Source organism: Ixodes scapularis, unplaced genomic scaffold, assembly GCF_016920785.2.
Source record: "Ixodes scapularis isolate PalLabHiFi unplaced genomic scaffold, ASM1692078v2 PGA_scaffold0__279_contigs__length_252992795, whole genome shotgun sequence".
Lineage (NCBI taxonomy): Eukaryota > Metazoa > Arthropoda > Arachnida > Ixodida > Ixodidae > Ixodes > Ixodes scapularis.
Genome location: NW_024609835.1, coordinates 12,032,860 through 12,104,948, shown reverse-complemented (window position 1 = coordinate 12,104,948; position 72,089 = coordinate 12,032,860). Strand labels below are relative to the sequence as shown.

Below are 72,089 nucleotides of genomic sequence, written 5' to 3'. Positions count from 1 at the left end.
ATAGATGGTTTGGACGAACATCTCAAAGGTTCGACTGTAAAGTGTTAAAATTTCGAACTTTGACAGTTCGAATTTTCTGTGCTCGAATACAAACGTGTAGAATCCATGAAGTTTTCCCGCCAGCTTCTGGTTTGCGGAACTTTGTGGGGTCCGGGGGGGGGGGGGGGGGGGGGGGGGGGGGGCAGTGGGAGGGGGGAGCTGGGCTAATATGTCTCAGGAGGGGCTCGGGACCCTCCCCTCTGAATCCACCGTGTCCGCCCTCTGAATCCACTGTGTCAGTGTCCCTTTAAGTGTCCCCTGCCACTCTGACAAGTGATAAGCGATGTGACATGGCTTGAAACATATACGTTAGGAATATTAATATCCAGGATCTCTACAATGCAGGATCTCTTTTAAACAAAGGCTCCGAAAATATTTTAGACGAGTCGACCATTGTACCCTTGTATATTTTGTCGAAAAAAACAACAACGACATCTCTCTCTCTCTCTCTGTCTACATATATATATATATATATATATATATTTGGAAATATTGTTTTGCTCCACTACAAATATGGTTGCATGGTTTTATCGTTAATCCTAGCGTGCGAGGTAGCGAATACATATTGTAAACATTTAAACCAGGAGCTGTTTCCCACGTGTAATAAACGGCCACAGATTCCACGCCCCATTCCTTGGGAACAGCTGCCAGTTCCCAAAATATTCACGCGCACGCAAGTCCCCCCCCCCCCCCTCCTTTCCCCCTCCCCCCGGATCGGCCTTGAATAACCACTACGATGCTAAGATGCGAGATCATTCGGCTATACCACCGCAACCAACGGTCGCTGAAGAAGCTTGCAACCACGATTCTCTTTATTCTCTTTTTGAATTAGTTACACGCCTGATCGTACACCCACAGCAGTTCTTAGCGCTACATTCGAAAACAATGCATAAAACAAACAATAGTAATACGGACAGAGGCAAGCCCTTCGGCCTCCAAAATTCTTCGAACCTTGCTTCTTAGCGAATTAATACATTCTTTTATTCATTCTTGAAACCCTTAAAACGCGTTAATGAGAACAAAAGGCGTTAAAAAACCTCACCCATCCTTATCGCTGTTATAGATATTTCCATTGTCCTATTAGTTACCATTTTAATCGTTGATCTTGTCTCGTTATTGTTTAGTACTACCTTATTTTTTCTTGTTGTTTAGTGTTTCTGGCTCTCTTATTTCTTTTTGATATCATATTTCATTACGTTGTTTCATTTTTCTAGTTAATTGATTGCTTACTATTTATTATCTTATCGTTTAATTTTGACTTATATTTTCTTGTTTTATTACGGCGTTTTCCGGCTGTTTTATATTGATAATGCAAATAGTGCGAATGTGCGCAAGCGAGCTGGACAAGAATAGGTGATAATAATCCCTGGAAAAGGGTTACAAAGTGCACGCTCTGGCAGACCAAAAACAGGGGTTCGCGGGACATGCCCATTCAAGAATAGTAAAAAAAAAAACATTGCCTCTATGTTTCTACAGGCGGCTATCAAGAAGTCCTGCAGGCACAGTGCCCAAGAAAGTTTGGAGAAGCAGGTAACGCGGCTGGAAAGGGCGGGTTTCCCTCAGGACACTCTGGTTCAGGTGGCAGAAAGCCTGGCAAAGGAAAGTAAATGGATATAGAGTCAAACCTGCGACAGCAATAAGCGAGGACAGTTTTAATTATTTGCGATGTACACGTGGTTTTCACTGCTGTCGCGGTGGTTCCCTAGGATCATCGATCCCAGAAATTTTATAGACCTTTGCAAAAAAAAAAAAAAAAAATCGTCGTCTGCCCGCTGCTGTTTTTCTCTGCCGGGCTGTGGAGCACCTTCTGAACGTGCGCTGTTGATGTGCTGTGCGGTATATTGGACGCTGCGCATGCATCCACAGCTCAGTGGCACCGCACGAAATACAAATAGAGCATCACGGGAGTGGTGTATAAGATACCCATGTCACGCGCGCGGATCTTCTCGTATCGGCCAAACAGGCAAGTACTTCGATGATCGTGCGCATGGGCATGCCGCAGCCACGCATGCATCCTCGCCGGGACACCTTGCCACTCAGTGCAGTCGTTGCCCATGTGCCCCATCATATAGCGACCGCAGAGGGTTGGCTAGGTATCCAGATAGGTTCTCTCGACATCTACACGAAGCTTTCGAAATCAAAGCAATGGGTGATAAGTGTATAACTGACACGTAACTAACTTTATCGGCAAACGAGTGATATTTTTTGTTACGTGGTTTACACCGGAGTCAGCAGGGACTGTCTGCTTGGCCACGGCTATATATGAGTAGCTTTTTTAGAAATAAACATTTACTGCGAGTGCGACCTGTTTCACCTATTTTATTCTCTTTTTGTTTTCAGTGCTTACCTACGTGATTATGAGCTGGCCCAAATTGGAACTTTAATTGAATGTTATAATTGTTTTTCATTCCATTGTGTGCAATCCTTCAGATACTTGACTCGTAAATAAAACGGTTACTATGAGTTCTAACTTAATGCAGTCGTCTGGTTAACAATTGAAAATTTGGCGCTCTCGTGCGAACGAAGCCCTCAACATCAGGTGCACGTATGATTCGAGTTCGAAAAAGAATAGCCTATGCAAAAAGCTTCGCATACTCAAAGAAACGGCGGCGTCGACATGCGCCAATCCAAAACGCGGCTTGGGCTCGACGAAATAGCCGTTGCTACGACCCTAAGTTTTTGTGTACGCCATTCCAAAAATCGGTGTTATTGTAAGCACTTTTAGTGTTAACGATTTAGCAGTTTTAGCACTATCTAAGCTTTTTGATTTGACTTTGGGGTATTTTTTCGTTATCGGTGACTTCGGGCAGATGAAATTTGTTAAAATGAATCTCACTCGTTTATATATTATGTCTCGGTGAATTCAACTATACAGGGTGTCAAAAAAGAAAATTTACAGGGTCTTTTTAACCGCAAAAATAAACTAGGCATCGCCGAACGCTCATTCTCCGCCCAAAGGTAGAGCTAGAGGTCGCAACCAGATGCCAAAGTTTCAGCCCGATCCGATAACGTAATCAAAAGTTATAAGTGATTTTCTGGAAATTTCAATGGGAAAATGGCGGCCGACAGACTTTTCAAACACATTGGGCTCTATGGCACCAGAAACTGAAAACGGGCAAAAATGGGCTCAATTTTCCCATTGAAATTTTTAGAAAATCACTTATAACTTTTGATTAAGTTATCAGGTCGGGCTGAAACTTTGGCATCTGGTTGTGACCTCTGGCTCTACCTTTGGTGGGAGAATGAGCGTTCGGCGATGCCTAGTTTATTTTTGCGGTAAAAAAGACAGTGTAAATTTTCTTTTGTGACACCCTGTACTTAGGTTCAGCTTCGGTCCGAGCGCGGCCGACGTTATGAGCCGAAGGGCCAATCAAACAGCGAAACAGGCACAACGTCATGGCGTGCTCTCTGCAGTTTATAGGACTAGCCGATATTCGCCGTCTCTTTGTGCGTGCTCCTCCGCCGGCTAGTCCTATCAGGTACAGAGAGCACGCCATGACGCTGCGCTTTTTGCGCTGTTTGATGGGCCCTTCGGCTCATAATATCGGTCGCGCTCAGACCGAAGCTGAAACGAAGCGTAGCCGTTAGTGGGACTATCTGGGCATTTACGCATAATTAAGCGAACGACATTGGCCGAATGTAAATTGGGATACACGCAAAACACATTTGGCGAACCCCAACTCGCGGCAAGTCCAACGAATGGTCAGTCTCTGTATTAAGGCTGAGACGTACGATTATATGCATCGTGACGTCCGCTGCTTCTCACGGCAGAAACAATGTCTTCGTCCTTACGTTCGCTGCATAAAAGGAGACCTCTAGTGATCCGGTTGTTTCATTCTATACGCGAAGACATCACGGAATTCATGCGCGCGGCCAACTCATGGCCTCTTACGACTCTTCAGGGATCATTGTCGCTGATCGCGTGAAGTTAGTTATTCCCATTAAACACGCAAAAAAAGAAAAAGAAAAGAAGCGAAGTCGCGTTTGTCGTTGCCTGCTCTCAGTGACTCGGAAGAAAAGTCAGTTCTTCAGTTATTTCCTATTTTTGCAATACTCCGTTTCAGACTAAGTCCGACCACACCCGACGCTGCGATTTAATGACGGCAATCAAGCAAACACCAAAAGTGCTTCGTCACACTTTGCTATCGGCATCTGAACCAATCGCGCACAAAAAAAAAAGCGCAGGATGGCGGCGCAATCACTGCACGTGATTGGTTTATTCAATGGCAAAAGAAAAAAAAGGCGATGTGTGACGTGACTATGTGCTTTTGACACCGCTTGATTGACCGCATCGGGTCGTAGCGTGGGCTGCTGTCGGACGTGAAACGGAGAATAGAAACATTCCAAGATGTATACATGTTTCCGAATAAAATCCTTTGTGGAGAGCAAGTCGTCTGTTTCTTACGCAGGAGTTGCGGTAACGTCAGAACAACGCGGAACACTGATTGGCTTTGGTTGAAAGGATAGTGGGTACACCTCAATGCTAAATGCCTCGAGGCCTGCCCGCTATTTTTTTTTTTTTTTCAATCAGCCAATAAGAGCTCGGCGTTCTGACATCATCACAACCCCTGTGCAAGAAATAGACGAACTTGCGCTCGGCATAGGAACATGCCGGGCGTGGAAATGCTGCGTCTTAGATTATAAGAACGCCGAAAAAACGAACCACAAAGAAAGAAACGTGAACATAATCACGCGTTGCTTCGAGGGTAAATGACCGTATATGTAGTTCACCAGAAAAATGTTCCCGGGAAAGGCGGCAATGATATGCGGACGCATAAAATACATGCGTGTTACTCGGAACACAATCTAGAAACAGCTGCCTGCCTTCCCGCCAAGAAAAAAGAGAGCCAATTGCTGCGATATACGAGGGGGGCACGGCAGCACTTGTCGAACGGCGATTGTGCAGCTTTTTAGAGAGCAGCCCTTAGGCGGCCGTTTTCGGACTGAGCGTCGAGGCCGTCGTCGTAACCACGCGTTGCGTTATGGGACGTTTCCCCATAATGACGTCACACATGACGTCACGTGTGACGGCACGGGGACAAAATTTTCTTGCTAAATTTTTAGCGCAATTATCCGCTCAATTTAGCGGTACAAATTTTGCCCTCGTAACATCACACGTGACGTCATGTGTGCCGTCACGTGACGACACACGTGACGCTCCCCTCCGTATTCTTTCCCTTCCCCCTCAAGAGCTGCGCTTTAATTCGGCATTACAGAGAATTATAAACGTAAAGGTATTTCATACTTTCGCGAATTTGACTGAAAATGAGCATTATTATCATTGTGAGGCCGCTGGAGGCCATCAGACACGTTCAGCCGTCAAATGCTCTTTGTACCTTCATACTGCGTTACGTTCGACATGTTCGCGTGTCCTTCTATGCTATCCGACGAGCTCCCTCGGTTGATCGCGGTAGCTCCACAGCCGATACGATTGCGCCCGTTGCAAAAAGATCGTCGAAGAATAATCACGTAGCAAGAAACGTGAACGTATACTTTTATGAACCTGTTAGTGACCATAGGTCGAAATGCTCGCAGTTTGACGAAGACGCACTGCGGAAAAGACGCGAGTGAGATTTTTGCTGCACGCCAGGAGATCCCCAGGTGAAACTTGGCGAGTCCTCCACCAATCGTTGGTTTACATTACTTTATACTTGATTTACCCTATTCCTAAACTTTATGGAGGATTACATAATATAGGGTGGAGGGAACAGCGGTTCGAATCGAATAGCACCGCGTCTTTCATAGCCTTCACTGTGCTGGGAAACCAATGACATTTCATTGCAGTGATAAAGAAAAGAATGACGCGATTTGAGTCGAACCGTTATTGGCTCACTCTCATTAAATACAAAATATTTGAAAGCAGAAAGAAAACTGGGACTCTTGATTCGCGTAAGACCATTAGTCGGGTTTTGTCGAGAATGTTCGATGGCGTGAGGCGGCTCCATCGAACACCGGAGGGTGACAGTACGCCAGTGCGGTGGGCGATCTAATCGGACGTTGTTCTGGCAGGCAATTACTCACCCCGAACAAATAAGAACGTGCACAGCCTCTCTCCAAAAAAAAAAAGAAACATAAAAAAAAAATCACCAACCACAACACCTGTGAAAATAACCTAATTACAAGGCCGGCGGTGTGTTCTAACAAAGGTTTATATAGTCCCTAAGAGCTTTAGGGTTATTGACACAGCGTAGAAAGTTCTCCATTTGCTCCCCGGGATGCCCATCACGTGGTAACAACGTCACACCTTTGCGCGGAGCTGCGCTGACGTAAACATCTCAGGAGAATGGGGGAGCTTTTGCTTGGGATCCCTTCGTAATTGGCGGTATTCTGTTCGCGTGTCTGGTAACTTTACAGGTCTTACTCATGGTATACCGGCGGTGGCCTCGGGATAGCCTAACTTGTTGCGGCTGCTGCTGCTGCACTGTAAAAAAAAGGAGAAATAATGTAGCAACGGCGCGTTTTCCTCCGTTCTACTGACGCGCCCCCAAGCGGACACGAGAAGAAGGGAGGAACGACACGTTTTTCTCCTCCAGGCAGACGGGCAGATAGTTCCGCCCTCCCGCCTTATCTTCTTTCGGTTTCTTTTTCGAGCACGTCGCGCGCATTGTTTAATAAACGTTGTTGAGTTGGTTGAGCATTACCTTCAAATTCCCCATTTCTGGGTTTTAATGACAAGAAGGTGTTTATCGCTTATGCCACTGAAACTGCCTCAGCACTGAAGAACGTTACTGACAGCCCGTTTTGATAACGGAGCTAATCGTAGGTAACCCAATGATTGGCGGGCCAGGTGCATCAGATAAAACACATGCCGTCTGCTCAGGGATTGCCGAACAGTAGATGTTTTATCTGTCAAGAGCAATGTTGGACAAGATATTCGACAAAGATGTTTAAGATAAGTTACTAAATACCTCCTTCATAAATTACTTAGAGTACTACTCAGGTTACGTTCCTTGCAAAGCCTCTTGAGTAGAGCCCAAATACTAAGAAGTGTAATTCCATTACGGAAGAAGTCATTTTCCTATTGCGTAATTTGTTTCGACTTCGAAATCTTTATTTTCAAGCAACAAATTCAAACGAAACAAAATTACAGTGAAATTATATGCAGCTTCAGTAGAGGAGTATTGTGATCACTGGTGCATGTTGCAAGATTATATTTTTCAGACATAAGAGTAAAAATAGCTTTATCTACCAGTCCCATTACTAAAAATCACAGATTCTGGTGTTTTTTTTTAATTCACACATCGGAAGTACTGTTTCGATAGGCACCGAAATCGCAATATCCTGAGTACGAAAAAACATTATGTACGGAAAATATGGAATTGTATAGCACGGAGGGCTCGGGTATAGTAGGCATGGCACTTGCCGTGCATTCTTCAAGTAGGGCACGCCAAACGCCGTATTCAGATATGACTAAACTCCAAAAAGAAAGGTAGAATGGGACACAAAGAAGCACTCCTGTCTTTGTCGCGGTTGTCGACTTCTTCATTCTGACCATGCCATGCTTAGGGGTCCGTTCAGAGAGGCGTATAACTTCGAGAGGACTACGCATTTTGAGAGCTCATCTTGGTCGTAGCAATTTTTCACCTTGGTTTTACAATTTCTTTCCCTGTGAAAGGGTCGGCCTATCACGGTTCGCCCACAGACAGTTCCCAAAAGTAATTGACACAAAAAAGTTCAGTCTTTTTCTGGTGCCCCTCCTCATTTTCTTCCATATGTTTTGTTCGTGGGATTTTGAGTCTGCATATTTTGTCCTGGCTTGTTTCGTGTTCAATTTTCGGTCGTTTCCGCTTCAAGTTTGCAATCCGTTCGAATCTGCGCTCGGGCATTCCCATGCAATATTCCCGCATAACATATGTTTTCTAAATATAACAGAAATGCATTTGAGATAATGAGTACAATATACTGAGAAACGTAATTAAGATAGGGTAGCAAATAATCTCGATCAAATGTATTTGCAAGATGCCAAATTACTTCCAAAAGTAATTGAAATATAGTACCTTGAGTAGAATATTGGAGATAGGCACAAGTCTCGTCACCAGTTAATAATATTGAAATCCACTTGCCATTTAAAGTATCCTATTAAAACTCCCCGCACCGTTACGCGGCGAGAAAAATAAAATGAAAGAAAGTAGTCATAGTGGCAATCGATAGCTGTCAGAACTCTATATGCTTCACAATTATTTTTTTACAATGTCCGAAGTGTTTTTGCAAATTACTCGATAACAAATCTATATGAACTATGCAGGAAGCGTGGTAAACAATATGGCCGATCAATAAAAGTTTTAAACAAAGGAGAGTTTGGTATGAGTCTAACCATGCTGTGACCATGGGAAACGTCCGACCCAGTGCCATATCCCTGACTCTAGGGGAACGTTTCCGAAGATATATAGTGAAACTTCCGCTACCAAATGGTCCTGGTAGTAGGAACCGGAGAGTTATTATAGCAGCGGCGGCGATATCTGATAGGAGACGTGAAGCCCAATAGCGCGGTTCCAGATCTCCGTGGCGATACGTTGCCGGTTCGACCAAACTTCGTCGTGCCAGCGATCGCTCCACTGTCTCTCCAATATACAGCATGTAAACTAGCGCTTCTACGAAAATAATTTCTTGAGAAGGGAAACAAGGGGGACAAAGGACAGACACAAATCTCCAAACACAGCTAGGTGACTGGTGCGTGATCGAAAAAACCCGCGTGGTCCTGGTATCTAACCATGGACTTCACCATTTCTAGTGGAGTGCTCTACTAACTGAACTAAAAGTTGGATGTCAGTAGAGCAAACGGGTTTTATCAGGTGCGACGAGTCTGACACCAACAAGGGTGAAAGGCTCGCATTTTAGGAATATGATTATAATGCAATTACATGCAAAGGTGCCAGCGAGCTGGACAAGTGTAACGCAGATATTTCCTGGAGAAGGGGAAGAAGAGGGACAGAGGACAAACACAAATCTTCAAACACAGCAAGGTGACTGGTGCGCCACCGAAAAAACTTCCGCCTGGTCCGGGTATTGAACCCGGGACTTATCCATTTCCAGTGGAGCGCTCTACCAACTGAGCTAACCAGGGGTTAGACGTCAGTAGACCAAACAGGTTTTATCAGCTGCCACCAGTGTGACACTAACATGGGTAAATGGCTTGCATTTTAAGGATATGATTATAGTGCAATTAAATGCAATGGTGCAAGCGAGCTGGACAAGAATAATGAAAATAATCCCTGGAGAAGGGGAACAAGAGGGACAATGGACAAACACAAATCTCCAAACACAGCTAGGTGACTGGTGCGCGACTGAAAAAAAATCTTCCTGGTCCGGGTCCCGGGTGTCAAACCCGGGACCTCTCCGTTTCGAGTGAACCGCTCCACCTTGCAATTAAATGCAAAGGTGCAGGCGAGCTGGACAAGAATAACGAAAATAATCCCTGGAGAAGGAGAATAAGAGGTACAAAGGACAAACACAAATCTCCAAACACAGCTAAGTTACTGGTGCACGACCAAAAAAAATCTGCCTGGTCCGGGTCCCGGGTATCAAACCCGGGACCTCTCCATTTCCAGTGGTGCGCTCTACCAAGTGAGCTAACCAGGAGTTGACGTCAGTAGACGAAACAGATTTTATCAGCTGCTACCAGTCTAACACCAACAATGGTGAAATGCATTTTAAGGTTATTATTATAATGCAACTGAATGCAAAAATGCAAGCGAGCTGGACAAGAATGACGGAAATAATCTCTGGAGAAAGGTAACAAGGGGGACAAAGGACAAACGCAAATATTCGAACACAGCTACTAGATGACTGGTACGTAGCTGAAAAAATCTGCCTGGTCCTGGTAGTCAGCCAGGGACCTCTCCATTTCCATTGAGGTGCTCTTCTAACTGATTTTAAAGCCAGGAGTTAGACGTCAGTCGAGCAGACGGGTTTTACCAGCTGGCACCAGTGTAACACCAACAAGAGTGAATGGCTTGCATTTTAAGGTTATAATTTTAATGCAAATAAAATGCAAAGGTGCAAACGAGCCGGACAAGAGTGACGAATATAATCCCTGGAGAAGGGAAACAATGGGACGAAAGGAGAGACACAAGTCTTCAAATACAGCTGTAGGTCACTGGTGCGAGACCGAAAAGATCCGCCTGGTGCTGGTAGCGAACCAGGGACGTGTTGCCCATCTCTCGTGCACCTTTCCATTTAATTGCATTTTAGTACTGGGGGATACCGCAACCCCCCCCCCCCCCCGTTACGTCATCAAGTATTGCGAACGAGATATTGAAAGAAAACGCTCACTTTTCTCCTTGAAATTACATTGCAACAAAGAGGTAACTTGGACAATCGCGTTGCGTGCGAGTATACCTAGATTACACTGGTGCCAATAAAGTCGTGTAAAGTAAAAAAAAAGAAAAACATATCAACTGGATATCATTGCGCCACCCCTTTAAGGGTAAAGGAGTATAGCGTGGTCTCAAACGCACATCTGCACAAAACCTTCCGCGCAAAGGTTTTGCATGTTGTCGCCAAGAAACCGAAAAAAATGTAGCTCATGTTTTTGTTGGGTCGTTGCGCGGGATCGTCGTTTCATTCTTCTAAATGAAACGACGAACCCGCGCAACGACCCATTCTTCAACGAAGACCATTCTTCTAAATGGTCTTCATCGAAAAAGGATGTTTGTTGACGCTGGGATACTCCAGGGCAAATTTAATCTTCCAGCAAAAGTTAAGGAATGCTCCGGGATCAAAGTGAAAGAAAACGCGACATTTTAGCATTCCAAGAAACATGTGTCTCTCCAGGTTTCTCGTCGGAAGGAAAACTCTCAATAATGCACGACGGCTCTGCGTCGAGCGCATTTTATAGTGCTTGTTTAAGTCTGCCAGGGTTTAAGGGCGGAGGGCGAGGGAAAAATTCGAAGTTTTTTTCGGGCTGTTTAATGTCCTGCTTTTAACTCTTGCTATGGAACTGAAATATGTATGCCCACGAAGAAGCGCCGGTGAGGAAAATCGATGTAACGAACCATTTAATGTGTTCCCATCTCTAAAACATGTGAAGATAAACTTGTTGCCTTCTGGCAAGCCGGGGAACCGCCGAAACGACGCTGATGCTACAAAATGTAGATTCATTCATATTTTTAGTTGAAGGGATTCTCAACCACACATTTTAGTGTTCGTAATAAGTGGCGCACGATCTTTCCACGAATCAACAGCCGCCGGTGTGCGCGAGGATAAGCAACGAAATTCACATCATAGTCCTCCATTCACGCTTAAAATGTCAGTGAAAAGTATCAGAGCCGGGGAAACGGAGAATACCGACAGGCTTTTCATCCGCATGCACCGTGGGGTCTGGTGTAAAAGGTAGATGATTAATTGGCGTAACAAGCACGTAAAATTCACTTGTGGAGATGAAAAGCCTGTCTTTATTCTCCTTTTCCCCGGAGCCCACACATTTCAGTCATCTTAAGCGTGAACGGAGGAGTATGACGTAAATATCATTGCGTGCGCTCGCGCACACCGGTGGCTGCTGGCTCGTGGAAAGATCGTGCGCCCCTTTATATGGACACTAATACCCGTGACACACGGGCAACTGGAATGCCATTTACAACGAATGACATTTGAACGATCGGCCAATCAGCGCGCGACACTCCGGGCGTGACGCATTCCACGCGCGACAGATCATGAGCCGATTCGTCGATCACACGAATACCATTCGTTGTAAATGGCATTCGAGTTGCCCGTGTGGCACGGGTATAAAATGTTTGGTTCAGAATGCCTTTGAGCTAGATCAAGGCAAAACGATGAAAGCTCCGCGGAATCATTTTTTCCATATCTCTCTCTTTCACCTTCCCCTCCCTCCCCCTCTTTCAGTCCCTCGTTATTCTTCTGAGGAGGTTAAGTCGGCGGGAAGCTCGTGTGCTTTAAAATGGCGAGTGTTGTATTTCTTGGAGATACGCAATTTGGGCAGTGCTGCATACGACTGCTCACGTGCTCACTCTCATATGTACTGTCTCGAACTATGGTCTACAGTGTTTTGTTGGCTTCCTGGTGTCATAAATTCGCGGGCCAGCTCGTTTTTATACGCATTCTCATGTCAAATAAAATTATTACGATGAATTATTGTCAATAGTGTCGTTAACGTGTACCATTGATCGGTGATTGTAGGAAACTAAAATGCTCGACACCGTTTTAACTCGAACACGACATCGAAGTTTTCTTTTTGCTTGCTACTTAGTAAGAGTATTGAGTAATATGAAACTGCAGGGCTTACCTTAAGGACCTCAATGAGCCCTTCTTAGCACACTACCTGCTTTGACAAGAGCCTTTTAATTTTGAGAGAAAAACGGAAAACAAAACGGCAATAGCTTGTACGAGCCAACAGTGTCGCGCTCTGTACATCGGTACAATCCATGTCCGTGTTAGAACAGTCATCTCTCGGAGCACCCGAGAACACATTAGAACGTAACGGGCTTGGAACACTCTATTAAATGCTTCAACGTCTTATTCCTACTTTTCTGCACTGCACTTCTGGAGTCAAAAGTACGATTTACGAAGGCGGCTCGGCGATGAACGAGGACGGACACATGTTCAGAACTTGTATAATACCATCGACGCTCGATCTATTGACTTTTTTAACCCATCTTTTATCGCGTTCAAGTTTTTCCTGAATAAGCTCTAGAATTTATTGTTCCCTTTTATGCTATATGTATATTACACACCATTAGAAAGCGAAAGCGGTTTATAAGCACAAAAAGAAAGATTGAATTGATGAATGAATGTTTGAAACTACCAATAAAGTCTGTGATGCGACAGTCAGCATGACGTTTCACATCCTCACGCAATGCTCAGTATCATCCCTCGATGCAACGCCTGAGCCTTTTTTTTCAGCCCCATCATTCGCCCAGCTTTTTCCGGAGATCGCACTCGATATTGAGTTTCAGGGAAAAGTTTTTGCACATCCGATACGGTACTGTGGGCCCTCCGGTACGAACTGCTCATATGGGAGTATTCTGTGTTAGCGCATGCGCAGTTCGTACCGGAGGGACCACCGTACCATGTCGGGCATGCAAAAACGGTTTCCCTAAAACACTCTATTGGCTCTCCGAGTGCTGCGCGGTAAAGTAGACGAACAAGAATTATTTTCAGATGGTTGGTTGTCTTCAGTCACTTCGGTCAATGTGAAAGACAGTGGGTAATCTACACTAATGTCAGCGTTAAAAATAAATCACAACATCGGCGTTTTTTTTTTTTTAATTCTCCCAAAGTTACTGACAGTTTAAGGTAAACAGGAAATGCTCGCGACTCGCCAAACTTTGCGCTTCTGCAGCTTTTAGTGACTATACAGCGACCATTTGCGGCGAGAAGTTTGGGTATCGCCGCCTGGTAGAATTTTTTTCACAACCCAGAGTGAGGATACTCCACCTTCCTCTGCTGGTGCAAGCACGTGCAATGCTATGCTTCTACGCGCTATAAAAATTAAAATATAACCGTGGGGGCAGCACGTCCACTACCCATTGTGATGAAAGCAGAAGCGCGCCCTGCCAGCTTCTCACCGCGAATGAAGCCGAGTTCACACTGATCCTACACCGTACAAGAGACAGTCTGCAAATACAAGTCGCCGCAGTATTCGTGGTTCGAATGCCGCGAGCTCCAGTTTTCTCATTGAACTCATTGGCATGCGGCATTCGAAGCACGGATGTCGCGGTGGCTCGCGTTCGAAGCTCTATACAGACTGTATTTCGTACGAGGTATAAGCAGTGCGACCCCGGCTGAAGAATGATTGACTAGCAATAAATATTGCCACTTGGACTAGAGTCTCAAACAGGCCCCCTCCATCACGTTGCAATTCCTTCAAATCAAAGGTGACAGGATGGTGACGAATACATGAAAGGATAAAACATCTATGACATTGGTCATGGGGTGCACATTCGTGCACCCCATGACCGAGCAATGGTGTCCCGATGACCGGGGGACTGTTGCCATCGAAGCCCGTGGCTCTAATTAAGTTTGCGAGTTCACAACAGAAAAGAAAGCGCGAACGAAGTTGGGGCACAGCAGACACCGAACACCGGCCAAGCCTCTCATCCGGGACTTTCACTCCTTCTACACAACCAGAAAGGGAGAAAGCGCCGGTAGCCCTTTCTCCTTTTCTCTCTCGCCCTGTTTCATTAAAACGGTCTATAGACCTTTTTTCGCATAACCTCATTACAGTGCAGCTGACTCATCCTCGACCCGTAAATGCCCCGGAGAGGACCACATCCTAAAGCTAGCAAGGCGCACGGCGCGACCGTTTTCGTCCAGGCATTTCAAACCCGCTGACAAAAGAGAGATAAATTGTGGTTTCCGGGACATTTTTGGCACATGCGCTAAGCGCTACATATCGCAGTCTGTTGAGTAATTTGGCGTTCTTCACTGGCTTAAAGATAAAAAGAAAAAAAGTATCACCGCTGCCGCCCCACTTCCCTTTGACGGTTGGAGAGCGATGACGCATGCATCCCTCCCCAACCGTCCCTCAAACAGAAAGTCAACCCGAAAGAATAAACATCATTTATTTATTTTGACAGCGTTTACTGTATTTATATTTTTGCACATTTTTCGTGACTGGGTGTTTCGGTTTTTGTACTTTATGCGATGTTTTTCTTCTAGAGAGGGTTTCTTCAAAAATGTTATCATTTATTTCATTTCATTTCATTCCATTTCATTTATTGGTACCCTCAGGGCCCGAAGGCATTACAGAGGGGGTGGGATTATTACGTACAAGTTAATGGAACACTCAAATCACAATCAACTTCTAGCAGTATTGATACAGCTTTTTTTAAAATCAACAGGATTAACAATTGTGGCGATGGATGTGGAAAGGCGATTCCAGTCAGCAGACGCACGTTACTTACAAATAAAATACACTCGTTAAGAACGAGTAAAGAGATAATCAAAATCACTTTTGAAAGGAATAAATATAGGTCCTGATTTTTTATAAGAGGATATACTCAGATCACGCTTTTCAGTAAAAATGGTGCTTTAAAAAAACAAAAAGAACCTGCGAAATCTGTAGTTGTTGCGAAAAATAATTGCCGTGAGCCGTTTCTTTCTATTTTTTTTATAATTCGCACAACTTGATGTCTAGTTCGGTGATTTAAAGTACTTGCCTTTCTCAAGTTCGCTCAAGTTATTCAGATGAAACGTTCCCGAGACGCTTCATTTGGAGTTTATAAAGTGTGTAGTTAAGAAAATCCACAATACATTGGGTCGCAGCTTAAAAAGAAATAAAGAGGAGGATATCAGCGTTGCCAACTTTGCCTCAAGAAACGATGCATGTGCGTCTACATCCGTGCAGAGCACGGTAGTTGGCGTCAATGATCTGTGGCACTGACGTCAGAGCTATGGCAGCCCATGAACTCGCACATTGCACTCTTCGCTGCTTCTAAAGTGCCACAAGCAGTTGTTCCCCAAATATTTATGAAGGAAGCTCAGAGAATGCGAATGCCGGAAACACGTTTTGACTTGCATACCAAGTCCGCATACGCTGCGACACTGAGGCATGAACTCCCGGAAGTTCGTAGCATCTCGTGCCCTGTGTACGTGGATTAGTTAAGATTTCGGTAATTAAATTTTTCTGGCTTTGTCACTTTCCGCCTTTCTTCGGTAGATCAGATTGTTTGCCTCTCTAAGATCTCTGCGGGTAGAGACTGCTTGAAAACCTTTCATATACCATATTACAGCACCTTTCAGAGCGGCCGGTGTTATTTGCTAATCTATAATCAAATTTGTTATAGCTATCGCAGTTTCAAGTACTGCTTCACTCCGTGAACATAACACCTTTTATCTATAGCAAGATAAATGTTTTTAGTAACGCTTATTGGCGTGAAGAGGGAAGTAACATTTGCACTCTTCGAATGAATTTTCGCTGTGTCCTTCACTCCAATGCTTGCTCCGTAGTTACCATTTTATGTGGAAAATGACTCGCTAATTGCATATTCGGAGGGCCTGCCTATTTTGTTCGAGATTTTGAGAAAAGTAGATCGTCGAAAAAGAGCGAACACGAATAATTTAGTAAGAAAACTGAACCTTAATTACAGGGCTTTAGTAAGGATGGAACCAGCGAACAGTCTCGTGGTAAATCCTCTGAGCACCAATTAGGTTAATACTTTTCGCTAGCCTGAAACCGCAAGAACCGCCTGTTCCAAACACGATGTCTCCTCGGAAAGCGAACACGATGTCTCCTTGGAAAGCGAACCTTTTTACGACATAGAGTTACAGTAGCCGGATTTGGGTTGCAATCACCGTGATTATTTTCGGACGTGACCATGCATAGCGAACATAACACTCCGAAGGCGCCAGAACTTCGCCGCAGTTTTCCCATCTAAGTAGGCAAGACGGTGAGAAAATAGGCCATAAAACACGTCGGTTGTTGCCTTGGACTTTCCAATTAGCTTTCGCATTCGATGCAGTTGGCCATCACTCTGATTGCGGTCTTTTTCTGGAAGAAACTCCGAAGATGGCTGTCCGCTTGGTACTATAGCTGAACAGTTGCAATGTTTCTGACTCTCCAAGAATGCCAAGTAGAGCCATCAAGTGAAAATGGGGTTCGAGCGGACGGTCTTCCGACCAAGTGCCGCCGGGGAAACATTTAAGCCGCTGAGACTACAGTCGTGTTAAAACATGGTTTCTTGGCAGCCCGCACCATATGTTTTGGTGAAGCAGATGCAGGGTGCAAGCATACCTCCAAAAACGCATTTAAATCCCAAACCCGCCTCGTCAACTATGCATTTCAGTGCACCTGTATATCATAGTCCTGTTCTTTATTGGTCGACATTTGCAGAGTTCTTCCATAAATCGGAGCCATTAACTTGCCACGTGAACTCGAGGGACGAATACTCTCAGAGGCTTCCGCAAGAATATCGTACCGCTATGTATACGAGGCACAAATCTTTCTCTAATCGTCTCAACCATTAGGAACGGCTATCCATATTACACTCCAGTGGCTGGCCTCGGTGGAAAAATGAGAGGAAGTTTTTTTGTAACTGCGAGCTCAATGACCACAGGAGTGCCATGGCGCGCCCGCCATTAGCACTGCCTAAAATGTTTAAAAAGAAACATTGACGGCTGGTGTTTTAGATGCATCGTGGATCAGTTTGCACTCAGGGTGGTCTAAGAGTGTCGAAGAGAGTACGGATATTTTCAACGTGTGTACGTATGATACGAACCCCCCAGTTTGTCATGCCAATTCCTTCCAAATCCTGAGACGGCGCAACCCCGGTTCGCTTTTACAGGTTTCCGGCACTCATCCTTCTGAGTCTGCTCGTGCAGACGCGTACGATGACGGAAGCCACAGAAGAGCTGACCCCCAGTGTGTGTGAGCCCGCAGACCAGCCAATGTCCTGTCGGTGCGACGAAGTGCGGGACTCCGGCATGGAGGGCGGCACGGATGTGACGTGTTTCGTGGTCAGGAGGTTGTCGGCCGACCATGCCGTCTTCAAGTCCCTGGAAAGGCTACCGTCAGTCGTGGCGGTCACCTTCACCGCGTTCGGGGAGAAGTACAAGTTGGACTTCGTGCCCAGTGTGTTCCTGCGTCGGAAACCGCTCCTCGAGCGCCTCAAATTCTCACAGGCCGAGCTGGGCTCTCTAAAGAGTCACTCTTTCTACAACCTCTCCAAGCTCGCCGTCCTTTCTCTCGATTCCAACGGGATCACGGAGCTCCAGAAGGATTCTATCGCCCACTTACCACGGTTGAAGAAGCTCGAACTGGGAGACAACAAACTCGAGCGTTTAACGACGCGTTCCTTCACCCACCTTCCCCTGCTGACCTACTTGTTCCTCGAGCGGAACCAGATCGAGGTCATCGAGGACCTCGCCTTCGCGGGGCTCTCGAAGCTGAAAGAGCTCGACCTGAGCGACAACGCGATGACCAACCTGACCGAGCGCACGTTCGAGGGCCTTTCCCAAGTGAAGCGTCTGGACTTGTTCAGGAACAAGCTGCGGCGGTTGGACGCCCGGGTCTTCGGCGCCATGCCCCTTTTGTCCGAACTCGACCTCAAGTACAACGAGATCTCCGAGGTGGATCCGGTGGCCTTTGACGGACTCGCGCACCTGACGGTTCTGTACCTCTCCCACAACCGGCTGCGAGTCTTGCCTGCCAACATGTTCGTCGGGGCGCCCAATCTGGTGACCGTGGACCTTTCGCAGAACAGGCTGCTCACGCTTACCTGGAGGACAGTCGAGGACTTGAGGAAGATCGGCGCAGAGTCCTTCGAAATGAGCCTCAGTGGTGAGCTCCTTTTAAGGAACCGCGAAGATATGTTTTTTTTTGCTAGAATCATAAGAAGTGAGGTAACTGCGTTCAGGTTCTGGATGCACATAATATGTCTTGAAATATGGCGCTTATGCATACCTGTAATGTGAAATGAACAGAACATGTTATTTCATAAAAACAAAAAGTAGCGTGCGTTACTTTTTAGGGGTAACAGTAACGCGTTGCTCTTATATTGAGGTAACGTAGGTAGGTAACGCGGTCCTGTTATTTGCAAGTAACGAGTAACGTTTTCCGGGAAAAGGGGGGCAAACATAACATCGTCTGTAATTTCCTTCGACATGAGCCTCACTTGTAAGCCCGTTTTAAAAAACCGTGAAGATATGTTTTTTCTGGGCTAACTAGAGCTCAGAAGAGGCAGTTCACGATACATAAGGCAGGAATCAGCGTTTAATGATTTGCACTGCTTTCTTTCTTAAAAATTGCATCTCTGAAATTCACATTCGTTTTTCACTCCAACTACAAATTTGTTTTGTCTCGACCCGGCAGTCTCGCAGTGTATTAAAAGTGAACAAGAGCATTATCTCCACTCTAGAACCATCAGCTTGGTCGGGCTTGCCGGAGGTTAAACACGACGAAGTCGTAAAAACTCAGAAATAAAAGAAGAAAAATTAGAAAACGTTGCAGCCGACAGCCACGTCGGACCATGACGCGCGACAGGAACGAGCCTGTGGCGCCTACAACCGGATAATACTGTACGTGAGTGAAGGGTCGCCCGATTACCGGCCATCGGCTCCCGATTCACGGACCCTCTAAGTGTGTTTGGTTATTCGAACGCATCAAAAAATTTCAATTTCGCAGTCGCTATAAATATTTTAAATTCTAGCTCTACGAGATTACAGTTCACAAACGTGATCGATGCTGGTAGGTGTGATAAGTCGCACACCGGACGCCATACTAAAATCAAACGTCTATTTGAAGTCACACTTGCATATATATATATATATTGTCACGGGTGGTGACCAAAGAAACAGGAAATAAACAGGAAGAAATAAACGTTTAATGTGGCGAACTTGTGCCAAAAATAAAAGGGTACAAAGATAATAACAGAGCGTTGCGGGCGTCGAAGTCGCCGTAGCAGCACAGTCGAACGCTGGGGGGAAAACAGACTCGACAAGGTCGCGGGTGGCCTCTTATCTAGAGTGCGTCGCTATCTCGAAGATTCGGCGAAAGCGGCTCGAGCGTCGCGTGATCGGGGCGAGAATGAACGCGCACTTTCTAGAAAAAAAAAAGCAGGAATAAATGATATAAGTTACGTGCGGTACATGAATAAACGAGAACCTTCTGGAGGTCCGCGACCGAGCGCTGCTTTCTCAGCTCTGCGCGCGGCATTTTCCCCCCCTTTAAAAGTGCATCGTCCCGATGCAGCACAAAAACGGAAAACAAAAAACAAAAGGACAGCAGAATTTCTAGCCGGAGTTCACAGTCCACATTTCACTCGTCGACGAGAGTGGAGAGTCCTATCGTTCGTAATACGGCTTCAGCCGGACGACATGCACCACCTCGGGTCGCGGCTGACGCCTTTTAGATGGGCGCGTTCCGTCGGGTAGAACTTCGTAGTTCAGATCGCTGAGGCGTCGGATGATCTTGTAGGGCCCAAAGTAGTGCTTCAGGAGTTTTTCGCTGAGACCGCGACGACGAATCGGCGTCCACACCCAAACTCTGTCTCCGGGCTGGAAGTGGACGTCGCGGCGACGAAGATTATACCGGCGAGCGTCGACATGATGCTGGTCTTGAATTCGTAGTCTGGCTAGCTGGCGGACCTCTTCTGCCCGTTGAGCAACCACCTGGGCGTCATCGCTCCCGTCGTCGACTGACTCGTGCGGCAACATAGAGGCTAGCATAGTCGTCACCGCCCGGCCACACACCAGCTGGAAGGGCGACACTCCTGTGGTCTCTTGCACTGCTGTGTTGTAGGCGAACGTGACGTAGGGTAGCACTTCGTCCCAGGTCTTGTGCTCCACGTCGACGTACATAGAGACCATGTCGGCGGTTGTTTTGTGGAGCCGCTCTGTCAACCCGTTGGTCTGCGGATGGTATGCCGTTGTTCGACGGTGTTCCGTGTGGCTTAGACGCAGGATCTCTTGGGTCAACTGTACCATAAACCATGACCCTCGGTCTGTGATCAGTACTTCGGGGGCGCCATGGCGGAGGACGATGGACTCGATGAAGAACTTGGCGACTTCGACAGCAGTCCCCGAAGGAAGGGCTTTCGTCTCGGCGTAACGAGTAAGATAATCGGTGGCGACGATTATCCAGCGGTTCCCCATCGTCGACGGTAGAAAAGGACCCAGCAAATCCATTCCAATTTGCTGGAAGGGCTTGGTTGGCGGGGTAATCGGCTGAAGGAGACCTGCTGGCTTTGACGGTGGTTTCTTGCGTCGCTGGCACTCATGGCACGATCGTGTGTAGAGATGGACGGTCTTCGGAGGCTTTGGCCAGTAGTACTTGTCACGAATCCGGGCAAGGGTCCTGCTGTAGCCGAGATGTCCGGCCGTTGGGTCGTCGTGGCACGCTTGAAAAATTTCTTCTCGGAGGCTGGCGGGGACAACCATTAGCCAGGGGGTTTCGCTGGTTCCGAAATTCTTTCTAAAGAGCACGCCTCGCCGCAGGACAAAGCTCTGTAGGTCCCGAGAAAAGACCCGTGGGACAGAGCCTCCTCGACCTTCGAGGTTGTCGATCACGGAGCTAAGTTCCGCGTCGTCGCGTTGCAGTGCCCTCATGTCGGTAGCGTTAACTGCGCCTAGAAAACGGGCGTCGTCATCGTCGTCCGCGCCGGAGATTGGAGGTTCGACTGGAGCCCTAGACAAACAGTCAGCGTCATTATGCTTGCGGCCGGACTTATGCACAATGGTTACGTCGAATTCTTGCAGTCGAAGGCTTCAGCGGGCGAGGCGTCTGGATGGATCCTTGAGGTTTGCCAGCCAGCAGAGGGCGTGGTGGTCTGTGACCACGCGAAACGGGATCCCGTACAAGTACGGGCGGAACTTGGTTATCGCCCAGACGACAGCAAGACATTCTTTGTCGGTCGTTGAATAATTTTGTTCTGCCTTAGACAGTGCCCGGCTTGCGTAAGCGATTACTCTCTCTGCCCCTTCTTGTCGCTGAACGAGTACCGCACCGAGACCGGTATTGCTGGCGTCCGTGTGGATTTCTGTCTCCGCCGACTGGTCAAAATGTCCGAGGATAGGGGGCGACTGGAGCCTTCGCTTGAGTTCGTCGAACGCTTGCTCTTGCTCCTCTCCCCACTGGAACTGCACGTCGTCTTTCGTCAGAAGCGTCAGCGGTGCAGAAATTTGCGCAAAGTCACGAACGAAACGTCTGTAATAGGCGCACAGCCCAAGGAATCTTCGAACGGTCTTCTTGTCTGATGGCTTCGGGAACTCGGCGACAGCGGACGTCTTGGCGGGGTCAGGGCTTACATCCTGAGCACTCACGACGTGGCCCAAGAATTTCAGCTCACCATAGGCGAACCGACACTTGGAAGGCTTGAGGGTCAGCCCCGCAGCTTTGAAGGCCTGTAGCACGGCTCGTAGTCGTCTCAGGTGCTCGTCGAATTCGCTTGCGAAGACCACAGCATCGTCGAGGTAGACGAGACAGCTTTGCCATTTCAAGCCGGCAAGGACGGTGTCCATAACGCGCTGGAAGGTTGCCGGCGCTGTGCACAGCCCGAACGGCATTACTTTAAACTCATACAGTCCGTCCGGCGTGACGAAGGCCGTCTTCTCACGATCTCGTTCGTCGACCTCAATCTGCCAGTACCCGCTCTTCAGGTCCATCGACGAAAAGTATCGGGCGTGGCGTAGCCGGTCCAGGGTATCGTCGATGCGTGGCAGCGGGTGGACGTCCTTTTTTGTTACGGCGTTCAGTCGGCGATAGTTCACGCAGAACCGAAGAGCCCCGTCTTTCTTTTTCACCAGGACTACCAGTGAAGCCCATGGACTGCTTGAGGGCTGGACTATGTCGTCGTCAAGCATTTCTTGTACCTGCTGCTGGATGGCTTCCCTTTCTTTCACGGAGACCCTGTACGGCGGCCGATGCACAGGGAGTGCGTCGTCATCAGTAATTATCTGATGTTTCGCAACCGTCGTTTGGCGCACCTTCGACGACGCGGAGAAGCACTCACTGAACTCAGCGAGAAGGTCACGAAGTTGTCGTCGTTGTGGGGCTGGGAGGGATGGGTCGATGTCGAGCTCTGAGGACGTGATTGTCTTGTTCTGCGTCGGAGAGGCGTCTTCTAAAATCACGGCGATCGGGGCTGAGTCTTGCATTTCCTGGACGTAGCCCACAGCTGTACCCTTTGTAAGGTGCTGCGACTCTTGCCGGAAGTTGGCGACAAAGGCTACGGTACGCCCGTCCTGGAGTTCGGTTACGCCTCTTGCAATGCCAATCCCTCGTCCGAGGAGAAGTTGGACGCTTCGTTCCAGCAGTGCTAAACCGCAGGTGGCTCCTTCGGTCCCGACGGGCACAAAGACTCTCGACAGCGGCGGCAGGTTTACGTGGCTGGCGAGGACTCGCACTGCAGCTAACGTCGGTTTGGTATTTTCCACCGATGGGACAGGCTTCCGAAGCGTCAGCTTGTTCTCCGCAAAGTCGATGATGGCGCCGTATTCACACAGAAAGTCCATTCCGAGAATGACGTCCCTCGAACAGTCTTGCAGAACGACGAACTTCACAGGGCATGTTTCGCAGTGAATCTGGACGCGAGCGGTGCATCTCCGGACTGGTGTAATCAGGTGTTTTCCAACGGTTCTTATTTGTGGTCCATCCCACGGCGTCATGACTTTTTGAAGGCGGCGGGCGAGCCTCCCACTCAGGACTGATTAGTCTGCTCCGGTGTCCACGAGTGCCGATGCGTCGAGGCCGTCGACCACAACGTTCAGGTTGTTGGACACCGAAGCAGGAGCGTCGTTGTGATGCGTAGCGTCGGGAGAGTGGGAGCGCTCCGTCGTTCTTGGAGGCTCTTTACGTCGGTCGTCTTCGGCAACTCCACCTCCAGGGGTTGCCGCGCCTAGTTTCCCCGGCGAGGAGCGGGGGCGACAGGCTTTCACGTCGGGGTCTGTGCATCGGCGAAGCTGGACATCGCGGCGACGGCGACCGGAACTCTCGGCGGGACGCAGGCTCGGGAGACTGGGGTCGTCGCAGGTACTCGTTGATCTCCCGAGGGCGTTCACCATACCGGGGGCGCCGGTCGTTTGGGTGCAACCCCCGCACCCCGAGTCGTCGGTATGGGCATTGGCGGTAGGTGTGGTTTGCTTCTCCGTAGTGGAAACACAGTGGGCGTCGGTCGGGCGTTCGCCACACGTCGGTCTTCCGAGGTGCGCGGGGCTTTTGGGCGGCGTACTGCACCTGGTCGTCGCGGCGGTGGTCGTGCTGCGGCGCAGGAGAACGACGTCGGGGCGGCACAACATAGGCTGGAGGAGGAGGCGGTGGCCGTCGGGCCACTGCGGCGTGGGTCAGGGCGGGCTCTTCGGGTGGTGCTACGCAGGCAGGAGCCTCCGGTTGAATTGCCCGCTGGACTTCTCCGCGCACCACTTCGGCGATCGACAGCTCAGCCGGCTGGTTGGCAGCAGGCAGCAGCTTCCGGAGCTCCTCCCGGACGATGTCGCGGACGATTTCCCGAAGGCCGTAGACCCCGGTGGCGTTCAGGTCTAGTCGGCAGGATGCGGCGGTTAGAGGAGCAGGCACGCCGGCGAGTCGATGGTAATGGCTTGCTCGGGCCGACAGCGCTCGCTCGATGTTAGCGGCTTCAGCCACAAAAAGGTCGACGGTTGTCGGGGGATGGCGGACAAGGCGCCCAAAAATTTCAGCCTTCACGCCACGCATGAGGACGCGAAGCTTCTTCTCATCGGCTGCCTCCTGATCGGCTCGGGCACATAGGCGCATGACATCCTCTACGAAGCTGGTCACGCTTTCGTTGGGGCCCTGCACCCTTGTTTGGAAAAGGTCCTCCGCTCGCTGCCGACGGTGGTGGTTGAGGAACGTTCGCTTTAACTCCGCGGCGCAGGACTCCCACGTAGTGAAGGACGCTTCGTGGTTTTCAAACCAACGCCTCGCAGTTCCTTCAAGCGCGAAGTAGAGATTGTGGAGGCATTGTTCAGTCGTCCATCCGTTGTGGTGGGCTACACGTTCGTAGTGTTGCAGCCAGTCTTCAACGTCCTCGTGGACGTCTCCGTGGAAAGGCGTTGGAGTCCTGGGTGGGATCGGCAGGTACACAACGGCAAAAGCGGCCGGGGTCTGCGCCTGGTTGCCCATCGTCGTCTTCGGCTTGGTCGTGGGTGGCAGAAGTCCGTGTTCCGGGGGTAGACCTCGGATGCGGCGACTTGACCGTGTCTCGATCTCGTCTTCGTCGGGTCCTCCGGAGTTTGGGTTTGGACTTGTACTGGGGGAACTTGAAGGGGTGCGCTGCACAGACATGCGGTACCCCGAACCTCCACCAAAATGTCACGGGTGGTGTCCAAAGAAACAGGAAAAAAAAAGGAAGAAATAAACGTTTAATGTGGCGAACTTGTGCCAAAAATAAAAGGGTACAAAGATAATAACAGAGCGTCGCGGGCGTCGAAGTCGGCGTAGCAGCACAGTCAAACGCTTGGGCGAAAACTGACTCGACAAGGTCGCGGGTGGCCTCTTATCTAGAGTGCGTCGCTATCTTGAAGATTCGGCGAAAGCGGCTCGAGCGTCGCGTGATCGGGGCGAGAATGAACACGCACTTTCTAGAAAACAAAAGCAGGAATAAATGATATAAGTTACGTGCGGTACATGAATAAACGAGAACCTTCTGGAGGTCCGCGACCGAGCGCTGCATTCTCAGCTCTGCGCGCAGCAATATATATATATATATATATATATATATATATATATATATATATATATACTATAGTATTTGCTACCAGGTCGCTGCAGGCCTCGTGACATGACCGTCCATTCCGAGGCCCAGTTATCACAGTAGAAAGAACGCTAAATGGAACTCTTAGAAGTCTTAGAGGGAGAAGCTAAGGAAAGAGAAGTCTTACGTTTCTTATCAAAACGTCGGCTGCCACTCAGAGGCGTCTAGATATAATGTATACGCCGATTTGTTCTCCATGCTACACTTGGTGATGATCCTCACGTCATGTGACCTACGCACCCATTCAGTTTCAGCCTTAAATTTAGAGGTAAACATTGATATCGCGTGATCTGACGTCAAGAGACCTATGCATCAATTCAGTTTCCTTGCTAAATTTAGCAGGAAAATTCACGTCACGTGATCAACGTCACGGCCGGAACACATACATCAAATCAGCTTCCCAGATAGATTTGGCGGAGAAATTAATGTCACGTGACCAATGCGCCAAGTGAGTTTTCCCGCTAAAACTAGCGGGAAAATTAACATCACGTGACCCCAGAGTCACACGACATGTGTAGATCAATTTCATCGAAAAAATAGAATGGAAATTCGATGTCACATGACCAGTGCTGGCGGTAACGCGTTACAGGTAACGGCGTTACCGCTTACGCGTTCTTTTTCCGGTAAGGTTGTAACATATTACAGAGTTTTAGGGAACCGTTTTTGCGCATCCGATAAGGTACACCACGCCCTCCGCTACGAGCTGCGCATGCGCTACAGCAGAGGACTCTCACATGCATGCGCAGTTCCTACCGACGGCCCATCGCACCGTACCCGCTGTGCAAAAACGGTTCCCTAAAACTCCCCAATCACTACTTTTTAAACTGTAACGGGTAACGTACTTACGTTATTTGTTTCGAGCAACCTGTAATGTAGTTTCGTTACCAGTTACATTCTGATGCGAAGACTTCAAAAAATTTCGCCATAAAAAATAAGGTAACTACGTTCAGTTTCTGGATGTACATAATCCTTGAGAATGGCGCTTATGCATACCTGTAATGTCAAAATAGTAAAACGTGTTAATTCATAAATACGAAAACTAACGGTGATGTAACGTACTTTACTTTTTAACGATAACTGTAGCGCGTTCCTGCTATTCTGAATAACATCGGTTCGTGACGCGTTTCTTTTATTTGCATGTAACGAGGAACATGATGTCATTACTTTTCTTCGGTAACGATCACAACATTGCGCCTGACCTACGCACGATGAGTTCCGTTATTTAATTTAGGTAGCAAATTGATAAAAATATAGGTTATTTTTCACTCCTCGAAACGTCTGCTAATTGTGTTTTAAATAAATTTAAGCTATCTCTGCTCAAATGCTGCATTGCACTCATTAGGCGCGAAACACATGGACGGCAGAATCGTCCGATCCGACGTCCGATCCGACAGTCCGAACGCCGCTCCGAATCGCCGCACGCGACAGTTTGAGACACACGCTTCCGACCTTGCATGCGACACGACGATCCGTTCGGCTCCGCCCAGGAGATCCAAGCACTTCAGCGGAGGTCCGCGTGCACAGATCTCTGGTACCAGAGTGACGGTTTAGCTCGCACGAGCGAAGTTAGAAGCTCGTTCTCGTTAGCGCGTGCATTCTTTGCCGGGGTCATCTTTCTCGAATGGGTCAGCGGGATCCACGCGTCCGGCTTCCCGTCGCCCGTCCCGTTTTCTTGTTCGTCCCGCCAGACCCAGTACGTCATCATGACGTTCGCGCTACCTGTGCTGTCATTGGCTGAACGCATCCGACAATTCCGTCCGCCGTGCGAAACTATCTGGCGCGTTGGACGCACGTCGGATCGCCGATCCGACGTCTGAAGCGACCAAACTTTTCGGATCAGGCAGTCGTATTGCCGGATCGGACGCGGATCGGATGGATTTTTCGCGCATGTGTCTCGCGCTTTACCTTACTTGGATATAAAGGTCACTGCCACTTTCGCTTTTACTATTTTAGTTTTTCGTTTGAAGTTGCACGTATATGAAAATATGATTCGATTTCTAAGGCTAAACGCAGGAACTTGCCACGGAAAGCCGGGTCTCGCTTGGCATCATTCCGTGGAAACATCCAGCGGGTCATTGTATTCATGAGCCTCTGTCTCGCACCGAGCCGAGCAAACGACTCTCCGGGGTTCGCTCAATAAGCCCGAACGATTTCAAGTGAGGCACGGCGGCGTTTTTTCGGGGCCTGCTCGGTCCGACCTTGCGGTCCCCTCGCCGAAATCTCTTGGGTCTTTCAACCAAACTCGGAAGTCGTCGTCGGCGTCCTCCGACCGGCTTAACTCGGGGAGAGCTCCCTTGACGGAGTAGTCGAACAGCAGTACCCAACCTTTCTCCTCGCGGAGCGGAATTTCTTTCGTATTCTGTGTAGCCGATAGAGTATAGCAGCTTGTTATTGCTACGGGCTATACTGTCCGAAATAACCAAAGGTGACATTACTGGGAGTGTTATTGCCCTACCCGGAGATTGGTCATTTCAATTGGTAGGGGCCTGTACCGCGGTAGTTGTTATAGAAACCAGTGAAATTAAGAAAAAAAACAAATGATTAGTTCTCTGTAAGCGTGACTAAACTGCGCCTCATTATAACGTGGTAATTCGTGTCTTGTAAATATGGACTCGTTGGTATGGATAGCCAGCTATTCGGGAAAAGGCTGAGGTAGAGGAGGTGATGCGCGCGCACGGTGGTGTCGGAACGCTGAGCTCTGGTTGGAATAATTAGTGAGTGGATGTAAAGCTAGCTGCCCTTGTCTCTACTCACACTCCCAACGGGTTCGAACGTCGAACGCCGGCGTCTGGCGTCCGGAGTTTGGCGTTTGCGTTCGAACACATTCAAAGATTGAGCAGATACAAAGGCAGCTGCTGGCCTTGTGTCTACCCCCTAATCATTTAATCAGAACTCTGCGCTCTGCCGTCCCTGCGCGCTCTAAAAATGTTCACTCACTCATTGTCTCTGCGAACATTGAAATATTTCGCGGGAATGAACTGGATAAATGCATGAGTTTTTTGTCGCATTATGAAGGACGCCTCATGTTATGCATGATGTTTTCAGAACGAAGGTTGTCGAGACCGGTTATAACGAAATAGCGGCTACAGCGAAGCGATCACGATTTACCATTCCCCTTCGCACTTCGTTATACCCGAAATCGGTTATATCGAGAGAGCTGCTATAGCGAAGTGTTTTCCTATTCCCGTTAACTTCGCTATAACCGGTCTCGAGAGTACGTATATTAAGGAGACATGACTCGTGGGGCGAACGCTAAGCCACTGTGTGCCAATCACAGGAACAGAGCGGAGCATGTTACAGCTCCCCACGGGAGCCTGGCTCGCCGACGCTACATTGTGACGTGACTCGTTCCGGCGCTCTAATTGACTTGCTAGGGGAGTAGCTTTCACCATTTGTCTTATACTGAAAAAAAAAGTATAGAACGTATTGAACTAGGAAGAGTGATTAATCACTGCCTGTTCTCTGAGGCGCTTGTTGCGAATGAGCAACACGCAACGACTAAGAGGTCACCCTTCGCATCTCCCTGCAGATAGGCATTTTGCTCGATGATATCGAAAAAATCAGCATGCAGCAGTACAGAGGATCACTTTTACCATCGCTAATACACAATTCTTTCGTGCGTAATGAGCTTGAGTCATACTATAACTACGTGTAATGCCGTGGTTTTATCATTCGCTTATCAGGAATATTGACGCTTGAAACTGCGCCGTCACCACAATAATGTAAGTGAACCCATCCATATGTTTTTTGTTTTTTTTAACTGCAGGTAACCAGACTGAATTCTTTTAATACAAAACTTCCACCGAAGATAACTGTGATTTCGCCTTAAAATATGAAGCACGTGTTACGGTCGAACAGTGTCGGCCGGCTGCGAAACACGTCCGACGCTACCTTCGCCGGCCGCTCGACGCAACTGCGGGGAAAATTGCGGGAGGACACTTAAGTGTAGGAATGCGAAAGCATTATAGTCCCGCGCGGTCGCATTACAGTCCGCCACAGGAAGCACACAACGAGCACAGATGAAGTCTGAAGCGCACCTTTTGCAGACGGCGCCTCAGCGGTGATATCACGCTCGCCCATTGCGCAGGCGCGGCGCCCCGCCGGCTTTACGGCTTCCCTGACGAAGCATCCGCGTTGCTGTGCTTTTCTTTGTGTTTTATTTCTGAGGCGCGTCCGCTTTATCTTGAGCTGCACGTGCTTGATGACGTATTTTCATGTCCATCTCTCAAGCACAACGCCGACGCCGCCTTTTCGCGTAATGGGACCATATAAGGCTTTCACCTTCAAAAAGAAAAGCAGGGACAGAGTGGATTCGGATATGCTTCGAGAAGACTTCGTCAGCCGCGATAGCTTCGAAAAGAACGAGTAAACGGTTCAAAACGGGGACGTGGCGACCCCTGGCACAGCATCGCGCGCCCGTAATGTTGAAACTGGAGAGTATATTATTGGCGTTCCTTGTAAAACACAATTCTGCATATATTATGACGGCATGATCGACAGGCTGAAATACAACGGCAGTATTTATTTCACACATGGGAAGGGTCACAAACTCTCTAGAAATATCATGTCTGTCACGTCACAAAATCCGGAATAACGAAGTGGAGACGTTCGTGTTACACTTTGGGAGACATCACCAATCGCGAGGGACGTGTGCCTCGGCGACGGAGATGATAACTGGAGTGACTATAACCGGCGTAATAACCCCTGTAAGTGGCCTCAATCGTCAAAGAGGGGCGCCGATTATGAATCCGTGCTGATTGTTTACGTCCCGACCGGAGTGGTCCGTCTTGTGTTTGGACGGGTCCACCTCGCTCTTCCTTGCCGTCATGGGTTTCGTCTCGCAGAATGTTTTGTTTATCGAGACGCACGCACTCAGGAGCTCGTGCCCGCATGCCGCCTCGCGATGACCTCCGAACACCAATCTCAGTTCTTCCTTTTCAGGACCCATCGATTATCTATCTCTTTTTTTTTTTATTGTGTTTGTGTAGGGGAGAGGGGTGAGGGTTATTTTGATCTAATTTTATCTCGTTGCGATATTTTTATCGCTTGTTGTGTATTGTCGGTTCATACGTGTATTACTGACCCCTGCCATAGCCCCAATCAGATAGATACCTAGATAAACGAATAAATAAAATAATCCTTTTTTCCTTTAGATAACGTTCGGACCTATTACCTAATAAAATACTACTGCTACAGCTACTACTACTACTACTACTACTACCACTACTACTACTACTACTACTACTACTACTACTACTACTACTACTAGTACTATTACTACTAGTACTAATAATATTAATAATAACTTTATTCACACGATTTACCGTGTGTTTCTGCGAAAAGTTACAAATATTCCTGAAAATCGTGTGGTTGAGAAAAACGAAACTCTTTTCTGGAGCAAACTGCCAGTTTCGGCGGATGTAAAGGATAACAAAAAGAAAACATACTGATAATGGAAATACTCACCTAAAATTAAGTAATTACCTTTTTAATGAGTGAAAAAAAAAACATATATGTTTTCAATTAGAAACTTTCTGGGCGTCATCGAAGGTTTCTATATCAGTCAATTTTCGGACAACTGACTGCTGCACGTGGGAAGTGCTGCACTGGAGTGCAGCAGGCGCAAGGTAGACGATGAAGAAACGCGGATGCTGTTCCTATCACATGAGTCATCGCATGGCCGTACTTGCGCTTGCTGCACGAGTGGTACATGTAGCGTCCCTTCGCGCTTTCCCAGTCCTTCTAGTCGTTCTAAAAGTGTTCGATTTAGGGGCTTTCGATGAGGCTCGAAACATTTCTAATTGGAACCATCTGTTGATTTTCCCTAATTAAAAATAAATTATTTTGCTGATTAGAATGTCCTTTGCAATCGTCCGCAGTTGTTTGCAGTTTGTTCCCGAAAAGTTTCCTTTCTTCTCGAACACCCTATTTTTCGGGACGTTTGTAGGTCCTCACAAAAATACCCGGCGTCTACATATATATATATATACATATGGCGGGAGGTGTGGAACAAAGTTGCACAGGCACCTTGACTGATACCCAGCCCCCCTGCAGATACAGAGCGGTGCAAAAAAAAATAATTTTTATATAAACATTCCTCGACAAACGCAACGACAACAAAAGAAAATATCAACAAACAATAAAGTGAGGAAATAAAGCTTTGAATGGCCGTTACCTTTCATATGGGTAAAACAGTAACACACAAACGCTGTAGAAGTTTATTCACTGTATCGTAATTTCGACGTGAAGGAAGCTAAGCAATAGAAAGCAAAGCATTTTTATTTTGGAAGATAACAATCACGAAGTTCACGTGAGTTAGAAGGTATCTTCTAAACAAACGTAACATACATTACGGGTGGAACCAGCAGAACAATAAAGGAAAAAGAAACAGAAAACACAACCAATCGCTGGTTGTCTTTTCTGTTTCTCCTTCCTTCATTGTACAGCTGGTTCCACCCGTAATGTATCATAACCATCTAGCTCAACTCATCCCCGTACTAAACGGAACATAATTTTTTTCTTCGCACGCATTAGATTTGTTAGACCATTCAACTGTGAGGCTCACATTCTTGTTCTCTTAACCACTTATTTTTTCATGCAAAGGAACGGTCGCAACGTTTTACTGATGCAAGTAAACAAAAGCATATATTTTTACGATAATTCTTCTGTCTAAAAGTGAACGTTGTCGTCTGCCCACCTTCGATCATGACGAGTCACGAAAAGAACTTGTAAATCTCTATTCACAAGTTATTTTTGTGAGAGTGGAAGTGAAGGCTTAACTAGCTCTTTAAAGTGAACTCGACATGTGTGAGTCTTAACGCCGGTTCCCTCATGCAGCGAAGCGTTAATGTAGCGTTGCTCACGTGTCGTCAGCTACTTATCGTCTGCCATTAGCAACAGTTTTGACGGTGCAATACAAAGCTGGTGAACGCTCCCGTAAGCACGCGCTTAGCGCGAGGTCAGCGCTATGCTCGTAGCGCTCCGCTGGATGTGTGAACAGGCCTTTATTGTTCGAGCCGCCATGCGCCACCAGAGTCGCACAATGGGCGCATCGCAAGAGCTCGGGTCCTTTGCTTCAGAGCTTCGAAAAACAAGCAATCATGTGGTTATTCCAGCACCACTTCGACTGAACAGTCGGCCACTGTTTTTCTTATTGATATCAACTCGCGGAACACGCTGCTATTACCGACACCACCGAGTGCACCAACTGTGGTCGTAGGTCGGGTAGCGGAGTTCAATAAAAAAAAAAGAGTAATCAAAGGTAGAAGCACTCTACGCCTGCAAAGCAGGTGACCTCACCGTTGACTGCACTAAAGTGGACTTCAATATCGCCTTTTTACGACGAAAACTCGACCTACACAACCTAAGCACCTCGGGAAACCAAACATTACAATCAACGTTTCCTTTTTTTCAGTAAAAATGCGACTAAACATTGCAACACACCGCTCTGCGGGGGTGATTAAATTTTGTTTAAGTCAATCTTTACCGTAGCTGAGCCATATATGACTTAATTTCTATTCCTCACGCATGAAAAATTTACCAAGTGCGCAGGAAATCCATCTCAAGTCCGCGAAGGCCGTTGATTTGTGCATAACAAGAACAAAAACGAAAATATTACCTCAATGGATATTACTTATTTCAATAATGTCCCAAATACAAATATCTTGGTGTAACTATATCAAGCACTTTTCGCTTCTCTTAGTGTATTCAAAACTGATATTCATCACCATTTCTTAAATTACGGATGCGTCGTCAAAAACTCAAGAAAAATATTACGGGGAGTATCCCATTAAATTTTAAGTGTAATATTCCTTGGTGTGATCGAAGTTGGAATCTGCCAACATAGTTCGGTACCAGAACACAAACTAAAAGGAAAAAGTACGAACTTAATAAGGTAAAAAGAAAATTAGCTATTTATAGAAAGCATAAGGCCCTAAATTTTACATCTTCATAATTGACAGCAAAGAAAATAAAATATTCCGAGCAGTGTAGAAATATTGGAAGATTAAACTTCGTCTTCCTATTTTTATAATAGGCAGCTCATTGGTTTAGTTTATATTTGATTATATTTTAGAAAATACAGAAATCGATCAGTATTCTGTAGTTTCAATATGCGCTCGAACTAGCATTTTCAAATAATTTTATTGTCCGCGCACATGCGCCCCAAGAAGGCAGATCATTCGGCAAAAACCGTGTCAAATTATAATAATAAAAACACTTTCAATCGGTCAATCCCGCTCCATATGTAAAGGGATAAATGATTTCAAAAAAGCCCTCGGAACTTTCAGAATGACTTTATTTTGTGTTTTATATACGCCATTTGCGATTCAAACGTTACAATATAAATGGTTGACTGATAATTGCTTATGCTTGCTATGTAATTATATAGTTCTTTTGTTCGTGTTGCTTTTACTGGGGCTGTTTATTTGAGTGGAAGATAGTTGTAGACATCTGTCTTTTCTTTTATATTTTCCTGTTACTTACCGTTGCCTGGTTTTGAACTTCACAGCTGCTGGGGAATACTCCAAAGACCTGCCGTACGTTCAAGATGCACATAAGTACGCAAATACAAAATACACCTAAAGTATATTTAGAACATTTTTACTGCCGTTTATGTTGTAGAGATATTCAGCGCGCTTCGGCCCAAGTTTCGGGTACTTAAGGCATTCTAAGGGTTATTAATTCCGGTTGATTTTTTTAATAGAAAAAGAAAAGGAAGCAAAAAAATCTTGTGAGTACAGTCGCGGACGATACGAAAAAGTCCGGGCGAGTGCATGGTCCAGAACATTTATCGAATAAAAGATGGCTGATTTATCATCGAGGCTATTGTGTACACGAACGGAATTTATAGCAGATTGTTCAATTTCTGTATAGTTCCTCCTCATTTGGTTGGCAAACAATAACCTTGTCAACACCGATAGTAGGTACGCTGGGTAAAATAAAACAAAAGCTGATTATTGTCATTTGTCCTGCTAACGTATGATAAAACTCCCGAAAAGTGATCGCCCACTCTGTCGGATCAGTGGTTTTGGCCACGATTAATTTCATATTTTGTTGCGAAAGGCTATTACCTTCGACGAAATGAGCATCGATTCAGCGACAACTGGCCAAGCGTGGAGTGACAACGAAACGGTCGATGGAGCCACGTAATGGTTCAGCTATCTTCTGACAGATAGTGCGGCAGGCCTTGTAAGCCACATTCTCGCCTTGTATTTTAATACCCTTCGCAACTGTAGACCACTCCCACGTTGCTGAAAGAAATGTGCGATTAAAAAAATATGCTCTTGGAAGTTTTTCTTTTTTTTTTTTTCGAAGTCATTCACACGATGAAGGGAAGCCAACTATGCGGAACACGTGCAAATATCGAGAGACAAGTGAGGAACACAGGTGGGCAATATGGAGTTTTAGCAGTTCTTCCGATATCGTCAATAGCAATACCCCATACACCCACGAGGCCTTTGGCGTTCAGCGTATCGTCATAGGGTACCGTTTTCGGATTTACCCAAACGATTTACTAACGATTTACCACACCGGCCGGCATTACCCCGAGTTTTCCTGGACGTTAAGAGCACATTTTTGATTTTGCTACACAGTAAGCTCAAAATATAGAGAAAAAAATTATACACGTTGTTTTTGGGAGAGACTGACTTTGGGCATATTTGATAGAGTGTTGTATTAGTTTTTACCGAGCCATTGCCTAATTAGATAAACCTCGAGCCAAACGGCATTGCCTTTCAACTAATAAAAATCGAGGGAAGCTGTCATTTAGAGGGGTTTTTGGTTTCTGGAAAATTGTTCCCCACTACGATGATCAGCGACACCTGTCCCAGAAAAAGGTCGATGGAGCAGACGTTGACAAATGTTGTAAACAAGGCACATAACAAACGTTAATCAGCAACCGTCTCTTCTTTACTTCTACTTTTTTTTTTTTGTGGGGGGGGGGGGGGGGTGGGGGGCGTTGTATGCGGTTTATGAAAGCGCACTCGGTGCGTTTGTATAAGCCAAGAGTGTCAAGCACCGCTGGTTCGAAAATACCCGAGGCTGCATCTCTCTCTGTTTTGCAGCGGAAGCAGCTCCATACGGTTCGAGAACAATGGGCGTGTTCTCGTTCCGCCGAGTCAAGATTTGTTTTAGGCTGAATGCACGCAGACAAAAGCGCGTGCAAGCGCGACTTTAAACAGCCGTGGTTCCTGCATGCACGTCCCCTATTGTGCAATCGTAAGTTTGTACGGGATGGGGTAAGCAGCTATGAGTTGTACACGCTGCTTTGGCCAGCTGGTCGCCGAACCTCGCTCCTTTCAAAGAAGCTACTGGAATGCAAGGTCTGTATGAATGAAAGCAAACGTTGTGCGACGTAGAGAGCGACATGTGAAAACTATTTTGTTTCTGCGTCTATTAAGTTTTGCGGCGAATGCAAGCACCAAAGGTCTGTGAATTTCGGCAGTTACGAGTTGTGCTAACTTCCGGAATGTTGGGCGGCGTGTTTCTTTCCCCGACGGAGGGTCAGCACAGATCATTCGTTAAATTACTACTAAATTGCTAAGTTACAAACGCGTTTAGCGTTTCGCACGTGTCAGGGTGTTAACGTCTGCGAACTATAGCGCTTCACGCAAAACGAGTGAACTCAAGAAGCGACTTCCATTACTCTATTTTTCTTCTTTGTTTAGTGATCCCTCGAAGCGCAGAGTGCGTAGATTTCCGGCGTCCACTCTCCGAAGGTTCTGCGTGAGTGCTGGCTATGCTATGCTCTTGGAACGCCAGTATATGTTCATCGAGTAACGAGCCCCGTCTGAAGTGTTCTCTGCGAACTACAAGCGAAGGGCAGCCCAAGTTCCATACCCCCGTCAGATATCATTGGTATATCTTACCGATATATCGGTTTTTATCGGTTTTTATCGCGTTTTATTCTGCATACTACCAATGCTCGTATATAAATGTAAAAAATGCACGCAAAGATGGGTGCAGACTGTGTTGGTTTTGCGGGAAACTACTCTCCGAAAATGGCGACAGCGGGAAGCGAGGGAAAGCAGAGAGGATGTAGGCATGCGCAGAGGCTCACTGGAGAAAGGACAATTATTGGGATATTTTTTGGGTCAACTTCGCCAGTAATTATTGGCAAAGACAAAATGGTGTCCATACTTGTTATTGAAGCAGAAGCAGCATTGCCATGGGACCGGCACAGAGCGGTCCTCTTGTTGGCTGAGTGACTAAATGAACACTTTAAATGTCTTCCAAGTGCACAGCGTGGCAGGATTCCTGTAGTCAATTCTAAGAGTGTGTTTTGCCCTTTGCACAAAATTTATTTGACTGACATAGGACCGGACTTAAAAACTAAAGAAAAACGTCCTACCTAGAAAAAAAAAGAACAAAAAAAATATAGAAAAAAATAAACGCACCGTTTTCGCCGCAAATGGGTAAACCTTTCTCGAGCCACAAAAAACAGGACTAACGAGATAAAAATCAAACTCTAGACGAGACAATAACAAGTGGAAGAAAAACAAAGTAGTCGACTCATGGAAAAACCCGCACTGTTTTCTTTTTCGACAACACCCGCAGGGAGTTCGGTCACGGCAGCAGCATCCTCAGACGCCCTTGTCCCAAGTTTGAAGCGAATCCGCAAGGTACTATTTTCTCGGACGCGGTGCTCGACTCAGAAATGTGTTCGGAATCTGGATAGTGCAGCCGAAATCAAAAAGAACTTGTGTCGCGATGCCACTTTGGACAACCACTATACACTCGAGAGTGACCCTTGTCGCCTCCCTTTGTTGTCATGTCTCCTGGTGCCCTTTCCTGCCTGGATGGTGAAATATCCTCCGTAGTATTTTTTACATAAAAATAAAAAGAAGCTCCAGTACAGTCCTATGAAACATGCTGGCTCGCGCCTAGTTTTAAAGGCGCACTTTTTTAGGAGGAACTTAAGTTTAATATATACCGCTCAGAATTAATTCTTGGTGTTAATAAATTACGAAATACAGGGTGTCTCAAACATGTACGAGGTTGTTTTCTCCGAAAAAGTGAACTACGAATCACCGAACGCTATTCTCTGCCCAAATGTGACACAAGCGGTCCAAACGACACACCAGAGTTTCAAACGGACCGTCACCTTACACAAACGTTATGAGTGATTTTTTTTTTCAAAGTTTCTATAGGAAAATGGCAGCCGACGGAGCTTTCGAATACGTGGAGCTGAGTGACGCCAGTCAGCAGAAAGAGGCAAAGACGGGCCCTATTTTTGTATTCAAATTTTCGGGAAATCACTTATTGATTTTCAATAATATAACGGTTAGTCCTTCAACTTTGGGATCTGGTTAGAACCGCTACCTCTACACTCCGACGGAGAATGAGCTTTCGGCAATGCGTAGTTTATTTGTTCGGTAAATATAAACCCATTACTTTTTTATACCCTCACGAATTTTTTTTTCTCCACGAAATGGCAACCAGAAAGAGAAGGAAGGAGCGAGCAGCGTTCGCCCTTTTAAGGTGCAACCCCACCGTGCATGACGTTTTGATGCTTTTCCGACGGCTTATAACTTTCTTTCTATGTATCTTACACTTATAAAGTTAGTGTCAAATTAAAGAGCAGTTTCTCAACAATGCTTTAATGTCTTGATATCACGATTATTTTAAGTTGTTAGTTAATTATTTGGCTTTTAATAGACCACAGTCTCTAATATTGAAAAAAATATTTCTCGAGTTATAACTTCCCATCGTCCGCCATATTTTACGTGAGCGTTCGGTTAGATGTAATAAAATAAAAAAGCAAGCAACTAACTGTACAGATAATGTATATTTTAGAATAAAAAATAAAGTTTAAAATTGTAATATTTTATGGCGCTATTAAAACGGAATCACGTCAACTAATCAAAATAACGAGACATTAAAATATGAAGCATCCTTCGATATTACATTTTCCAGAACTTCCATATCGATATATTACACGTTAAGAATGTTATAAGACCTCAAACTTTTCCCATTCAGTTACGGCGAATAGTAGTTTCTTAATATAAAATACAGATGGCGACACGTGTTCAAGAACAGCTTGATGTGCATTTTCCGTCGTGTGCCGCTTGGAACGCCACGTGAAAGACAAAAAAAGCGCCAGATGTCAGGGTGTCAGATGCCTGGATGCCCGCAGTGAGCGAGCCAGAGATGTGGGAACAACAAGCGCGAGGTTGCGGGTGCACCACAGCTACTTTTGCGCGCGTTCTACTGTGCGTCGGTACACATGCCCGACGCGATTCGAATGAAATGGGCGCCATGAAATCCATTCTGCCATTTCAGATTCCGCCACGTATGCGAAAACATTTTATTGTTTTTATCACTTGCATAAATCATTTACGATATCAAAGTATGCTTGTCGGAATGGTTCGACTATATTTTGTTTCAAAAACCACCTGGGTGGCTCTTAAGTGGCAATGACATTAAAACGTCTCAGCTCCTCTCAGCCAACGCACTGGATTATGAATCTATATTTGTCGGGTTTAAATATCGGCCGAGGTGCCCGCAAACCGACGGAGGCCATTCTGTGATTTCGGTTGCACGTCAAAAGATCTACGGTTAGTTAAAATAAACCCGCAATATTTTTTTTTTCTATTTAGGCGTGTTAAGTGCTTTTTGTTGGTTTGGCTTGTGAAACACTAAGATCTGAATATTTGCTTTGCTTTACTTTAGTTCGGAGCGCAACCAACACTACGGGCTGATGAAGCCACTGAGGCAGCGCCAAGAGCGCGAAGTTAAGCTGTTCGTTCTCTTTCTTTGCCTATGCGGTCGGGCTAAACTAGACCCACTAAATAAGCTACGCTTCATACAGATATGGATGCTTAAAATGATGGTTGTCAGTTATCTGAAGCTTTATCTGAAATCACAGGAAATGCTTTTCCGTCCTCCACAAATGTTTAAACAGTTGGCGACAAATCAAAGCAACATTACGTGAGCTTCCTGACACCGAAACTATTGCTGAGGAAGACGCACTTTTGAATCATGACGACCGGGAGTTGCATTTGATTTGTTACTAACCACTCACATGGCGGCGCCCAAAATAATATCGGGGGAAAAATTGCCGATACTCTAAGTGTAGCTCATTTGGTCTAGCTCACAGGATAAATCAAGCGCGTTGGGGGATCGTTGGCCGAGTGTGTTGTGGCACCGCAGATCAGAGCACGTGGAGAAATGCTCGAGTGCGAGCTCCGTTCAAAGCACGGAGCTCCCGCTGCAGAGCGTGCAGGGACTAAATCCCCTCGATGTATTTGCGTTGGTCTTTCAAATAACCTCGAAGGTGCCAGTGCAGGAGGCCCGTTTCTCGACTGGCACTTGGACACAAATAGCGACGCAGCGCTAATACATTCGAGTTGCCCGTGTGGCACGCCTGCCACACGGGCAACTCGAATGTCATTTACAAGTTATGACATTCATGCGATCAACGAGTCGGCTCGCGATCTGCCGCGCGTGGAACGCTCTACGCTCGGAGTGTCGCGCGCTGACTGTCCGACCCTTCAAATGTCATTCGTTGTAAATGGAATTCGAGTTGCCCGTGGTGGCATGTGCACCGTGGGCACGGGTATATAATGACTGGCCCTTAAAAGCGAATGGCGGCGGAGCGCCCGCTCGTGGCACGTGTCTTGCGCGTTTTCACAATAATGGTTGGCGGTACTTGTTAAAAACGCCTTTATCAAGGAGCTTTAGCTGAGATACTGGGTTCAGTCGCCCATCTGCATCCTACCGTCGTGCGATCGTGTATCACATATACTGTGTAATGCACGTTAAAGACCCCGAGCTAACAGTTGCACTGCACCTTTTATAACCGTCATCGGGTGACAATGTCGTCCTACGAAATTGCTTTTATTTTTGGTAAAAACTAACGACTAATTTTGAATGCGCCGTTACATCGCAATTTTAATGTGCGTTCGCGTTCTTTTTTATTTTTATTTTTTTTGTCTACATCTTTGATTATGTGGCACTTACTTATAATGAAACAGACTATAGTTGTTAGACTTCTAGAAAAATATTATACAACTAAGAAAATGGCACGTGTTTTCAAAGGTTTGAGCGCCCCAAACGCTATAAAAGCGAGCTCGGTGCTTCGGATGGTGCGCTTGTTCACTGGAAGTGTAGTTCAGGACAGTATGCTCGCACTTGTATGTTCCGCTTCGCTCGCAGGATAAAACCAGATACTTTATTGGTAATGTATTTAGTGAGACAATGCTTACCTTTTGTATATGTGCAATGCCATCAGTTTTGGAGTGATTACACGCTTGTTTATCATTATTGTTTTCGTTTCCCACAGCGATTCAGTTCGTGCTCTTTTTTGTGCTACATGAATTATTAGACACCAAGGTAACCCAAGAGCATTTTTTTTCGCGAATTTAAAAAAAAATTGCAACTTGCTACGTGTGTTACAACCAATAGAAAATATTCTAAGCTTCACGTATGACCGCTTGCCTGACTAAACATTGTTGTTTGTCAAGAACAATTGCGATCGTATGAAATCACGTGGGAAAAACTCGTTCTAAACACGCGACTGTTGGCATGCAGTGAATACCTATAATCGGCGCCGAGATGATTGGTGACCGTCAGCAGGTGGAGTTTTTTTACCAACCCAGAATTAGAATGTTTCCTTCTTTCTGTTGTAAGAAATCAGGAGATAACTTACACAAAATCTGAGGGTAATAAATTACTATGAGCATTCAAACACAATGGCCTGAGCAGTGTATGTGTACATGCTTTAGCTTGTACACGCTCAACGCTGGTGTAAAACTTAGGGCTGTTTCAGTCTTAATCAGCGTACCATGTGCGTGCTTACACTATATTTTATAAAACGTCAAAGCCTACCCGTTTGCATCGTTTTCATTTTTGTACACCACTACTTGCGCGCATGAATCACCAAATTAAGACTGGCACAGGATGTCACAAAAACAATTTACAGGGTTTTTTTTTTTACCGCAAAAATAAACTACGCATTGCCTAACGCTCATTCTCCACCCAAGGGTAGCGCTAGGTCACAACCAGATGCCAAAGTTTCATCCCGAACGGACACCTTATTCAAAAGTTTTAAGTGATTTTCTGAAAATTCCAACGAAAAAAATGGAGCACATTTTTGCCGGATTTTCGTTTCTGGTGCCCATAGAGCCCCATGTATTCAAAAATTCCGTCGGCCGCTATTTTCCCATGGGACTTTTCAGAAAATCACTTATAATTTTTGAAGAAGATATCGTATTGGGCTGAAACTTTGACATCTGGTTCTTCCTCTAGCGCTCCCTATGGGCGGAGAATGAGCGTTCGGCGATGCCTAGTTTATTCTCGCGGTAAAAAGAAACCCTGTATTTTTTTCTTTTTTGGCACCCTGCAAGTTGTTTAAACCATGTGCAAAAGCTATCAACTGACCCAGAATCTTTGCGTGGTCAGTCATTGCATTTATCACCGAATTCGTATTAAAATTAATAATTATTCTTTATTGCTGTGAGTTTATTTTTAACCTCGGCACTTTTTATTATGATCCCCGCACCAGTCCTACTTTGGGTTTACAAAACTCAACATCTAAACCTCTGTGTCATTTTTTGTGTTTTCCAGTCTCGTGGTTTGGGTCAAAATAAACACCCAGCTACCTAAATGAGACACCTGACCGCCCAAAAAATAGTCTTTTCTTTTTAATAGTTAATTCCTCAAGCTAGAATTTTGGAAACCGGACTATGACGTCATCATGTTTTGCTGGAAATCCACAAAGATCCAAACACATGCACAATAAAAGGGCCCGCCCGTCATATTGCCGCCCGCAGAGCCGAGAAAGCAACGCTCGGTCACGGACTTCTGGAAGATTCGCGTTCATTCTTGCACCAGACGGAACTTTCGCCCTGTTTTCTTGTCCTCGAAAGCGCCAGTTCATCCTCGCCCAGAACGCGCGACGCTAGAGTGACCTATCTAGAGTGACGTGACGCACTCTAGATAGGCAGCTGCCAGCGACCTTGTCGAGTCAGTCTCGCTCTCGCTCTTTGTTACGCTGCCGAATCGCCGCCTGCTTTTCTGCTGCCTCGACGCTCTTTGTTTACTTTTTTTTTGTTTGGAACAAGTTCGCCGATTAAACCTTTATTTTTCAGTTCACTGTTCGTCCTCTCGTCACCTTCATTCGTATCAGTATAAATCGGATCACATTCTAATATGTGTCATTGGCTTCTGAAATCCCCGATAACGGCGCACAGGCAATTTTATATTTTTCAGCGCGTCGGCAGTTTTGTTGTGCATGTGTCTCGCCATTTGGCTCAGGACAATTTTCGCGTTTTGTTCTGCCTACATTTGCTGGAGACGTGAGCTCGGAGCGTGGCAACTGCCCCCCTTGCACGAGAACTGGCGCAGCCGTGCGCGTTCCAAAGAAAGCCCGTGCAGAGAAAACCAAGCAAGGGACCAGGGATGTCAAATTCTGGATATAGAAGAATATACAACTGTTTCGAAGCGCCACCACACACGATTTCTCGCACTGATGTACAGGCCTGGAAGGCGACCCACCGCCATCTGTTGGTTCAGAATCACACTAACCAGGGGTGCGGTTGCACCTTAACTTCCAAACAGAAGGGACCACGTGATCTCGCGCCTATTCCGCAAAGGTTGATCATAGCCAGGCACTAGGGCTGGAAGAGCACGGGGAACGTGCCGAAATCCCTACATTGTTAGAGTTCGGCTATTTCCGTCTCCGTAGCGATTGGACACCAGTCTCTACACGAATGTTTGCCGAGGCGTTGATTGCTAGGGACACGAAAACACCCGATGTCAGAAGCCCCTTGTCATATGCCACGCGGTCAACGCCCCGGCCTTTTTGCCCCACTTTAAAAAGCTCCAGTTTCAGAAGCCCACGACGCGAATCCCCCGTGTCAGACGGCCGAGTCCTCAGCGCGAGGGCGGAGCATTCAGCTTTCAACTAAGAAACAGCAGGTGTGCACGCGAGGTTGTGCAGCGTAGTCATGCCGTATCCGGGACTCAAGTAAGACATAATTCGATAAATCTTCCCGTTCTTCAGGCGTACGCTATGCACATTCACGTCCTGTGACGTTACAAGGGAGAACCGGCAGAAAATAACAGTCACTGGCAAAAGATTTAAAGTTACAGCTTCTATAAATAAGCCTTGTACCAAAGCTTTCTTGACTCTGAAGCACACGCGGATTCACAGTTCCAGCGGTTCTGTCAAAATTGTTAACCCGCAGCTCATGGCGCCGTACTTGTTACATATACAGCACCAAACACTACTTCCATTCTTACGTTGTCTTAAAAATATTTTTATCCATCAAGGTAGATGAAGTCTATAATTCTACGTCTGACTATACTTTCATGACAGCAGGGTGCATCGCTTTATGTTGCTGTTTCTTGCACTTAAAGAGCCTTTATAGACACTCAAAGGATTAGGTAAATACATAGAGCAGTGCTTGTTGAAGCGCGAAGAGGATGGGAAAGGGGCAATAAGGACGGGGTTTTTTGCACTTGGGGAATACGGGACGGAGTACATGAACGCGGGATTTTCGAAGCGTAGGGATAATGGTGCGGGGCTTTTGCGACGGGGATTCTGCACGCGGGGCAACGTGCTACCCCCCCCCCCCCCCCCTGCACTTCCAGATATTATACGCCTACTCTGCGATACCCGTGACTACCGTAATATAGCGAAAGATAACCCACCCCTATTTTTAACGTGATTTTTTTTAAAGTACAAAAAGACAGTATTTTTTTTACTAATGGTAGTGCCCTGGTAAAATGGTGACCTCGGCCTTAATGGGGTTAGTTAGCTACGGCGGGAGATAAGCGAACATTAATGACGGAAAGGCCTTTTGTCCATGCTCCATTGCCCCTCAATGTGAAAAAATTTTGCCAGGTCAGAGGGTACAAAAATATTATATTACAGATTTTTTTTTGATTTTTTTACCGCTCACCGATAGTTAGCACACTCCTGATTTTCACAAGATTTGCGCTCGCTTTTATTTGAGCTTTCTCTCGGGATGTTACTGTAGGTTAGGAAAATGCGCGAAGGAGAAAAGAAATATATCATTGAGTGACGCTACGTGCCAGTATGCTTGTACAAGTACTGTAGTGCCCGTAACCTCGAATAAATTTAGAAACATTCCAATTTTATGTTATTACACTGCTCTAGCGATAAAGTTAATATATAGTGTACCAGTCTCTTCAACAAAATCCGCTTCTGCAGCTATTCGCAAAGTTCAGTATCACAGCGACAGTTATTAGAGAGAGGCTTTAAGAGCGCAACCTCAGACAGATGACGTGAATATGCGCCGCACTGAGTTGTGGATCGCTCCCGCCGGTGATAGTTAAGTTACTCGAGAGAGTGAAAATCGAGGAACCGAACAGTTTTGCTGCTAGTAGAGTTTTCACGATTTACATCTAGAATCTTGTTGGTTTTTAGTTGTAACCGCCTTTTTCTACGGGCTTTAGTGGAGAGAGCGCTCAAATACGTGTTGCCATTTCTGCTTTCCTCTGTGACCTATTGAGCAGGATTGACGACTTCAACTTACTGCGATCTACAGCGACGTAAGTTCCCCGATCTATGCAAGACGCTGTTGTCATCAACGGGAGTTCGCAAATGACCCATAAGATGTATAGCTCGGGTTTCGTCGGCGACACGAAGTTTGAGAAGTGCTGGTCTAGATTCGAAAGGGGTGGGAATTGCTTACTGCTGTCAGTGGGCGCTCTAACCGAGCTTCTCCTCCGTTTCGTTCCCGTCCAGGGGCGCTCCAGGTCGGAGCTCGTGGAGCCAAAGAACGCGCTGCTGAAACCAGGAATCCTAGATTCAATCCCCCCCCCCCCCCCCCTGCCAATTTCAATCTGGATGAGCAGTGCCGTGCAATCTTGATCCACAACTGCCTGATGCACGTTAAGACCCCGAGCTAGCTGCGGTACTGCACTGGCTAGATTTCTCATCTAGACTCTCAACAAAAGGGTAGTCGTAGGGTACTACATTTGGGGTAGTCAGAAGTCGTCACAGATATCGCTACCACCTTAGTAATACTAACGACCCCATGGGTAGTCACGCGGCACGCAATCAACAGGTAGTCACAGTGAGCACCCCCAAAAGCAACATGGCGGCTAGCAAGCGACAGTGGAGCAATACGAGTAAGGCCTAGCGAGCTGGACTGCTTTTTGCTAAAATACGATTCTCAAGTGCGTACGCCCGTTCGCTGCCTTCCGTGCGCACTAAAGCACTCCAAAACGCGCCTCGAAGCACCGGCACGGCACCTATTACGAGTAGGGGCGGCGATGTGGGGGGGGGGGGGGGGGGGGGTCATTCGAGGGAGTTTGTTCGCGACTGCTTTCGCGCGGCCGGCTGCATTTACTTCGCGGTCAGAAAGCATTCAAAGAAGGAATCGTATAGCGACAAATGAAATTATGTCTTTATTGACCAGAGAACCTGCTTGCTGTGCCTGACGCAAGTGATCCGGCGTTTTCGGTTGACAGCGGCGAGGCGAGGCATCACCGATTCAAGCGGCGTCGGTTCCGATCGTTCAATGCTCCTGCTCACCTGTTCGCGTTCGCTATCCACTTTCAAGTCCCTGGTAATCCCCACCGCATCTGTGCACGCACTATTCACCGCACGGAAAACCCATTCAACTGGCTATGGGACTGGTCCCGCTGGGACGAGAGGCCGAGAACCGAACCCATTGTGGCTGCTCCGTGGGGCCATGGAGCGCATCCATGTTTTTCACTCAAATAAGTAGACATAAACGCGCGACTCCTTGCATTGGGCGGCGACGCGCGCCATCTTAACGGACAGCGCTCAATCTAAGAAAAAAGAAACCAACAGTCTTTGCTCTGAGCGCCTCGCCAGACATGCACGTTCTACATATTCCACACCACACTTCACACATAGGCGACATACAGACACCATACAATATTATATATGAGCGCGTTCACAAACAGCACAAAGTACAACATGAGATATTGGAACTCTGCATTCCTATACACACCACTTGTCGACACCACCAGCTTATATACTGCTGTATTTTCTGTTACCGATTAGGATGGTGACCACTGTCATATTTTGCATAAATACGAAAAGACTGTGCAAGATTTGTCCGTATATATTGTTTTCCTCTACTGCCCTTAGGAAAGCGCTTGTATCTCAATGTAATCCATTGCAAAAGTGGACTGCAGGTTATAAATGAAATTGAATAGTCGCTACACGTCACGTTTTGATCAGTTTCGTTTTCTCGCTTGCCTACACTTCAAGTATACAAAGCCTGTTTAATTAATTGTATTACTTATCGAAACCAATTTCTGCAATCACAACTTTCTCAACACGCTGATGCATTTTCGTTTCTCTTTTTACATATCCGAATGACTTCAGCGGCGGTTGAGTAAACGTTGAGTACACTGAGCGCGCGCAGGTGATTCTAGCGAAGCCCGTCCGCCGGTAGCGTTGTTTCAGTCCTTTTCTTTTCGCTACAATTGTTTCTGCTCAAACGCGTGTCTTTAAAATTTGCGTTCTATGCGCTCGCGCCAAGAGGACAGTGCAGAATTTCCGCTTTCGTGCCCTTGCCTTCACCTACAGCGAACGCGAAATACGTATGCTAAATCATCTGAAGCCTGGTTCAGACAGTTGCGTTTGACTGTGTTGCGGCAGCGAGAAACCAGGACATCCCTGCTGCTTATATCGCGTGCCAAGACGATTTCTTGAATTGGATTCCACGCTTCATACGAAGCACAGATGTGCCGGTGAGTCGCTTTCGGTTCTCGACGCAACGCTGTCAAACGCATTCAAACGCAAGTGTCTGAACCGGCCTCAAGCATCAAAGAACGCCGAGAACATAGTTCTCTGCACTGCACCTGCTGGCTTCTCCAACAAAAATTTTTACAAAAAAAAAAAAAAAAAAAAAAAAACTAAGCCGAATAGCACGTGTATGTTTGCCAACGCCTTATTTTTGGAAATTTACTTGGAATCCTTTATATAGGTAAAAGGAACGCGTGCCGAAAGGCCTGAAATCCTAGTCCCCTTCAAAGTACACCACCTTGGATGACACACACTTGTTTGAAGCATTTTTTATCGAGCATGCTCGATGAAATCTGCCAAATGAGCCAGTGAAGGCGAATCATATGTCCCAAGACAGAGAAATACTGAAATAGACGGGCATCATCCCAGATATCTGAGTACGTTCGTCCTGTCCGGCCCCAGTCGTGGTGTTCAATGCTTCATACTTCACAGCACTTGAAAGCAAAAAAAAAAAAAAAATGGGTATGACAGGCGTGCAAGTTTGGCGGAACCGAGGAGGCCATTTGCAACTGATCTGCACGTAGAACTGACCGATCACACCTTTAATGAGAGCACGCTCTTTACTGAACCGCACAATAAAAGACGACAAGAGTATCTCGTCCGGCGAACATTCCAGTCAACTCACGCCTGTGCGTAGCTCCCTTTGCTTTTCTCGAGATATGGTTAAATTTCTCGAGGCACGACGCCAGCCGCCAGCTGTTCACTAGCAGTACATGGCGAAACCCGCGACGGAACCAAAAAGGACAACCGCGATGCCTTTTATCTGCCTCGGGTTTTAGTAGGTGCCTACTAAGGTTGCCTGCACTCTTTGGCATATTTGTTTTCTACAGTTTAGGCGATCTGAACCACACGCCTGTCTCGACCGGTTTAAATTTGAATAAATGGTAACCAACGCACAAAGAAAACAAGTTTCAAGTACTTTTGAGATTTTTTAAGTGACTTTTACTATTGAACGACTGCATGCACTTGAATGTTTAATTCAAGAGTTTATAAAACGTAACTACCCCATGCTTGTCACTTGCCAACAGGGTGGTAACGCTCAATGGCTCGAGCACAGTGGGTACTTAAGCAAGCCTCTGGGGTAGTTACAGCCGTCAAAACGCATGATGACTAGAGGGTGTGCTCACTTTTTCTTAGAGATTACAGCGTAAACCAGTGTCGCCGTACCTCAAAGAAAGGCAAACCTGATGATGTCTAAGCATGTATGGTAAATGGTGATGGGGGGGGGGGGGGGGGGAGGGGGTTGTTGCCGGCAACCTCAGCGTGCGTCGGAGTACAGCTTTAGCATAATTAGAAGTCTGAGCCCCTCGAGGGCTTGCGTGGCAGGTCGGACATCCATCACTCCTTCAGGTCTTTCTTGTAGATGTTATAATTGTTGCAGCGCACTGCGAGAGTCGGTGAGCACAGTCACGGTGTAAATTTTTAATGGCGCGCCGTGCTCAAGCGGCAGAGGTATCTGCACTCGAGGAACAAAATCGTTTATTGACAATACGAGAAGGCTAACCTGCTGGTTTTCTTTTCAAGCTGGGAAAACACGAACGAAAAAAAAAAAAAAAAGATATTTAGTCATTTGAATAGTAAGTGCTCAAAGTAGCATACAAAAGCAAAATGTACGAATTTCACGGGCAAAATAAGGGTCACATAAAAAATGATCCGAATATTAGTATTTATAACCATTTTCCCTTCATACGCAATTCATTACCTTTCTGTGCATCCGCAATAAAAAATAAGGACGGAAAATATACAGGTTGGTGCATTGCTTTCTACTTCAGGATTCTTCCTAAATTTACTAAGGACCGAGAGCCTTAGTTATAGTAGCGATTATACCTGAAGATGAACAGCCTACTGCGCATCTTCAACCGATAAACATGTTTCGCAAAGTGGTGGTGGTTCTCTCTCATTGGTTCTAAGTCACGTCCGGAAAAACTTCTTGATGTTGGCAACAGGGTCTGGTGAGGTGTGATAGGATATTGTCGGCGCCGTTCTCGCGGTACATGGAACTGGAGACAGGAATCGATTCCGTAAAGTCACAATGCACTTGTTGTCGTTTTAACGGGTGAAACAATGGGAAGAGCGAAAGGTGCTTCCGAGGCAATGCTGAAAAAGTGTCATTGCACAAATTCTTACCTTTCGAGACAGCAAAATTTCTGTGAAGATTTACTTTATTTGTTCAAATTTTCTTTTACCTCCCCTCCCATTTTTTTATATTACAGTTTTGCTGTTTCTGTCTCAAATTGGATATCTTTTTTTTCAGATTTAAGCCATTTTTTACCACTACCATCCACAAAAAGTTCATATATTGTAGAAAAATGGGCGCTGTACTTAACTGGATTGGAAAAGAATAATTACGCAAAATGAAAAGGGGAGGGGGTTTACAAACCACAAGTAGAAATTTTTATCAGGAGCAAAAAATGCAGTGCCTGTGTAACATTAATTGATGTCTACATTCCTGAAGTACCAATGCCTTTCACCAAATCCGCCCGCATAGTCAGCTAATAAGAAAACGCCCTTATTCTAATATTTTAGTTTATTTATCTTCTTTTTAAACATGTTTTTCCGGGTGAGAACAGTCGTTCTTTTTTGGTAACCTGTACAGATGACTTGGACAGAATCTCTGGAATGGGGGATGTAAGAAAATTAGTTTGTACTACGTCTAATTAGGTTAATAACGGGCAATGTTAAAACGAATACCTAAGAACTAACTCTCATTGGCAGCTTCAAGATGGAAAACGTTCTGTTAGACGATGAATTGTTTTAGTACTAAGGGAGCTCGATTCTGTAATACAGTAATATATAAAACCATATGGGTTCCACCTCCTGGCCGGTGCTTCGGTACATCAAATTATGACCCGAAAGCATTCGTAAATTACTATCGCTATGCATTCTTTTGATTCGCGAACAATTTGAAATATAGAAAGAAAAAACAAGCATGTCCAAAATCAGTGTTTTCTAGCACACTTAACTTCCACACAAAGAGTCTTCATGTATTTGCAAAAAGAGTGCAGGTACACCGTGTTTCAAACTGCTACTCATAAAGTTTTTTTGCTGCATACGTGTTTTTTTTTTTTTCGCTATATGCTTATGATTGGTGCTTCCTAGCTTGAATGTCGCCTTATTGTCTCCCTTTTTCTTCTTTCATATTCACGTGAGTGCTGTCGTTTGTTCGTTCCACTTCTGAGGTCCGATTGCTGCTCTTCAGTCTTCCGTTCAGGAATGTGTGAATGCGCTGGTTTTACTCGTATATTTTGAAACCGTTAATACTTTGACACATTTATGTATTTGTAATTTACGGCGCTTACCGAAACGCTACTTCGGGAAGGCAAACTAACAAGTAATTAAGGCGAGTGAGTGAGCAATTTAGCCATTCATAGAAAGCTGCAAAACGTCAAAAGTGGTCTCAAAAATCAAGTTCACTACGCGACAAAAAACAACAACAAAATAAAAGCAAATTAGGCAACCAAATCAAAAGAAATAAGAAGCAAGGCAATCGAGTTAGAGAACAAGGTTAAATTTCGGGAATTTTGAGCCCATTCCTTCTAAAAAACCAAGCCGAATTAGCTTTTTCATTCCTGAAATTTCGAAAATGCCCGTTACGCACTTCTTGCGTAAAGCATTTGAGGAGTCACATAACGTAGAGGTTGACGTGTATCATTTCTAATATTTTTATTCTCCACAGGCAAATTACGTTTAGAACACTTTGATGTTGACTCGTATATGGTATATGACATCAGTTCACGTAAGGCTAATAGGGAAGTACAAATAAGACGCCTAGGCATTAGAGCAGGGGTCTCAAACACGCAGACCGCGGCTTGCTGAGACGCGGCCCGCATTCATCCCGGGGCTGCGACCCCCGTTCCCTTGTCTCGAGCGCCCCACGTCTCATCGTTTCATGTCGTCCACTGATTTCCACTCGAAATGTAGCTCTGCTCTTACGACGTGTTAGAATATTTTGCACTATTCTGTTATATATTTTTAATGGAGTATTTTTTGGTCCTAAATTTTGTTTGTCGGCTCTTCCTGATGTTCATCACCTGTACGACAATCCCCCTCTAGGCTACAAACACGAGTCTTTTGCCCATGACGCACCTCGAGTTCCCGAACACTCGCTTAGCAGGAACAACTGTCAAACATAAAGCTCCAAGCGCACGCTTGGGACCAAGAGAAATTTCAATTACAGTACAAATATTGTCTGATTTCCAAGTGAATTGAACGACAGGGAAGCGACAGTGTGCTTGCATCGGTTAATCGTTATATGTATGGGCCCACGGTAGATAATCAAAGCAAAATATATCAAAGGCGAAATGGATAATTTACAATAACCAACAAGCACGAGCTGCCCCCTTCTCTAAAAAAACAAAGACATCTGGAGTGTCGTTCAGAGACTTAGCTCCTTTGCAACGTAAAACACCATTGCTTTTTTTTAATGTTTTTAAACATTTTTTTTTTTTAAAGTTGGCTTTGGAGTTTTTTTTGGTGGAATATCTAGCGCCCACACTTTAATGAGTTTGAGACCCCTGCATTAGAGTCTTTCAGAGCTAGAGAAAATTCGTCTTCCTTTGAAATCGAAGGCGATTTCCAAGTTGCCTTCGGTTTCAACTAGCCAACTTTAGAGGGTTCAACTCAACTTGCTTTGCAAGCTGAGTTGGAACCTCTAAAGAGGACGAAGAAGTTTTTGTTTTGCTAACTGAACCTTAGAATAAACCATTTTCTTACATAGAACGCGCGGAAAAGGAATTACTTTGTTGTTCGTTTACACGTGTAGTCTTTTGCTTTTCAAGATATATGTTAGCGATGTTCAAGTTACTTTTTTTTATCAAGTTTTGTTTTTCACTTTGCCCGGGCAAGGAAACGATTCCCTGACTGGGACGAATGATGCGCATAGCAGCGCTTGCCGGGGGCTGAGATCAGAGCTTGCCGTAAGCCCCAGAGAATGCTACGGAGGAAAATAGAAACCGATAAAAGCAGTAGCTGCTTTGGAACATAACGCACGACACTGTGGCTTCACATGGCACTGTGGGGTAACGCGACATCATGACGTGAAATGACACTGTGATGTCACATGACGTTGCATGTGACGTCCAGTGACACGGATCGACGCCACCTCAAGCGGTCCCTCACGTGACGTAACGTGACGCTATGCCATGACGACATAAAGGACCCATAAATGTATGCATTTAGAACACCTCTGGGATATGCTTTTTTTTTCATCTTAGTTGCTGTCGAAAGTTCGCCTTATTTCAACATTGATTTTAGTACAGTAGTTTGTGGGGATAGGTTGTGAATAACTAGACACAAATAAAAAAGCGGAAAAGAAACAAAGCGAGTGGCTGCCTCTCCCGACTGCTCTCTTCTATTCAATGATAATGTAGTGATTGCGCAGGCGAGCTGGTGCATGTTAACCATTTTGTTCTTAGTTCGAGACTGAGGCAGGAAAAGAGGAAAGTTTCAAAGTAGAAGAAAAATGAACAGTCGAGGACACGTCTCTAACACAGCTAAAGACGAGTTTATTTGGTCACCTTCTTATATACACTCCACGAACTTCACCACAGAACCTTCCCGATCTCGAAAGCCAAAAGGTAACAAAGGTCTCACATCTTTCCACCGCAATTGTCAAACGACCTTTGTGGAAAACCTCAAGGTCGTTTGACAATTGTGGTGGAAAGATGTGAGACCTTTGTTACCTTTTGGCTTTCGAGATCGGGAAGGTTCTGTGGTGAAGTTCGTGGAGTGTATATAAGAAGGTGACCAAATAAACTTGTCTTTAGCTGTGTTAGAGACGTGTCCTCCACTGTTAATTTTTCTTCTACTTTGAAACTTTCCTCTTTTCCTGCCTCAGTCTCGGGCTAAGAACAAAATGCTCTCTCGTCTTTGTCTTTTTTAGCTATTGTATTTGTACCATATTTTTAAAGTTTCTAGAGCCGTCTCCGATTTTTTTTTTTATGTGACAATGCATCATTTTTACTTATTCCTAAGTAATACTGCTTCCCGTTTCTTCTGCGTATCGAGGCTTCTTTCGTTGTTGGTTGCGGATGTAGCGGGTGTTTCACTTCATACATTGGAAGAATATTGTCGTACTTCCATTACTATACGGCGAACATCATGTTCAGCAGAACACTATTACTTTCGTCGTTTTTGAAGCTCGCGTTCATTTTTCTAATTATCTTTTTTTGTCCCGTTTCCAGGTCACCCTTCGACATTACCTTGAGTTTCTCTTTGTTTCTTTTTCGGTGGAGTTCGAAGGAAGAGAAGCAACTGGAAAGATTATGACCCTGAGTCGAAAGAGACTATTTCGACGACGACCCATTCTCCTTCGAGCTGACCGATTATTCTTCCCTAATGAGAAGTGATGTTTCGCGCTTAGTGGACGGAGACGTGGCTTCTTCCGCCATTTTTATTTTTTGGTTTTGCCCTCTTCTTTTGGCCAACATCACCGGGGGGGGGGGGGGGGGGGGGGGCTAAAAGTAAGCTTACAGCCAGGTTCCCCTCCCCCCCCCCCCCCCCTTTTTTTTACCGAGAAAGAAAAGTGGGAACAAGACGAATGGGGGATTCTTGCGCCATTCCTCACACTCGCGAGCAACGAGCATGCAAAAGTGGACTGGGAGAAAAACTAAAACAAGTAACGCCAACGAACCATGGGGTTTCGACACGGACGCCTCACCGTCGCGATATTCTTCATGGTGGGAGGAAAGCAGAGAAGTTGTCCCCGTTCGACAGTGCAAGCTGCATCCATCATCGCCGCTTCCCACGCCTGGCGGAGACTTGGAATACGGAATTCGGAGACAGAGGCGCCTGTCTGTCCCGCCCGAGGGATGAGGGTCCTCAGTTGGCCCGCTTCAATACTACGTCACGAAGACGCAAAGATCGAGACAGGATGTTAGAAAAATCTTCTGACAGTATTTTGTTTTTCTGCCGACATGTTTTATTTGTTAAGAATATCCAACCGGGGGGATTGCCGAATACCTCTACGAAGATGAGAATGTCGAATAGAAAGGCTCAGGATTTTTTTCTTCGTGGAACACACGGTTCAGGGGGAATAGTTAAACCTCACATAAACAACAGAAAGTGCAAAGGAAGATGTAAAAGGTGGGCACCCCACAATAACACACAAACAAAATTGTCGTTTCTTCAGATTCTTGTTTGTTTCTTCTTGCTATTCCCCTTTTCTATTTTCTCCAATCATGCGCACTCTTAATTGGCGCTCAACTGGCTCCTTGCCATTAGAGCTTAGTGAAGTGCCTCACAAGCAGATTTGCACCAGGATCTTGTTCAGCATGTTTATCGGAAAGCTTGACGCTCGAAAACGCGCAGTAACAACAATCTTGTACCGCATCCTGGATCTAAATTGAAGACATGATGGTGCAGTCGTTTCTGAGACGCACAGAAGTGCAACCTGTCGTTGAAAGCTGGACTGGGTTGCGACACGCATCTCTTCTTGGCACACTTGATAAAGTGATTCTCCATTCCTCTTTTTCATTTCCTTAATTGTTGCGTCTTCTTGAACGGTGTGGGAGCCAGCGTGACATTCTATACGGAGTGCGAGTTCGTCTGCTTCATTTGCTAGGGGTTGTGGTGACGTCAGAACGCCGAGCTCTGATTGGCTCTGATAGAAGGATAGTGGGTATAGCTTAAAGTAGCTTGCTTTGAGGTCTACCCACTATCCTTCAAGCAGAGCCAATCAGAGCTCACCGTCGTTCTGACGTCACCGCAACTCCTGGGTAAGAAGCAGACGACTTGCTCTCCGCATGACCCTCTCCCTCGTTCTCTGCTCTCGTTCCTTTCTTCTTGGCCCTCTGAAGGCTTCGCCCTAATCTGCTTGCGCCACTTCCTCAATATCATCCTTTTATCCCAATCGCAAAGCCCGTGTAAACTAAGCCAGCGATAAAAACTCAAATACCAATTCGAATGATTCCCACCCCGCCAGAAGTAATGGCTATCTGTCTCTGCAACTCATCCTGTTTCGACGAATGGGGCACAGCGAGCCATTTTCGTTTAATTAAAAAAAGAACATGTAATTCTACTTTGTTTCCGTGGATTTCAATGCTTCACCTTGAACTATTTCAGTGTTACTGTCGGCTTTGGAACCTACTAGTGCTTTTTTAACTACAAAAAATCCCCCCCGAAAACTACACATTTATTTTTAAATATAAATTACGCAATGCCGTACGCTCATTTTTCGCCCGAATGTAGCGTTAACGATTCAAACACAAAGCCAAAGTTTCACAAATAAACGTGATCTTAATAAAAATGATGCGATTTGTTGAAAATTTCAGTTAGAATATGGCAGCCGACTGAATACGGTGGCCATTTTTTCAAAAAACGGGCCCCATTTCGCATTGAAATTTTTAGCATAGCGTTGTTTTGGATTGAGATAACGGTTAGTTCTTGAACTTGCATCTAGTTCAGGCAGGCTAGTGCTACATTTGGGCGGAGAGTGAGCCTTAGGCAATGCGTAATAAAAATAAATAAATAAAAAAAAAGTTTTGTAAAGTTGTTTTTGGGAACACCTTGTAGATAGCGCATCTTGTTCGGCAACAGTAAAAAAAGAAAGATTGAATTTTGATTCCGCGCATGTTTTTTGTCCCATGGGTTTTAAAGGGTTTTAAATTCGTACGATATGCCAAGTATACTATAACCGATATTAAAAGCAAAAAAAGTGAGACTTCTCATTTATATACATATGTGCCTATTTGTCCTCCACTTATTTTTGTTATCCACTCCAGACTCATGTCAGTTCAGTTGAGGTTGTACGGTATAAAGCGCTTACGACCCTATTCTATGCAAAGGTATGTAGAGGCTATATTTTAAAACTACTTGAAAATTATCTTAGTAAGCTTAAATATTGCACGGTTGTCAATCCTTTTCATGCCATTTTCGGTACTGATTAAAACAACCCATAGACATCGGGATGTAAACAACGATGAAAGTAAAAACTCACAAACACTATTGATTTAGGTGACACGAGGGCAGGTAGCTATTTAGGTTCCAAAGAGGACAAATACCGACGACCCCGCGATCCCTACGAAATAAAATATTAACGCAGTAATATGATCAACTCAGAAAGAAAGGTTCAGAACTTATCCTTCACGCAAACTGCTAGCCACCTCTGCCACGCCTCTAAACACTCGAATAGTACCGTTGCTTTAAGTGTTTGTAGACGACCCATCTAGCGTGACAATATATACTCTAAAAAAAAATTTCAGCATGTTTTATATTCTAGTTTTATTCTGTTTTTATATCTTTCATGCTTCCGAAGCCAACGGTGCTGAGGCTGGAATCCATAGTTCAAGCAGCAGTTATGACCAGACTAAAATGTCAAACAATCGAGCCAGGAAAACAATATATCTCAAATTGCCCAGCGATTGTGTTGCGACGTGAAACATTCTTGGTGTAGCGCTAGTAAATTCCAGGCATTTCTTCTCGAGCTGTGCCTCCGGGCCTCTCCACACCTCTTCACGGGCCCATTCACTCCACCCCCCTGACTTCACCCACCACTCTCACCCCATTGGTCCCTCTCCACCCTATGGAGTCATTCACTCGTTGAGCATCGACTTTCCCTGTCGGGTCGGCTTGTGTCCGCAGAGTATGAGAGGGATGACTTGTTGCGTGCAAACTGATTTTATGTGTAGGTTACGTGACATCAATTTTCCCGCTATATCTAGCGGGGAAGCTGAATTGGAGTATAGATCACGTGACCATGTGACGTGGCGTCAATGTTTTCCTTAAATCTAGAGGGGAAACTGATTTTGTGTTAAGACTGATGACTGGGCGAGTTGGCGGCTCATAATATTTAATGCTGCAGTGCAGGAAAAGGAAACAAACTCAAGGACACAGGCATGCGTAAACAAAATCACAATCGCTCAGCGTTGTATTGATTATATTCTTCTTCTACGTACAAAGGGCAAACTTTGCACGTAAAAGATAATCAATACAAGCGAAGAGTTGAGTCTGCGCTGAGCGGTTGTGTTTTTTTTTTTTCTTTTTTTCTTTTTAGTGTGACTGTGTTTGTGAGTTTTGTTTTCTTCTGGTGCGCTGTGATGTTAAATAAGATCAAGTTGTGTACAAGTCACGTGACACGAAGCACCGTGACGTCATATTTCCCGCTTAATTTAGCGGAAAAATTCGCGGTTATGCTTGTTGAGGCTTCACTTCACCTGAAAACCCAACCTATAAACGTTTCATGTTAAAAGAACAAACCCAAACGGCAGAAGGCAGAAACAGGTCACGCGGTGTCTGGAAAGATTGATCCAAAGACTCGGACGCTTATCATCGTCCCGGATGACGTGGCTCGGATGACACTCGGTGTCTGTTTCTCAAGTCATGTCGCTGTCCGGGCCTCCCGAAAGGGCCGTCGTTGCAGACAATTAAACAACGAGTCAGCTAGTACTCGGACGAGTACTACGAGTCAGTGTCATCGATCGGAGCAAACAGGACGGGAGTATTCGATGCACGGCCTTCTAGGATTGCCTGCAACATCATGTGGGGGTTTGGTTTTAGAACCGGGCAATTAATAAAAGAAGTGAGCGCTTCCGCGGCCGCTGATGAGACGGGACGTCAAAGCCCTTTGTTGGGCGAGACTTGTCGACAAAATGGCGATCTTTGTTCGCGAATGTGAGATTGGGATATTTTGACGAGGCCTTCTAATGTACAAACGGGTGCTGCCGGAGATAAGGCGAGCACTGAAGGGGTTGCCGTAAGGGTTTTTATTATTATAATTATTGCAGGCCTTTTCTTGAAGGCCATTACAGGAGAGGTTTAAAAATATATGGGCAATTGCAGCAAACCTGTAATGGCATAAACTTATTCTCAAAAATTACAAAAAAAAAGACATTTAAAATATTTTTCAAGAATGGATCAGCGGGTAGCTGTTTGTGCACTGGGGTAATGCCAATCGACATTTGCTCACAACTTGTGCGAAGCTTGCTTAGTAACGACGCTAACAAGGCAATACACAGCCTCCAAATCTTCAATCTCCAACTTCGTTTCAACGGTTGTGCCGAAAAATCTCAATAGACTTTTTCCAAAATCGAAGCGCCCCACCGCGGCGAAATACCAAGCAGTGCACTCTGGGAACTAGTTGGCCACTCAGTTTGGGTTTCGATTGAGCAGCCTTATTTCATGCCATCGCGCCGTGACCGAATGCGCTGCTTGCGTTTTCGGTTATCTGACTTTTCACGAATGTTCCATACACTCATTCTCGAGCGATAGAAAACGAAGACAGGGGCACTTTCCTTAATTCCCGAAACACCGGATATTGTGTGTGCGTATGTAAACGTATGTAGTACGTGGCTTGGTCACCTCACCCCACGAGTACATCTTTGAGCTCAATTTTAATATTTCCGTCTAGTACCAGTGAACTACGAGTGAAATTTGGTCACCTTGAGCCTTATACGTATTTTGTTTGCCAAACGTCCGCTTCTTGTTACTTCATTGGGCGAAAAGCAAGCCGCATTTTCGCAGGAGTATCAATATTGAGCCCAGCGTTGACGCATCAACTTTTAAACTACTGCACAAAAGTTATTACGATGTCTTCCTCTTGTCATCATATATATCCCACTCAAACTTTATGGTGATAGCAGATTAACTTTTCACAAACACTGAGATCGGCGGAGGCCCCAACAAGCGTCCCCTACTTATCGCTAAGCCTTTTTGAATGAGCTGTTTCTGACGCCCAAGATCTGTGTCTGAACGGTGTGTCTGAAATTATCTCGGTATACTCAGTCAGGAAGAAAGCAAACACATAACAAATATTATGGCCATTAACAACCGTCAAATGCGTTTTGTATAATTTCGTTCCTTTGGCGCACTGCATTGGGGTTCACGCCAGTCCGGCCCACTACCGGTGAACGTTGCGACATTCTTCACACACCTGCTCGACTTTATGTTTGTGTGCGCGAATGTGCCTATATGATTGGCAGGATAACTTTATGCGCAAATGCGATGTTGAATATTGGAATGCAAGCTCGTGGGGACTTTGCTCCGTGCACTGCTGCGGGTCTGTACATATAATAGATAAAAAGTGTGTCCGATTTGAGCTTTTCAGTGGCGCCTCCAAATTTACTTTGCATATTCAGGCGTATTAAAAAAACAGTAATTCCAAGAAGTTATATTTCGTCTATGGACGCAAAAAAACAAACGAACTTCCTGACCAGCAACACGGTAAAGGTGCGAGCTCGATATATGCATACTTATTGGTTTTTACAGCTGTTTGACTCGTACACAAGCAAGATCCCCGAGCTTCGCAGCTTCGAGATCCCAGCACTGGCTCCCACATACCTCGAAACGCTAACTGAACGGCTCGAGTACAAAAATAAAAAAAAGCATGTGTTAAGAGTCAAGACAAGCTATACGTCTCGGGCTTGTGCTAAAGCTTCGAGATATGGTCATTGAGGTTAGTTTAGAGAACAAAAAATGACGCTCTCGGGACCAGAAAACATAAGATACGCTCTGTGTATAGTCTCTTGTCGACGTTTCGATCGAAACCGAAACCATGCCACTCTCCTCCCTGGCCCACTAGTTCCCAGAGTGCAACGCGCGCAGTGTTGCATGCAGGGCTTTATGGAAGTAGACTATTCGTAGCCTATGAACCATTTTTGACAGCGGATCTGTTAAGGGCTATTTTCCCGAGGATCGTGTCCGCCAGCAAACAAATGCCGACACAACACTCTGGACAGCTACCGCCATCTATGAGCGACGGCGCCACCCAGACAACCGGCTTGCCGGTTGTCTGGTTGCCGCTTACATTTATGAAGAACTACGTATCTAGTATTAGATAACTTTCTACACGGGCATGGTTAGTAGATTTATTGTCATCGTCCTTGTGTGTCGAAAGTTATTTCTGAAATCAATTCCTTATGTCTGCTGTCTCCTTGAATCTGCTATATTAACATGTGCACAGAAACCGCGGCAGCGAACGGATCCAACAGACTGAATTTTCTTCACTTTTTGATCGTGCGCATAAGTGCACACGGATATCCAGCCGGTTGTGTCCATGTCGAGGGCAACTTGTTGGAAATAAAGGGTATTATTTATGTAAAATAATGATTAATCTCAATGTTTTCTTCAATTGGCACGTTCGTGTCGCTTCGGTAAAACAGTAGAAGGACTGACTCTCTTTTTTGTTAGAATATTTTCTCGAGTGAAATAATTAATTTCGTTAGACAAGCAGTCATCGTGCGCCGACAGGGGAGCACAACGAATGCTTGTGAGCCCTTGGCGGCGCCTGTCGGGTACAGCTGTGGGTGACGAGGAAGCGGTAACGATGCATGACGGCGTTAAAAGTGTGCCGTCGTGCTCGGTCCGGTTCGCACGTCACTGGGGAGTTTTAGGAGATCATTTTTGCGCTCCGATAGCGATACTCGATAAAGAAACCAACGCTTGTGCAAAGACGCCGGGAAAGTATCGGATACAGTATTTCGAGATTATTGTTACGGTCTAATATTATCTCGGGCCTCAGTTTCGTTGCTGTGATGTCGACTGCCTGGTTGTTTAAGACCGGGGGAGGAGGGGGGGGGGGGGGCGATGATTGGAGTTTTGGGCAGATCACAGCGCAACGATAATAGATTGTAGGGCGTCGCTTAGAAAGGGAGTGCAGGTTTAAGCGAGACAAACGTGGCGTATTTTTGCCGTAGTAACTGCATGTCGCCATGTTCTTACTTTTATTTTTCGCATTGTAATGTTGAATGGAGAAAGAAAAAAAGAATAGACTGGAAAGATCTTTCTCGCATGAAAGGAGTCGCTACCCCGTGTGGAGACCGGAGACGATAAAAAAGGAGGGATCGGATATAGAGTAGTTGTCCGATTTATGCGAACGAAGATTTAGGACCGAACTCAGAGGGCGAATACGCCGCGGAGAAGCGAGTGAATTCCGCCCAGCGGCGTTCGCTGTGATGGCGCATTCGCACTGGCTGTTGAGATGCGTTTGCGAAGCGGTTGCGGATGCGGATGTGGTTCACGAGAAACGCCGTTCACACACACCGAGATACGGCTTGTAGTTTCTCGGACATCACTCGTGACCTTTCGAGACTTGGGTTTGACGACTTTGACAATCCAAAATACAGTTTAAAGCAGGATCCGAAACCAAACTTTTGCATTTTGCTATTGAAGGCTTTTTATCAGGATGTTCACTCGCAGCATGAGTTCAGGCAGCGAAAAAATAGACGTGGACCCGCCAAACGGTGCCTGCGATTCTCTCGACTTCACACACAAGCAAAGCCCAGCCAGGCGCACATTGGTGACTCAGAAGAGGATGCCCCCGACCCTTTCTTCAGTGTGGACCCTTCCCGCATGAATAGCTCACCTTGGTTTCGGGACAGAGGGCCAGCTTTGCCCCCGCGTTGTTCGTTCTTATCATTTTCGGAGTAGCGAGCGTCTCTGTTGGACCGTGCGGCGGGGGAATGTGTTCGCTACTAGCCGGTCGTGGCTTCGCTGGCGGCGGACTCTGCTCTCGTCACACGCACGTCGATCGAGTCGACTGTTTATTTATCGTTAAGCTGAAATAAACGCCGTTTACATTACCTGTGCATCGTCACGTACCTACACTTTACTTCTCGAATAGAATCCCCTTATTTCTTTGGGTACTCGAAACGTTACATGTCGAGCTAGCACAGGTATATACTGACAAATTTGGGGAAAGTAAATAAAGTATCTTTGAAATAACTGTACTTGTACCTGGGTACTTTTTTTAGCGAGTATGAGTAACTGTAGCTGTATCTTAGATACGTTTTTGAAATAACTTTTACAACCCTGTTTAGGACTGCTGGGTTTGCGTCTGTTCAGGTGTCTGTCTTCCTCGTCGTTGGTGGAGCAACCAATCTTGCAAGTAGACCAGGGGCTCTAAGCTGCACTCTCGAACCGCTGCAATAAGCTGCAGCTGTGCTTGACTTCGCGATGGCCAACCGCAGCGCGGTGCTGGTCATTCGCGGCTGCCAGCGATCTCGCCAACTTTCTCGCCGACTGTTCAATTTAGAGCTTCAGTAGTGCTCGACACTCGCTGTTGCCGATCCGGCTATGTAAATTGAAACACGGAAGATTTCATTACGTGTTGATGACCACTTTTTCTCGCCAAACAGCCTGCTCACTTGTCGAATGACTTGACTAATCCAGACCCTTCTCTCTCCCTTCTCTTCCCAGGCAACAAGTTCAGCTGCGACTGCCGCCTGGCCTGGGTCTTGCACCTGGAAAATGCTACCAGGAGCGACAAGTTCCGGCGCGAGCTGCGACACGTCAAGTGTGACTTCGAAGCCCAGGGCAACCTGAGCAGCAGCAAGGTGTCCCGACTCAGTGCCAGTCAGCTGGGCTGCTCCGAGGACTACGCGAAACCCAGCTTCGGCACGGCATCGCGCGGCAAGGTTCCCCCGCGTCGTCCACCTGTCGAAGACAAGGGACGACGCGGCGACGACGACGAGGGAAACAAGATCGTCGACAAAGGCGCCGTTTCGAACGTTCCTGACACGGCGACCAAAAATGAACGCGACCGGGACGCGCAGTCGATGGACAACGACGTGGAAGTGGTGCTCACCCAGCAGAGGGCGCTGCGCAAACACACTTCTAGGTCTCGGAAGAGCAACGGGAGTGCGGCTCGAATGGCGTTTGCTCTTCACACACTCCAATTTTTGGGACTGGTTGCGTTCTCCACGACACTGTCTGCGTGTAGGTGATCTATGAAGTAGCTGGTTTGTGGTCTTTTCGTTAAAAAAAAGTGATTTGTGTTCGACGATGGAGAGATCTGAGTGGTAAGGAGATCGGATTAGCTGGAAGGCGGCGATCTCAGTTTTCTACGATCAGCGAATGAATGACGGATTGCCTTTTGTGCCACACGATTTTACTATCCCAGCCTCCAGTCAAGCAAGCCGGATCAAGCGTCCGATATACGGAGCTGTACAGTGAGGGTATTGCGCTAATTTACAGTTTTGCGTCAAAGTTGTTGGTCACGGTGGCGTGGCCAGGAATTTTTTTACGGGGGCGGCTGAGGTGCCTGAGGATGTCCATGACTCGGGGTGCAGAGAGGGGGAAGGAACGTCAAAATGCACGTGTATATTATACGGTCGGCTGGATGTAGGGGGGGGGGCGGCTGAAACCCCAAAAGCCCTCCCTCCTCCCCTAGCTCCCTCCCCCCTCCCCTAGCTCCTTCCCCCCCCCCCCCCCTTCCCCGGCTATGAGCCTGGGTGGTCACGTAGAGTAGCTCAATCATGAGCTGGTCGACCGAGTTTGCAATATAAAATAGTTGACTGCTCGTTTTGTACAACAGTGGTGCGGCGGCGAATTATCATTAAACGTTGAGGCCTTCTCGCAAAAGATACTTTAATGGCAGGCTAGTGCATGCTCCTGAGGGCTGTGATAATACCGAAATCAGCGGTGCTTCGGCGCTGAGGCATGGTCTGCGCTGTGTCTATTCACCAACACAGTGTTTACAAACAAGCCCGTGTCTGCCCACATCGGGAGTGGGGACTGAGCCTGCGCAGAAACCACATTCACCTGAGGCGAATCATCTACGCATGCGCAGTACCAACAGCAGCGCTACCGCAGTGACGTGACGTCAGAAAGTGGAGTTGGTCTACAGCGCTGAGTTAGAGCTGTGGTTAGTGCGCTGAATTGGCACTGGGTCGTATGTCTGAACACTCCTTAAGTCAAAGCTGCTTATCATCATGTTTAGCAATAAAAAGAATAACTATTTCGTGCGGTAAGATGCAACCGTAAGTCATAGTCACCCTAAAATTAAATTTGGCAACACAAAAAAAAAAGACCACACCGCGGAATGCAGAGTCGTAGTTGCTATGACAAAGTTTTCGTGACACATTTGCTTTATCACGCGTAGGGTTTCAGCTGAGCATTCATTGTGGCGTAGTTAAAGTGTGGGTCCGTACTGTGCGTGGAGCAGTGAGATCTGACTTACGGAGTGCGGCACAGTTAACGCGATCACCCGAATCCCGTCTTTCCTGCGCTTTTACTGCCCTTTAGGAGGTTTGATACAAAAAACAGCATATTAAACTCTCTTCAGGGCCTCAATCTTCGGCGGCGAAATTTGTTCGTTGCTATAGTGTATGAGTAATATACGAGAAGTCAGGAATGTTGTGCTCGTCCTCACCGTGCCGCACATTGTATATTTCCCCTTGTATATAGTGCCCTCTGTTACTTCACGTTCACGGAAATCTATAAGGGACAGATTCATGACCACGTCCAGTCAGGGTATGAGAGTCAACCATCTCATTTGTACCGTACCTCTGGTAGGGCCCATCCTTCAAAGCGCTTGTTTCTCCACCACCTTTCTGATAAAATATGAGGCTCTATTTCTACACTAATATGCCTCGTCTGAGCGCTGGAGGAACATTTTCGCGGCATCGATCGCAAAAGTTTCGAGTGTGTTCTAAAGCCTCTCATTTGGGCCCTAACTCATACGAGTAAGAGGGGTGCAAATACCCGGCCAAGAGGAATGTCTGAAGGATATAGCATCAAAGATCGAACATCAAAACGTTTCTAAAGTTAAAAAACACAAAAAACCTCGGAAAACTTTCAGTGGCTGTGAACATTGATCTATAATTATCTTACCGCAACGTCCTTTCCCAGTTTGCGTAATCCTGGATCTTTCCTTGGAAGTTCCTCCCCCCAACTTCCACTACCTTCTTTCTTTGTATGTCTTGAAAGCTTTAGTATATCGAAGAAACAACGTAAAATTAACTTTCAGTGTCGGGTATACATGGCCCATCTTAACTAGTCGGCAGATATGAAATCATTACCTTTTTTAGTAAAAAAACCAAAGCATCGTCAAAAATGGTAAACGTATCTAGTCCTAATTACACGATTCTTGTTCTGAGGGTGACTATATGAAACTCTTTCAACGTACTTTGAGTTTTTTTTTTTTTTTTTGTTATTGAACCCTTGCTTGACAGCGTTACCCGAGTCATCAAACTGCAAATATGATGCTCCTGATTTCGCCTTTATTTTGTGGTAAGTTTCCTTTACGAAGAAACAAAATTCGTAAATTTCCCGTTAATAGTTGCGCAAAAAAATACATGTGATAAAATTTAGGACTGCGAAACTGTTTAGGCGATAATACAAAGGACCTGGGCTGACTCATTTTGCCTTGAATTTGGACTGTATTTAAGAAATGTGCGCATGTTTCAGTGTTTTTTTGTGTGTCCCTTGGCATGGTGTTCTAGAGTCACATACTGTTGCGAGATTCGTCGAGCGGTACCAGTCGCTGTCACTAAGTGTGCTTTTTGCACCTGCACAACTATTATGAGGGAGCTTCAGCTGATAGTTTTGGACTTTGATGAGAAATATCCGATACTGCTCCTACACCGTCGAGCGTTCGCGAGAAAATGACACACTTCGTAACAAGAACATCCGGTGGTGCCTGTCTGGAAATCTAGAATATCTGGAATCTACCGATTGCTTTAATGTGGCTGATTGCAGTTTTTATTCGACAGCCTTGAATGTGTGCACGAGGAATTATCCTAAACGACTCTTTTTTGAGTAATACTTTATGACACAATGAACTACCGTATACTCTTCTCAAGCGATATAATTACCGCTCTATGTTGTAACTGGTGTTCATTTGTCATTTAATCATTATAGCAGTGTGAGATACATGACCAAGCAGGGTGTCAGCAAAGTAGCCAACCCTTTTACCCGCTAAATACGCGTTTTAAATATTTCCGAGAAATTTAACATATATTTAGCTGATACCCCCGCAATAGTGCAAAAACGAGACTGCTCAAGCTGCCAATTCTTGATTAGAGGACTGCGGCCGGCTCTTGCCGATGTCTTGGCAATTCTTGACATTCTGTACAAATGAGGCACCATTCTGGAACCATATTCACAGTGCACAACACATGTAGAGTATTTTGCTGTCTTCGTTCAAAGCATTCTATTTTTACGACCGTTATATTGAAGTGTACATATGTATGATACTCTACTGCCCTCACACCAGTCTGTAAAGCATACTCCAGTTTGGTTTCCATGCACAGCACTATAAAACCAATGTCTATGGCTTCTACCTTTTCCAAAGCACTCGTTCACAAAATTACTGCAACCACCGAAGTGAGCTTAACGAATGATGAGTCCAAAACACGAAAGGCATCGATCTAAATGTGCAGTCTGCGCTGTGAATGGGAGCATACAGTGAGTACTGTGAAAAGGGAGGCGCAGTGTAGCTGTGAAATTTTATCTCGTAATACATTGTTATGACTCTGGGTTCTTTTGATTTACCTGCATCTCCTGCGCCAGCTGCACTTTGGTGCATACCACCTTATTCAATTTACGAGTGCAGCCGATCTGAAAACACAACCTGAAGTATACATTTCCTTGCATTTTTCTGCACCGCTGTGGGCTGGTGCAGGCCAATCGAATGAGCCCTGCGTCGTGTATTAATATAGGAGAGTTCAGTTACACAATTCGTGGCCCAAGGATGCAGAGCTAATGCTACGGACTAGTAAATTTAGGCAATCACGTCTTAACTGATTTACGGAGTTCCATGCCTGTGTCACTGTTTTCAATTTACTTTGGCCCGAAAAGTAGCAGGATATATGGTTTCCAAAACACCCGTTTTCATACCTTGGATAAATGTATTTGTCCTCGCTGGAAAAAAAGTGTGCAGACTCCCGAACCGGCCACGTTTAAAAATAACAAACTGACTCTAAACATTTCGAACAACGTTCGATCGAGCACAAGGTCAATGGCACGGCACAGTATACAGCAAACGATTGGGTATTTGTTTTCGTGTAATCGAGTCCGACTATTTGCTTAAATCAGTACATTGTTACAGGCCTCTCGACTGGGTCAGATGCGCGCGTGATTGGCCGTCGGAACGGGTCACGTAATGGAAAATGCTGCTTTTCATTGTGTCACCCCGTAGTCGCCTACAAAGGTGGTGGTGTAGCCACCCGATCAGATGATCTGACGATACATTTGCTAGATTACGTTTTGTATATAATGTACTGCAGATTCCCTATTTTTATGATTCCGACAAACTGACAATTCTACCCCCCCCCCCCCCGGCCTCTATAATGCCTCCAGCATTGCGACTGAATTCGAAATAAAATATACGATAACCTAACCCTTCTTATCCCAAGAGTCAATTCTTTCACACTAGGCCGTTCATGCGCCGAAACCCCATATTTTTTTTTTATATATATATTTAAGGTATTACGAACCAGCGAACTCTTCCCATGCATTACGCAGCGTCATGTGCTTCAGATTTTGATGGGATACCTTCGGTTTCTGTTTCAAAGTGCAGCCACGAAATGTGGCTCAGGGATTGGCACAATGACTGGGTTGCTGTTGTTTGATCCGCGCTCCGATGCATCCAATACGTAGGCGGATGGTCTAGATTTATTCCTTTTTGACCAAACATGCGGGAATGGAAATCGCCGAACTCTAACCGAAGCCGAGCGCACGCAGTGAACAACGCCAAGTTAGGCACCTGGACCAATATTGGCGGTACAATACCGGCGACAGAGGACGCGATGACTTGTTCTCGCGCTAACTGTTTCAGAAAAGACTCTGAACATTTCTGAGACACTTAAAGGGGTATTCACACGAGGGAGAAATCCCGGGGATTTCTCCCCGGCACGCGCGCATCACGAGATGAAAACGCGAGGCTTTCGCACATCGCATAGCCTGACGTTTTCGTCGTGGGATGCGCGTGCCGGGGAGAAATCCCCGGGATTTCTCCCTCGTGTGAATACCCCTTAACTCACAGAGCGAAAAGTCCCACGATGGGACCTTAAACTCAAAACTCGGCTCCCAGACACGTCCGATTTACGTCGTTAAAACATCGTTCTTGGAGTTTAGCGTGGTCAACTGACCTCGAAATATCCTGCCTGTGGAGAGGGGACATGATCGAAAGAAGCTTGTTCGGACAGTTCTAGCCAAAACGAATACTGTAAAACCCTTTATTTTCGCGGCCCCTATTTTTCGCGAGTCGGTCACATATGGCATAATCGCGAGCACTAAATCTCGCGAATTCCAGACGCCTGCATTGAAAATCTTCAAAACCGAAATTTTCGCGCGCCCTTAAATTTCGCAAATTCTTCAATTCGTGAAATTTGCGAAAATTGAGGGCTCGCGAAAATTAAGGGTTTTACAGTATATTTTTTTCTCGGGGGATAAACAAATCCGTTTTTCTATTTAGTGGGAACAGGGCGTTCACGGACATCGTTTCCTGAAAACATCGCCTATGATGGGAGTTTAACCTGATAAGGGGACAAAAATCTACGCATATGGCCAATTCGTTCTCCAGTATTTTGTCCATAGTGCTGGGAATTCATATTAGCGGGCTCCATATTAACAAAACACAACTCGGTCAAAATTAAAAAGAAAATATATAAAGTCAATGTGTCGTTGATATATTTGCAAGCAGAGGCAAAGAAATACGAAAGAGATAAGCGTTGTCACGTGAGTAGCCGAATCCAGAAGCAGGCGACTCATTAAAGAGGCCTTTTTCTGCTGCCTCCTCGTCGTGAGTAACGACCACTCGGGAGAAGCCCCATCGTCACGTTGGAGCCTGGCCCCGGGCTAATGCGACCTGTCGGCGGCACACAATGCCGAGACGCTGCTTAGGTCCAAGCTGCTTCCTGTTTGACGGCCGCTTCTTCGGCGACTGCGGTTAATGAATCACGGGGGTCAGCCGCTCAAACATCGATCCGAGGACGCCTTTTTTAACGTAGCACATCTCTCTCTCTCCCTCTGTCCGGAGCTTCCATCTTGCGAATGGCGAAGCTCGTCGTTCTTGTTGATTAATTCCCGACGAATCTGGCAAGTGTTGATCGATACCGTACGCTCGTTACTCAAAAATTAAAAGTACAACTCCAGAGAGTATTGAGTTCTTGATCGTATCTCGTTGTTCTTTAACGTTTATACTTTTTTTAAAGACAAAGGGGTTTGGCTCGACGCTACACAAAAGCAGTTAGCTGTACCTGATCACACAGGCGATAGTATATTTGGTAAATTTTATATGACCGAAACAAATGTGAAAAAAGGAAACGAAACTTTGAATAATGATGTAAGAACGATGTATTGGGACCCCGTAGAGTTTGTGGCGTTTTTACCCGCACTCTCGGGGTTAATGTCATGTTCATGCGTAATTCAACGCGAAAAATGTTTCGCTATTTAACAATTTATTGAGGACAGAACCCTTTAAATAGGGTTTAAAAATAAAAAAAAATAATAGGGAACCCTTCTTCACACCACCTCTCTTAGCAAAAGATACGACAATTTCCTCCTTTCTTTTTTCGACCCTATATAAAAGGTTCTGTCCTCGATAAAGTTTTAGCTGTGTTTGAGACGTTCTGCTTCTCTTCCTTGTCGTCGTCTGTCAATACTTCAGTCTCGGGTTTTTCACTAAAATGTTTGATATACAGTTGCGCCCTTACGTTCTGCTCATTTCGCCCTTTGTTGAGATAAGGGAACAAAATACGGGCGAGCGTATGAACTTTCACATATCATGGGAACCCGCGACTGAGGAAGAAAAGACTGGGCGACACACACATGAAGGTCTCAAACTCAGCTGTCACGTTTATTTTCTCTTTCTAGTTTGTCAGGAGGACTCACAACCGGCCTTTATGGGTTCGAAGTTATTTCCCGCCATAGCACTAAGGCTCTCGAGATGTTCACCCGCATCTACTCGCAACGGGTAACAGCCATTGAGTGCACCCAGAAACAAAGGACCGAACCAGCTCCAATTATTCCCCGTCTGACGATCATCCCTCCCGCACGAAATCCGCTCTTCCAAATTTCGACATTTGTAGAGCCTTCACCCCTTACAGCCCATCGAAACGTGCTGGCTAAATTTTAATTACTTACCTTTCTGCACCCAGCAGACTTTGAAGCCAAATTCATACGTACACCGATAATCGAGAAACTCAAATAAAGTTTAGCAACCATTAACTAAAACAATTTAGAAAGTTCTAAAATGGAAATAATTGCCTGAACCCCCGTGTCGCAAAAGAAAAAAAAAATTGACCGTCTTCGCGTGGTGAATGATGTTGATTGGGGTGAAGCTCTGGTGGTGCTTGTCTGCGTAGACGCTGAGCCGCAGCATGCCGAGCCTTTCGTTCGTTTTCATCCATGTCAGAAAGAGAATGTGCGGTATGGAACGTGGTTATATACGCAATTGAGCATTTGACCGCAGCGCCCTCTCATCTATAAACGTTGAGCCAATGCATGCAAAGTTTAACGCGATTATATGTGCGCATTTGACCGCAGCGCCCTCTCCTGTATAGACGTTGAGCGGCTACATGCAACGTTTCATCCATGACATCCCCAGCTCTTGGGTTACTACCACATCTCAGAGTCCCCTACTCGTCCCGCAGTCGTGGCCGAGTGGTTAAGGCGATGGACTAAGAATCCCCTTGGGGTCTCCCCGCACAGATTCGAATCTTGTCGACTGCGCAAACATTTCTTTTTCTTTTTTTTTTCTTTTTTGCCTTACACGAGCATGTGAGCACGTGAGCTCGCGAGCACGTGAGCACGTGAGCTCGCAAGCACGAGCACCAGCAAGATCGATGTGAGCACGGACGCCGGACGGACCAGGCTAGACTCTAACGGGGTATTCACACGAGGAAGAAATCCCGGGGATTTCTCCACGGCACGCGCATCCCGCGACGAAAATGTCAGGCTTGGTGATGTGCAAAAGCCTCGCGTTTCCGTCTCGTGATGCGCGCGTGCCGGGGAGAAATCCCCGGGATTTCTCCCTCGTGTGAATACCCCTTAAGGAGCTTCGCCCTTAAAAACCACGAGACCTTATGAAGCCACTTAAGCCAAAGTTCCACTTCTCATACATCATGTCATGCATCACGTCGTTACTCGTAGGGTTGCCGGTGGGCATGCGGAAAGAATTATCTGCGGATACGCGCCAATCATGTTCGACGCATGTTTGTTGCATTCAGGCTTCGAACATTTCTGCAGGCAGTTTTTGTATGACCAATGTGACTTTCATACGAGGAATTCCTCAGACATTGTCGGTACACTGTCTTTTCTATTACATAGGGCAGTGTGAGTCCGACCTTAGGAAGCAATTGAAAAAAAAGCGATGCCGCGATGTTAGCGATGAAAAACAAATTAAGGAGTATCTTAGTTTCCTAGTTAATAACTGTGAACGGATTTACGAGCAGTTTAATATTGTCCCTTTCCTTAGCTAATACGGTTGTCTTATGGAAAACCGAGAAACAGTCTTTGCATTTCGTGAAATGACTTATTTTTCAAATTTTGAGGTTTTGAAGCTACTTGGCTTTTATATTCAGCAATGCGGGCTTTTGCACATAACTAACATTGAGGGGTCAACTTTTAAAGGGGCCATGAAAGGATTTTTCAACTTCTTCTTCCTTAGCTTTCCTTCTGAACTCAAAAGCGAAACTAGAACTCACGTCGTCGTGACGTGCTAGGGGTGATCAGTGCCGTGACAGAACTCACTGGCCACGAACGCGGATTCTAATATTCGCCGACGAGTTTATTATTCACGAGCTGACGTGTCTTGGATACGGCGAATGTGCTGCCGTGAAAAAGGGGAAAGCTTTCGAAGGAAAGGTGGCACGAAATAGTCCGATATATTTTGGAAATTTCGTACCGAAAAACAGGTTTTTGACTTTCTACTCCCTTTCTTTTGACCCACGAAACGATATGCTATTAGTAAGATTCCAACTTAAAAGTATTTATCCCAGCCCAAAATTCATTTGTTGTCCTCTTTAAGGTAATCACGCCTGGGTCAGGAAAAATGACAGATGTTTTCACCGTGAATCTGTTGTCCTTGTAATGCCCCACCTCCGCACCCCTTGCACCCCCAACACCATTTCCCAAGCTGAAGAGGGTTGTTAGGGGCGTGAATTGATGAGAAAAGTCTTGGCAGAGCCTGTATTGAGTATAGTTTTCCTCACCTCGTGGTTGATGGGCAACCCCCATACACAGACACATCCACACCCCAAAGAAAAGCATGAAAGAATAAATTTTTACTTTCGTAAACCGCAAAACCGAGGATTCTTATTCCTTTCTAGAGTACACAAAACCGCAATAAAAAAGACACATATATTTTAGAAAGCATTCAAATAAAAAAAGATCACCCAACATAAGAACATGAGGCACAAATAAAAGAGGCACGCAAAATTAAAGAAAAACAAAAAATCGAACTCGTGTTTGCTAAC

General features: G+C 45.9%; 1 protein-coding gene and 1 non-coding gene across 2 annotated transcripts; both read left to right on the top strand.

Annotated features, from left to right (window-relative positions):
* Positions 1 to 17,286: 17,286 nt before the first annotated feature.
* LOC115321582 (insulin-like growth factor-binding protein complex acid labile subunit) lies at positions 17,287 to 62,612 on the top strand. The gene is made up of 2 exons (XM_040218779.2): positions 17,287 to 18,274; positions 62,086 to 62,612. The coding sequence occupies exons 1-2, from the start codon at positions 17,326 to 17,328 to the stop codon at positions 62,610 to 62,612; spliced, it is 1,476 nt and encodes a 491-aa protein (XP_040074713.2). The 5' UTR covers positions 17,287 to 17,325.
* Positions 62,613 to 70,261: 7,649 nt separating this feature from the next.
* Positions 70,262 to 70,344, top strand: Trnal-aag. Its single transcript has one exon. It is a non-coding gene; the product is annotated as a tRNA-Leu (tRNA).
* Positions 70,345 to 72,089: the final 1,745 nt, after the last annotated feature.

Excerpts from the sequence above, each read along its gene's own strand:
- LOC115321582 (XM_040218779.2), top strand. The coding sequence starts at position 17,326 with ATGACGGAAGCCACAGAAGAGCTGACCCCCAGTGTGTGTGAGCCCGCA. Across the intron at positions 18,275-62,085 it reads CTTCGAAATGAGCCTCAGTG|GCAACAAGTTCAGCTGCGAC; the intron begins GTGAGCTCCTTT and ends TTCTCTTCCCAG.